The sequence below is a fragment of the Centruroides vittatus genome, unplaced genomic scaffold, assembly GCF_030686945.1.
Source record: "Centruroides vittatus isolate TY-2023 unplaced genomic scaffold, ASM3068694v2 contig_193, whole genome shotgun sequence".
In the NCBI taxonomy this organism is placed as follows: Eukaryota; Metazoa; Arthropoda; class Arachnida; order Scorpiones; family Buthidae; genus Centruroides; species Centruroides vittatus.
This window is the reverse complement of record NW_027121185.1, coordinates 525,944-598,032: the sequence shown is the minus strand read 5'-3', so window position 1 is coordinate 598,032 and position 72,089 is coordinate 525,944. Positions and strand designations below refer to the sequence as shown.

At 33.4% G+C, this 72,089-nt stretch overlaps 2 protein-coding genes across 2 annotated transcripts; one reads left to right on the top strand and one right to left on the bottom strand.

Moving 5' to 3' along the window:
* Positions 1–4,619: 4,619 nt before the first annotated feature.
* On the bottom strand, positions 4,620–11,197 carry LOC136970396 (uncharacterized). Its single transcript, XM_067264836.1, has 9 exons — positions 11,077–11,197; positions 10,915–10,976; positions 10,729–10,830; positions 10,568–10,651; positions 7,700–7,893; positions 5,628–6,896; positions 5,488–5,549; positions 4,673–5,394; positions 4,620–4,631 (listed from the first exon to the last, which is right to left on the bottom strand). Exons 1-9 carry the CDS (start codon positions 11,195–11,197, stop codon positions 4,620–4,622), a joined length of 2,628 nt encoding a protein of 875 aa, XP_067120937.1.
* Positions 11,198–20,206: 9,009 nt separating this feature from the next.
* Tbc1d8-9 (TBC1 domain family member 8/9) lies at positions 20,207–61,029 on the top strand. The gene is made up of 28 exons (XM_067264814.1): positions 20,207–20,423; positions 30,540–30,651; positions 35,973–36,024; positions 38,354–38,431; positions 38,497–38,676; positions 39,056–39,189; positions 39,263–39,328; positions 40,045–40,121; positions 40,205–40,330; positions 41,812–41,944; positions 42,034–42,153; positions 42,230–42,318; positions 42,522–42,592; positions 42,901–43,021; positions 46,538–46,646; positions 46,717–46,906; positions 46,984–47,130; positions 48,491–48,602; positions 48,679–48,739; positions 48,816–49,001; positions 49,074–49,184; positions 49,923–50,033; positions 50,104–50,292; positions 50,383–50,545; positions 58,088–58,285; positions 58,695–58,789; positions 58,862–58,952; positions 59,305–61,029. Exons 1-28 carry the CDS (start codon positions 20,380–20,382, stop codon positions 59,670–59,672), a joined length of 3,534 nt encoding a protein of 1,177 aa, XP_067120915.1. The 5' UTR covers positions 20,207–20,379; the 3' UTR covers positions 59,673–61,029.
* Positions 61,030–72,089: the final 11,060 nt, after the last annotated feature.

Genomic DNA, 72,089 nt, shown 5'->3' with positions numbered 1-72,089 from the left:
TGTTCTTTTGACAGATATATTGTGATGTACGGTGACAGTGTTTATTTTCCTTTGTTTCCCATGTCCCTGTGAATTCTTGCCTTCATGTTAATGACCAGTGGTTGGTGGTCTGTGTGTGGTTCTTTTTAGTGGAGTGAAGACGTATAGAAGTTTAGTCCGTCTCCCCTTTTCATCCTTGCTGGCTCAATTGATCTAACTTCACCAACAGAAATTACTAACATTTAGAAGAGGTTTATTCGTGTTTTATTGCAATGTAAGAGGTTTGAATAACAAATATTTAGAAATACTTAAAACAAAGGAGGAATATGATTGTAATTTTGATGTATCGGCTTTTTGTGAGTCTTGGACAAATGACGAAAATCCTGCACCAAATATAAAAGATTACCGACAAGAAAGAATGGAAGGAAAACTTAATCAACATGGAGGCATATTATTATACATACATAATAATAAAATTTATAAACTTATACCAGATTTAACTTTCACAAAAAACTATATAGATATAGTTACGATAATTGTTGATAAGTTGATGATGGTGATAATCTACCGTTTTCCATATGCAGACTATAAAATCTTCCTTGATGTAATGAATAATATATTATTTTATAAATCAACTAAATATGGAAAATATAAATTACAAATAATCGGGGATTACAACATTGATTTACTTAAAAACAACTCTTCAGACACCTCCGAGTTGATAAACCAATGCTCTGCAGAAAATTTAACAATTTTGGCTGATTTCAATCAACCTACCAGATACGGTAAAAATACTCACCCCTATTGTCTAACAAATAATAGTGAGTGTGAATTCTTAATACACCAAAACTTGATCTCTGACCATCTGCCTATCATCGTCTTTACTCCCGAGAAAGACCTTGATATAGAAGAGTAAAGCAACCTACCGAAAAATCAATAATTCCTCCATTCCGTTTACGAAATGCTCTGTCGTCAGGTTTTTTCTGGAGTTATTTTTATACTCAAAGTTTGACAACTGATCAATTAGCTGACTACTTATATACTATCTTACTCGTTTATATTACTAAGTATCTTCCAAAGAAAGAATATGTAAAAGATAGAACTAGCAGGAAAGTATTCCTAAAGAACTTTATATCTGATCACACGCTGACATTAATAAAGCGGAAGAAAACTTTATTTAAGAAAGTTAAGAACAAAAATTGGATAACTCTTGAAGATCGAAGTAAGTACTTAGAAGATATAAATAGTTTGAATAAATAAATTAGGAAAAATATTCAGAATGAAGAGAAAAACTACTACGTTTTTTTTTTTCTAATGTTAACTAACCTTCCTTTTGTTTTATTTGTTGTTCTTGTTCTAAGATGCTTGAAACAGGCCTACCTGAGCATACTGTCTTTTTAAAGTAAAATAAATAAAAATCATTGTCCCAGTAATTTTCTAATGGTGCTTATATATATATATATATATGTGTGTGTGTATGTGAGTGTGAATGTGAAATCTGGAAGTTAAGAACCTAAATTTCTAAATTATTTCACTCCTGTTATACAACGGCTTAATCAACAAAATTCCGTAACCGAGAAAATGTTGACCCTTGACTGGCAACAATCGTCCTCTAACTGTCAATAAGCCATTGTTCCCTCGCAGCAGGTAGATCAACTTGCACGATAATTTACAGTTAGCGTCTGAATTCGTCGTTTGTTTTGAATCCTGGAACACACTATGGCCCTAATTGTAATCCCACTGTCGATCACGTGACCGATTTTCTCATCAAGAATCTATAAAAGACGCTTCCTTCCCCCTAAGGGCTCTCCGATCGTCTCTCCATTACGAAGTGCACTACGCCGTCGACCGAACCCGAAAGTTTCTAAGTTTTTAGAGTGCCATTGTCCAGTCTACGAGTTTCTAAGGTTCTACGTGCCACCGTCCAATTAACTGACTCTCCGTCATCCCGAAGATTATTATCACTTCTGAGTGAATATTTACCTCCCGGGACATTCATCAGACTCCGTCTATTACGGAATTTATACAGATATGAACGAATATTTGTAAACTCTCTCTCTCCGACCCCCTCTTTTGTATATGAAGGTAGAAGTGTAGTTTTGTTCGTTTCGATTTTAATAAATCTTGTTTTGTTATAAAATGGTGTCTTTCTTGACTGTCGGCTTCGCCTTATCGTCGACCCCATCCTTCCTTCTCCTCCACTCGCGTAACGCGTAACGCGCCGTGAACGTAACAGCCATCCTTGACAAGTGAGTCGCCGGAAAGGGAGGTACGACTCTCTGTTACCTCCCCGGGAATCTCACATGTGTATCCAAAAAACTTTATTAGGCTTATTTCCAAAAAATTTACAGAAAACAATAAAATTTCTGATCGTTTATTTGGAAACACAGACGACCGTTATAACTTGAGAATGTGATTATTGTTTGACATTTATTACACATACAGGGCAAATTTAACAGAAATTTCACAATTAACTGAAGTAGAATTTGAGCCGGAAATGGAAACCGAAACCGAAATTGAGGATGAAATCGAATACGAAGCTTTTACTGAGGAAGAACCAATAGATCAACCGTCTTCACATCCCTATGCCTTAAGAAGTCAAAGCCCAGTGAATATCTCTCCCTCCTCGACAAAGCAGAATCCCAAAGTTTTTCTCCTCTTCAACTAGCTGGCCCTCAAATGAAGTGAAATTGTGAGATTGAATTAAGGGACTTTAAGGTGGGAGAGAAATGGGGGAAAAGAAATAAAATAACTTAGCTGTAAACTGACAATAACCTATAATGATATATAATAAATTTTTCTTTTTCGTGAGTCACCTTATTATCACAATAATCTGTACTAATTATACCTATCACGTTCTGCCTGTAACAAATTTTACTTCCTTTCTTCAACGTACTACGTTTGTCAAGGCTTCGAATGATCATGTACGTACGAATCCTCCTCAGAATTTCTCTTCTCAGTGCAACGATCTACTTTCTTAATATGGAACCAAAGGAAGAAATTCACAATTTACACAAGGGCGTTTTCTTTGTTCATCAAGGAAACTTTCTCATTAGTACACTCTATTGGGTTCTAATCACGGATGTAACTTTTCATCTCTATGATAAACAGTTACACTTTCTAAAGTGGTATATTCAACTTTTGGCCACTTCAGTACAACGATAGGTGCTAAACCATCAACACTGCAGTAAACCTTATTAACCAACGAACTTAATTTTTTCCACCATGAAACAAACAGTGTATTTTAAAGAGGGAGAGAATACTTATCAAAGCTTGTAACATTTTTATTCGCATATATATATACATTCGAATATTTTTGTACGCGATTATAAACGCTATTCTATCAGCCTTAAATTGTTCAAAGTAACTCACTTTTATATAATTTATAAGAAAATTTAATTATTTGTACACAAAATCAGAAAAAAAGAAAAAAAAAAATTGTATTACTGTATTTTACGGACTATAAGACGCACCTGAATTTTGGAGGAAATTTTTCGAAGAAAAAAGTGCGTCTTATAGTCCGTAAAATACGGTAACTACATCTGTATTATTTATTTATTTTATTTAAGCATTCTGGTACAAAGACCCTGATGCGGGGATAGAACAAAACAAAGTATACATAATCTTATAAAATAACAAAACATATTTCACAGATATATTCATCAATTGTAATAACATTAATAATTTAAAATTATAATTGCAAAATTTATAAACTAAATCCAAATCAGAAAATAAAACTTAAAGAACTACTTGGGAGAACTATCCGAAAGAAATTAACAACCAACAGAGCTAAAACTTACCTAGAAAGAAAAAAAAACAGCAATTCAAACCAATTGTTCAAAAGAAAATCGGATAGTCTCCCAAGCAGTCCAAGCAGCCACAGATTAAATAGTAGGCAGACCACGCCCCAAAACGTAATTTACATAAATAAGCACAGCTTTCGCTTTAAGCCTAAAAAAAACAATGAAAAAGAAATCGAAAATCAAATATACAATAAACATTATGAAATAATCAATTTAACCCTCTTTATGAAAATAAATACCTTAAAGAATAAATCAAAATCAGAAATAACTTTTTTAAACTGATTAAATGAAAAATTGGGAACCCCAAAAGTCTCCTCACGTAATTTTGACAAAAGAGAACAAACAGCAATAATATGAAATGCATCCAATGGTAAGTCCGCCACACCACATATGCAAATGTCCCTTCTGTAATTACATAAAAAACTTAATGAATTACATCTTATTTGCATTAATACGGCCATAACATTAGAAGAAAAATTACTATTATAAATAGAACAATCAAAAAAAGGTTTATTCAAACTCTTATACCATTCACAATAAGAACTTAATAATATGCCATGATTCAACTTCAAAATATAATTATCAAAATTATTTAACTTTAGTAAATAAACACTATTAAAATCTTGTAACAGATTATCAAAATCGATTCCGTTCCTTGAACAACTAGCCCACCAATACTTCGACAAAGGCAACTGAACATGTTTCACAACATAACGCAAACAAATCTTACTAAGGCGTTCTTCATTTAAACTCAACGTTCTAAAAATCCAATTAACAGATTTGTTCAGGATCAAACAAGACAAAGGAATCAATGAACATTCCATAGACACTAGATAACTAGGAGTACACCTTGGAAGCCCGTACATTCTCTTAACAAAAGTAGTTAATACCGTATCCAAACTCTCCGCCTGAAACCCCCACACCTCCGAAGCATAAAGGAGAGATGAGCCCACCACGGCATTAAATAACCTTAACCGATCCTTCAAATTACACAACTTAGCAGACTGACACATATGAATAACTTTGTCCATTTTTATCTCAGCATTAACTTGACAAGACCTCACATGAGTATTAAAATAACCATTACTTTTAAAAATTACACCTAAATACTTATATTGAGATACAACCGAAATTGGAACACCTCGAAACCACCATTTGTCAGCCTTAGAAGCCTTACCACCATTTCGAAAGACCACAATTTTTGATTTAGCAAGATTCAATTGTAAACTATTATCGCTTAAATAATTATCCAGAAGGTCAATCGACCTCTGTAATGACCTCGGAGAATCCGCCACAATTACCACATCATCCGCATACGCTAATACTTTAACAGACACACCACCGACAACTATACCATCTCCGCCGGAATCATCAATACAATTTAATAAATCATTTAAAAATAAACTAAAAAGAATAGGGCTTAAGATACAACCCTGTTTAACACCCTTATCAGAAAAGAAAGGCTGAGAACAAAAATTCCTCCATTTAATCCTAACATTCGAACCACTATATAACTCTGCCAATAAAGATACAAACTTAAAGCTTAATCCAAACTTTAATAATTTCCTCCATAATAAATCCCTATCAACAGAATCAAATGCTGATGCTAAATCTATAAAAAAAGCATAAACCTTACGCCGTTTCCTACTTAGTGTCTTAGAGATAACAGTATACAGAATAAAAATATTATCAACAGTAGAGTAACCTGCACGGAAACCAGCCTGACTCTCTGACAGAATATCTCTCAAATTCAACCAACTTATTAACCTGTAATACAAAACTCTACAAAAAATCTTAGAGACGCAGCACAACAACGAAATACCTCTGTAATTAGTAAGCACCGACCTTGAGCCACCCTTAGGCACCGGAACCAATAAAGAACTCTTCCATTCATCTGGAATAACACCAGTTCTCAGAACCTTATTAAAATTATCTAATAAACAGAGAAAAACACTATCAATTTTCCAAAATTCAGTAGGAATACCATCTATTCCCGGAGCACCGCCAACAGTCGACTTACTTAAAACGACTCTAAATTCCTCCTCCGAGATGTAAGAATCCAATATTTCGTTTGACCAAGTCACACAATCATTAAAAACCACTAAATCAACATCATATGGACTTTCAGAGCCATAAAGGGAGAAAAAATAACTGAACCAATCAAATAAACTAATATTAACCTTAGCATAATTTCCCCTTGCTTTACATAAATTCCAAAATAATCTATTATTTTTATAAAAATTTTTAACATTTTGTAACCTTTTACAAAATTCTTTCTTCTTTGCTAAACATAATTTTTTTACCAAACTTCGGTATAACACAAAAACTCTCCTCTGAGCCGGCAAACCATTTTTCTTGAACTCTAACCAAGCTCTATTTCTGGCTCTAACCATTAATCGACAATCCAAGTCAAACCAATCATTAATTCCAACCATAGTCTTTTTCCTTTGAGTCAATCCTTTCACTTTGGCAAAATCCAATATCACCTTACTTAGCTCCAACAAAGATAAATTGGGAGTCTGCTCCAAGCAACGCCACAAATCAGCGGACAACGACTCCAGCTGACCACTGTCCCAGAAAATCCTCTGGTAACAAGTACCAGAACCGCCCAAAGAATCTATGGCACGATCTTCCAAATAAAGTACTATCGGGCAGTGATCGGACCAAAAACAACTCTCTACTCTAAAACATTTAATACAGTTCCACACAGAAGGAGTAACCATTCCCAAATCAATTACTGAGGACCCTCGGTTGGAAACAAAAGTAAACTCTCCCGCTTCATCACCAGAAGCACGACCATTTAAGATTATTAGATCATTATCTGCACAATACTCAAGAACTTTCAGTCCTCTCACATTCATATTTACATCTTTGGAGGCTCTACTTCTCTTATTAACAGCAATACCACTACTATCACATATATTTGTCGAAATCACATTATCGTTCCCAGTCCGTGCATTAAAATCACCCAACCAAATCCAATTCGATTCGTCGACCTCAAACCTGGACAGTACATCAAAAATTTCTTGCCACCTTTGTTCCTGCATATAAACAAAACCAATATTAAACTCTCCTAACGGTAGCAGAATATTAATCAATACAATGTAACTATCCCTATAAATAATATTAAATTTCAAAGATGATTTAATGCAAAGCAACCAACCAGCCATAGGTCTACCCCTACTGTGAGCCCTCAAGAGCAACACCAACAATTACAATGATATTCTCCTTAATTCCTCCCACATAGCATCTGCTCCCACCCTTAATAAACCAAGTTTCCGATAAAAAGACCACATCATACTTCAATAAATAACTCCAAAAAGACCGCGGTTTATTACCAATCCCAGCACAATTCCACGCCATAATAGAAAACACAGAAGACATTACTGGTTGCTATGAGATCGGCACCACCTTAGCTGATACATCTGTATTAACTTTAGCAACTTAAAATCGAGCTTCCTTATTAAGAACAAGCCCGATTTTAGAAAGGCTGGGGTGACGTGAGAAACCGGGCTAAACGAAAATATTTTTTCTTTATTTATTTAAATAAATTTTGCTAAAATTTTAACTTTCAACCGCGATAACAGGAAGTGATTTCATTTTTCCACGGACTTCGCTTCCTTGTCTAGAGATAACAATCTGACTGCATCAAGAACAAATAACACAAAAATCGTTATTGGCCTAACTGGCCAACATTGCCTAAAAAAGGCATTGAAATTAAAGGAATAAACCACAAAATAAAAGAAAAAGAGAACGATGATGACAGTTTGTTCGTCCGTCAATACCGCCTAGGCCAACCTACCGTTTATTAGTCCGTCTACCTACCTGCCATCAGAGGATCTTATACCGAACTATCTAACATCCAGACGAATCTAGAGGCCGTCTACATGTTGCCAGTGAATAAAAATCCTACCTACCGTGTGCATATTGCTACCACCCTATTAAGTGCCTGACCCATTCTTTCTGACGTGCTGTCACAGTCTTTTTCATCCTGAATCCAATCGCCTACGTGCGCTATCGCTCTCGACAAAGCAAAACTTTCTAACTCACATTGAGCAACAACGGTGTCAGGCCTGACTTGGGCATCGCCGACCCTTCGGGCACATTTCACCTTAACTGTTTATTATATAATTGTTAAAAAAATGAAAACAACAGATTTTTGAGTGTTTGCGTTAATTGTAATAATTACAAAAAAGGATGAGTGAAACATGTTCAATTTATTAATTTATCATTACAAATAACAATTCACTAATAAATGCAAATATTATAATAGAAATAAGCAGTGAATCATGTACTGTTAAATAATTTAACACAGCGTTTTAATTAAATAGAATTCAAAATATTTATATTTTTTAATAAGATGAAATTAACAATTACGTATAAATGTTTCTTGTGGGTTCTAAACCCTTTAAATATTAAAGAAATTCACTCTGTTTAAACATTTTACTCCCTCTGGATATATGCATCGCTGAAAAAACAATAATAATAATTAATTATTATGACTTTGTGTCCTCTATAGTAATTTAAAATTTATCTTGTATACTAGTTCTTTTTTATCAATTAGCAGGACTTATTATACTGGAATTATGGGTGCAGATATTTAGAATTAAAGATCAGAAATAATAGTTTTTATTCTCGGAACGAAGTTGACTTTTCGTGCATTCCTTGTCAACACTATAACTCTAGAATAAGTTGTCCGATCTTGATGAAATTTTATAGGACGACTCATCATCACACAAGGATGAAATGATTAAAATTACAACTCTCAAAAATGATCCATTTTGTAGAACTGGAGATAGGGGTCAAAAAGAAGATCGCGTTTTTCTTCGGTATGGGTTTTGAGGATTGAAATTTTAACCTGTTTATCCTTGAGTGATAATAAGTCGTCCTAGAAAATTTCATCAAGATCAGACAACTCATTCTAGAGTTATAATGTTGAAAAGGAATGCATGAAGTCAAGTGTTAGTCGCTTCCTGCACGCACGTGTAAAAGCGTCATCTAGTGTTCGGAAAATATGACAAGCATTAAAACGGTAATTTAGAAAGGTAAATGTTATCGCTAACTAGATACACAAGAATAAATATATAGAATCTTTATAGAATAATAAGTTTTAAAAAGTTTTCTTTTTAAAACGTGGAGCAGCAGCGATCAATTTTGATGGCTTTACGATCCATTCTCTCCTTCGTCTTCCTATCGTTAGTACGAAATTTCGATCTCTAAATGAAGAAGCTGCACAGAGATTCCAGATTGAGATGAAGTCGCTCAAATTCATCATCATCGATCAAATGTCAATGATTGGTGCAAGAATGCTTTACATGATCGAGAGGCATCACTCTTTGAGTATCCTGTATTTACGTGTTTTCTAACCTGTATACTCTATATCAGGGGTCCCCAACCTTTTTGTACCTAAGAGCACATTCTAGAATACCGGCTGGTCGACGGGCACCATTTATTTTTTCAAGGTAAATTTATATTTGGACATAGTTAACAGCGCCGGATTAAGCCTCTAGCGGGCCCTAGACAAAATTTAAATTGGGGCCTCATTTAAATAAGTTGCTTCTAAACAAATCTTATATAATGTGACGTTAGCATGGGTGACACCGGTGCGGATATCGTGGTGTCACCCAGGAATATTTCTAGATGGTGCGAGAGATATCGTGGCGGAGATTACTTCTGACACACGGATCGCTCGCTGTTGACCTTTTTTTTTTTTTTTACTTAACGACTGCTGAAATTTCTAGGTCACTCCAAGTTACGGGCCCTACACGTTTCCCTACTTTGATTTTATGGTATTCAGAACGGACCGATTCACTTCATTTCAGGTATGGGAAATTGAATTGGTGCAGATTTGGCGGAGGGGAAAAAGAGATCGGTCGCATTTCGCTTTGTGCTTTCATCTGTGTTGGACGCCATTTCTACTTTTGAGTGGTTAATCATTCAAAGTGAAAAAACTTTTACATAGCAGTTTATCGAAAACCGAAATATTTTTATTTTTATCGTGGTCGCACAGCGGCGGGCACACGTAAAACGATTGGCGGGCGCCATGGTGCCCGCGGGCATAGGGTTGGGGACCACTGCTCTATATATACATTTTTGGTAAAAGTTTACTTTTAATACATGGCGCATTTCTATTATTATTATTAGTAGTAGTAGTAAAAGTGATCTATTTAAATTTAGAGTAGTAATTATTTTTCAGAGAAGAATTGAACATGAAGTCATTGCGTATGACGTGACGCTTCCAAATTATGGCAGAAAAATAGCTCCACCAAAAATACGTCAGCGATGTCACATGATCTAGTGACGTCAAGCCAGGTCATGTGATACGGTTTGTAAGCGTCCGCCTCGATGTGTTACTCTGCGATATAAACAGGGTTAAGCAATGGAGGCTTCTACCGTGCGTAGTCAGTAAGTAATCCAACCAGTTTTGGTTTATAACTCTTATTAAACGCTTCGTCCCCAAAAATTTCTATCTGTTTAGGACACGTCTACCACGGAGGTCTCTTAAGAAAGCAAAATTAGGAAAAAATGCGCCATGTATTAAAACCGAACATTTACCGAATATTCTAGGAGACTGAATGTTGCCGCCATTTTATACAGTATTATCATATGTTTTCGCCTATAAACAACGTTGCCAATTGTAGTTACTTTAACTCTCGACATGGATTTTTAATGGCTTTTTCCGGTTTTCTACTGAATCTGTCTCGTAATTAAACAGCCTTCAAATCATTTATTTATTATACTAATTAATAATATTATATAAATAAATTTAAACGCACAATGCTTACATCGATAGTCGGATAGAGAGCCGGATTGATTTTACTGTAAGAAAGTTGAAGTGAACTGTGGCAACGGACAAATTCTTTATATTTCTATAAATATAGAAAATGCTATTAATTTATGAAATAAATAATAATTAACACAGTATTTGGAAACACGAATGAATTACTTCTGGATCTTTCTCTAGAATACAGCAAACATAAGCACTTGTCTCGTCCAACGTTTGGCAATATTTCTGCTTTTGAACACAGATTTTAGCGAAATCCAGATCCTAAATATGAAAATAATAAGAAATTATTGTCTGGAAGATTTATATTAAAATTAAACATTTGTAAATATTCAATTAAAAACCTACGATTTTAATATCATTTTCAACAAAGCAATAACGAGCGGCCTTTTGTTTCGTTGTGTCCAATTCTAATTAAAATAAACATTTTTTGTAAAATTCTTCAAAATAAAGATAATTAACGAGTAAAATATGCAATTACTTTAAAAAGTTAATGTTGTTAACACTTACTACAGAAGTTTTTCAGGTATGTGTCAAGTTGTTCATACGCTTCCTCCGGTGTTTGCGGTACAATACAATTGATGGCAGGTAAAGCAGCCATAAATGTGAATAACACCAGCATAAGCTTCATGTTCGTTGATGTTTTCATTTCGTGTATTATGTTTGTATGATGTGACGGGTCAAAATGTTTTCCCCTGAAAAGAGTTAGATTGGATCACCGACAAGAACTTTGTTGCTAACAGTTGCAAGTCACTACTAATTTGAAGTGGAGAGTACAGACCTATATTTTAAATTTAACAAATTAAAAATTTCAGCCCGGGATTGTGACGGTGTCACAATAAATAATTGACGACAGAATATATATTTTCCTCATCCCCATATTAAATGGTCAATAATAATAATAAAACAGAGAAATTACCTTGTTATAGTGTAGTAAAATATACTGGGCTGTATATTTTATAAATTTCTATGCGTTGTTCAAGTTGTTGAAGATATTTTGTGTGTATGCGCGTGCAGGTTCGTTTATATACGCTTCTATTACAAAAATAGCAGCTGCACGTGTTTTCAACATATTTGCCATTTAACGCCAACCTCAATTTGACATTATTTTTAAAAATATAGTTAATAATTTGAATTTATGAATTTTATTTTAAAGTTCAACTTTAAATTGTTTTACAGTTAATTTAATTTACTAAATTAAGTTTAAAACAATATTAAAAATAAATTAAAGGATAATTAAATGTATGGAAAAATAATTTATATTGTAGTATATTATTATTACTTCTCGGTTGTTATTTATAGTCATTTCTTAACCATTTATCTCTACTAGTAAAAGGGCATGACCTCATGACCTTTAACTACCAAAACTTAACAACTTTATTGTCCAAGATGGAAATAATCCGGCCAAATTTCACTTTCGGTCGAAACGTCAGGAAAAAAATAATGGAGAGGGATTCAAACTGTTCAACAAAGTTCAACCTGCGAAGAATTAATTATTATATTGATTACAATTAAATTTCGTTAATTTACTTGTAGTCAGCGTTAGAGACACATAACAGGAGACGTCAGTCTACATTAATTAACACAAAACGAAAACACCTGTTCATAAATACAACAAATAATAGTTTTGGTGCCATTTATTACAATTAAATTCCACTAATATTTTGCCACTCTTTTAGATAGTTTAAAATATTTCTAAAAATAAATTCAATTATCTAAGAGTAGCAAAATATTTTTTGCCTGACGTTTTGATACTCCTGGGCCCGAGAGGGAAGCTCGACAGGATTATTTTTGTTTTCGACATTAAATTATATTTATTTTTTGGTAATTTAAGGTCATGATTCCAATCACCTTTAAACTATTTTACCTTTAGCTTTTACCTTTAACTAACATGAAAATATTTTAAAGAGTTTAATTATGATTAACGGCACCGAAGCATTTAATAACGTGTTCATTTATGTTAATTAATGTAGGCTAACTTTACCTGTTATATAATTCCGTTAAGCGAACTACAAATAAATTAACAAAATTTAATTTATTATATAAGTGTCTACTAAGACATATCGTATTATTAGGACTTATTGTACTGGTGTTCGGGTTATGCAAATTGAGGAAATTTGTTCATAAAAAACAATCTTTGTTGTTTACATGTTTCACAGGTGAACAATAAAGATATTTGCATAACCCGGAAACCATTACAATAAGTCCTAATAATACGATATGTCCTAGAAGACATTTATATAATAAACTGTATAATAAGGACACAATGGCATATGAATTAATAACAAAATTTAACATTATTTAATATAATAACTGATGTTTCGGAGATTTGACTTCGATTTTACATTTCTCGACATTTTGACACTGCAGAGGGTCTAAAATTTTACCTAGATTATTCCCGTTTGGCACATTAATATTGGTAAATTTTGGTTCTTAAATGTCATGGGAATCATGGCCTTTGATTAAGGGGAGAAAGAGGTAGCGTGTCATGTCTCTGGTGAGGGTCAGACTTACTACAAACTTTACTCGTTAGTTGTGTTTACAATTAATTTAAAAATTCATCGCATTCCCAAAAACCTTTCTCTAATAATTAATGATATAAAAATGTTCTTGTTTCAATAAAATCTTATGACAGACAACAACACACATAAGTTTGCTAGGTTTATAAACAAGGATAGCCACCATTGGCCGAATGGATAAAACCATTGAAACTTGGTCGTGGGTTGACGCCTCGTCAAAAAGCCGGCGGCCGGCCACTCAGGTTTCTTCACATTTTTAACGTAAATAGGAGCCAGTTGCTCATAAAAAGGAGGATCCCCCGGCAAAATGCCCACGTGTCGCGTTATCGTAACCCAGGGGTGGCCAACCTTTTTGGGAAGAGTGCCACTATCTGAAAGAAAAAAATTATGCGTCCCACTTCCAACTTTTCCTACATACTAAAAAATATATAAAGGTGAAAAAATATTATGTATAAACTGATTATGGGATTTTTATGCAAATAACGCACGTTTTTTTTTCGTGTAAGTCTGAGTAGTAGAGATTTAAAAAATAATCTAATAAATAAAACAAAAGTACAAACTTAGGTTTTATTGTTAATAAACATTTTTAAAGGTTCAGCCAGTTAGATTATGTTTACAATAAAAATGAATAACTTGAAACATTTAATTCTAAATAATTATTAAACAGTCAGTACTTAATTAATATGGCTTTTGAATTTGTAGTTTTTTTTTTTTACCAAGTCATCTATATTAGGATTAGTTCTTGAAGATGCTAACAAAATTAGGTGTTTTAAGTGCATATCAGTTAATCTTGAACAATATTGACAAGACTATGTCTTGTTTATAAAATCGTACGGCCTTCTGTCTTATCAGCTTAGAAGTATGAAGGAGTACATGTCAGGAGTTGAAATTTCGCACAGAGTATTAGATGCCCAAATCATGCGCGCATAAAAAAACCAGACTCGTAGGTAGTCAGGGAACCGAGAACCGAAACACAATAAAATACAAAATGGCGACACTCTCTACAAACAGGCAGTAGTGGGCGAGATTTGCGCATGCGTTGTTCGTTGGGAAGTTGGAAATCGAATTTTGATAAACGAATCTTTGAAAAAACGCATTTACCTGTCCTGTGTTATTCCCCACATATCTCTGGTGCCACGTGCTGACCTTGACCGATTGACCGGAGATATCTCGTTTCATCATCGGAACTTTTTGAAACTAGATGGCGCGTCGTTATAATTTTATATTAAAACTAACTTCCTAAATAGAATTATTATTTTTTTTTCAATTATTAATATATATATATATATATATATATATATTAATAATTGGCGCCACTGATACGGCACGCACTGATATATATATATATATCAGTGGCGTGCCGTCATTGGAAGCGATGGAAGCGCCGATTCCACCTTCCAATGACCTTCCCTTGTATTTTATAAAATATAAATTTTCATATTTTAACGTACTTTGCATTAATTAAAATTACTATTTTATTATAACTGCATTATGTATCTTTTACAAATTTCTATACTACGTGTGAAAAAAACGATAAGATTGCTATTGTATATTCAAATAATTCGGTGACAGAAGGAGTGTCGTAACCGGGTCAGTTTCCAATCAGCCAGATTATACAGGCATTGATTGGCACATGCGGTTTACAGAGCACCAACGTCACCCGGTTTACCTGGTGAATACTTCACACATAAAGCTTCTAATTTTATATTCCGGATTGGTTGTGGGCTGTTAGCCGCCTGCCTGCTAGATATTCGGCCGCCCTCACCCGATTATCTGAATCACGAGTAGACTAGATCAACGGCGGGCAACCCCCGGCCCGCGGGCCAGCTACGGCTCGCGAAAAGTTTCTATCTGGCCCGCGATATCTTTAATAGATTATTAAATTGGAAAAATCCAAGTCTTTGTAATTTTCGAAAACGATAAGAGAAATAAATGTAGTAATTAACTTTTTATTTAATTTATTGTTCTTAACTTTCTTAAATAAAGTTTTCTTCCGCTTTATTAATGTCAGCGTGTGATCAGATATAAAGTTCTTTAGGAATACTTTCCTGCTAGTTCTATCTTTTACATATTCTTTCTTTGGAAGATACTTAGTAATATAAACGAGTAAGATAGTATATAAGTAGTCAGCTAATTGATCAGTTGTCAAACTTTGAGTATAAAAATAACTCCAGAAAAAACCTGACGACAGAGCATTTCGTAAACGGAATGGAGGAATTATTGATTTTTCGGTAGGTTGCTTTACTCTTCTATATCAAGGTCTTTCTCGGGAGTAAAGACGATGATAGGCAGATGGTCAGAGATCAAGTTTTGGTGTATTAAGAATTCACACTCACTATTATTTGTTAGACAATAGGGGTGAGTATTTTTACCGTATCTGGTAGGTTGATTGAAATCAGCCAAAATTGTTAAATTTTCTGCAGAGCATTGGTTTATCAACTCGGAGGTGTCTGAAGAGTTGTTTTTAAGTAAATCAATGTTGTAATCCCCGATTATTTGTAATTTATATTTTCCATATTTAGTTGATTTATAAAATAATATATTATTCATTACATCAAGGAAGATTTTATAGTCTGCATATGGAAAACGGTAGATTATCACCATCATCAACTTATCAACAATTATCGTAACTATATCTATATAGTTTTTTGTGAAAGTTAAATCTGGTATAAGTTTATAAATTTTATTATTATGTATGTATAATAATATGCCTCCATGTTGATTAAGTTTTCCTTCCATTCTTTCTTGTCGGTAATCTTTTATATTTGGTGCAGGATTTTCGTCATTTGTCCAAGACTCACAAAAAGCCGATACATCAAAATTACAATCATATTCCTCCTTTGTTTTAAGTATTTCTAAATATTTGTTATTCAAACCTCTTACATTGCAATAAAACACGAATAAACCTCTTCTAAATGTTAGTAATTTCTGTTGGTGAAGTTAGATCAATTGAGCCAGCAAGGATGAAAAGGGGAGACGGACTAAACTTCTATACGTCTTCACTCCACTAAAAAGAACCACACACAGACCACCAACCACTGGTCATTAACATGAAGGCAAGAATTCACAGGGACATGGGAAACAAAGGAAAATAAACACTGTCACCGTACATCACAATATATCTGTCAAAAGAACATGTGACAAACTTTAACACATAACAGCCACATGTCTAACAATCCCCCGCTTGGCTGTTGCGTGGCCAAAGGTCATTCAATAACAGTTAACATATTAATTAATTAAATGCTTCGGTGCCGTTAATCATAATTAAACTCTTTAAAATATTTTCATGTTAGTTAAAGGTAAAAGCTAAAGGTAAAATAGTTAAAGGTGATTGGAATCATGACCTTAAATTACCAAAAAATAATATATTTAATGTCGAAAACAAAAATAATCCTGTCGAGCTTCCCTCTCGGGCCCAGGAGTATCAAAACGTCAGGCAAAAAATATTTTGCTACTCTTAGATAATTGAATTTATTTTTAGAAATATTTTAAACTATCTAAAAGAGTGGCAAAATATTAGTGGAATTTAATTGTAATAAATGGCACCAAAACTATTATTTGTTGTATTTATGAACAGGTGTTTTCGTTTTGTGTTAATTAATGTAGACTGACGTCTCCTGTTATGTGTCTCTAACGCTGACTACAAGTAAATTAACGAAATTTAATTGTAATCAATATAATAATTAATTCTTCGCAGGTTGAACTTTGTTGAACAGTTTGAATCCCTCTCCATTATTTTTTTCCTGACGTTTCGACCGAAAGTGAAATTTGGCCGGATTATTTCCATCTTGGACAATAAAGTTGTTAAGTTTTGGTAGTTAAAGGTCATGAGGTCATGCCCTTTTACTAGTAGAGATAAATGGTTAAGAAATGACTATAAATAACAACCGAGAAGTAATAATAATATACTACAATATAAATTATTTTTCCATACATTTAATTATCCTTTAATTTATTTTTAATATTGTTTTAAACTTAATTTAGTAAATTAAATTAACTGTAAAACAATTTAAAGTTGAACTTTAAAATAAAATTCATAAATTCAAATTATTAACTATATTTTTAAAAATAATGTCAAATTGAGGTTGGCGTTAAATGGCAAATATGTTGAAAACACGTGCAGCTGCTATTTTTGTAATAGAAGCGTATATAAACGAACCTGCACGCGCATACACACAAAATATCTTCAACAACTTGAACAACGCATAGAAATTTATAAAATATACAGCCCAGTATATTTTACTACACTATAACAAGGTAATTTCTCTGTTTTATTATTATTATTGACCATTTAATATGGGGATGAGGAAAATATATATTCTGTCGTCAATTATTTATTGTGACACCGTCACAATCCCGGGCTGAAATTTTTAATTTGTTAAATTTAAAATATAGGTCTGTACTCTCCACTTCAAATTAGTAGTGACTTGCAACTGTTAGCAACAAAGTTCTTGTCGGTGATCCATCTAACTCTTTTCAGGGGAAAACATTTTGACCCGTCAAACATACAAACATAATACACGAAATGAAAACATCAACGAACATGAAGCTTATGCTGGTGTTATTCACATTTATGGCTGCTTTACCTGCCATCAATTGTATTGTACCGCAAACACCGGAGGAAGCGTATGAACAACTTGACACATACCTGAAAAACTTCTGTAGTAAGTGTTAACAACATTAACTTTTTAAAGTAATTGCATATTTTACTCGTTAATTATCTTTATTTTGAAGAATTTTACAAAAAATGTTTATTTTAATTAGAATTGGACACAACGAAACAAAAGGCCGCTCGTTATTGCTTTGTTGAAAATGATATTAAAATCGTAGGTTTTTAATTGAATATTTACAAATGTTTAATTTTAATATAAATCTTCCAGACAATAATTTCTTATTATTTTCATATTTAGGATCTGGATTTCGCTAAAATCTGTGTTCAAAAGCAGAAATATTGCCAAACGTTGGACGAGACAAGTGCTTATGTTTGCTGTATTCTAGAGAAAGATCCAGAAGTAATTCATTCGTGTTTCCAAATACTGTGTTAATTATTATTTATTTCATAAATTAATAGCATTTTCTATATTTATAGAAATATAAAGAATTTGTCCGTTGCCACAGTTCACTTCAACTTTCTTACAGTAAAATCAATCCGGCTCTCTATCCGACTATCGATGTAAGCATTGTGCGTTTAAATTTATTTATATAATATTATTAATTAGTATAATAAATAAATGATTTGAAGGCTGTTTAATTACGAGACAGATTCAGTAGAAAACCGGAAAAAGCCATTAAAAATCCATGTCGAGAGTTAAAGTAACTACAATTGGCAACGTTGTTTATAGGCGAAAACATATGATAATACTGTATAAAATGGCGGCAACATTCAGTCTCCTAGAATATTCGGTAAATGTTCGGTTTTAATACATGGCGCATTTTTTCCTAATTTTGCTTTCTTAAGAGACCTCCGTGGTAGACGTGTCCTAAACAGATAGAAATTTTTGGGGACGAAGCGTTTAATAAGAGTTATAAACCAAAACTGGTTGGATTACTTACTGACTACGCACGGTAGAAGCCTCCATTGCTTAACCCTGTTTATATCGCAGAGTAACACATCGAGGCGGACGCTTACAAACCGTATCACATGACCTGGCTTGACGTCACTAGATCATGTGACATCGCTGACGTATTTTTGGTGGAGCTATTTTTCTGCCATAATTTGGAAGCGTCACGTCATACGCAATGACTTCATGTTCAATTCTTCTCTGAAAAATAATTACTACTCTAAATTTAAATAGATCACTTTTACTACTACTACTAATAATAATAATAGAAATGCGCCATGTATTAAAAGTAAACTTTTACCAAAAATGTATATATAGAGCAGTGGTCCCCAACCCTATGCCCGCGGGCACCATGGCGCCCGCCAATCGTTTTACGTGTGCCCGCCGCTGTGCGACCACGATAAAAATAAAAATATTTCGGTTTTCGATAAACTGCTATGTAAAAGTTTTTTCACTTTGAATGATTAACCACTCAAAAGTAGAAATGGCGTCCAACACAGATGAAAGCACAAAGCGAAATGCGACCGATCTCTTTTTCCCCTCCGCCAAATCTGCACCAATTCAATTTCCCATACCTGAAATGAAGTGAATCGGTCCGTTCTGAATACCATAAAATCAAAGTAGGGAAACGTGTAGGGCCCGTAACTTGGAGTGACCTAGAAATTTCAGCAGTCGTTAAGTAAAAAAAAAAAAAAGGTCAACAGCGAGCGATCCGTGTGTCAGAAGTAATCTCCGCCACGATATCTCTCGCACCATCTAGAAATATTCCTGGGTGACACCACGATATCCGCACCGGGTGTCACCCAAAATTTATGACGAATGACGATTCTTTCGTAAAATTGAAGCAATTTGGAAATCAAAGCGGAATAGAATTTAACATTGGTAGACAATATAAAATAAATATTGAAAATTATAACAAGATAATTACGATTAATAGATATATCTAAATTAATAGATGCTTTGAGAAAAAACATATAACAAGTTATATGTTTTTTCTTTTTTATCTGTTTTTCTCATTTTATTGAATCTAATAACAGAGGTAATTATATTGAACTTTCTTATTTATTAAGTACGTCAGATAATATATTAAAAATTCATTTAAAGAAGTATACGGTTTTTACTGGCTTATCGAACAAACGAATACGAACGGGCCCTGACGCGCAATTAACTGGATTGCCCCTGTAAGTCGGCTTCTTACAGAAACACAGCTTCCCTATCATCAAATGTCACGGCACGCCACTGCTTTCAAGTACTGTACCGTACATCAACTCGAAATCGCCATCTGTTTCTCCAATCAATTTCACTCACATACCTGGAAAAACAACTACACGGGGCGAAATAGCTAACTTAGCTGACGCCTAACTTCACCGCCAGAGGGTGGAAAGCAAGCAAGTTAGCGAAAAACAATCTTAAAAAAGAAAATTGAAAACGAAAAAAGGCAAGCCGAAGTAAAAAATGAACATTTAATAAATAAAATAAAGTATTAATAGATTAAAAATATTTATTCATTATCGTATATAATTATTAATAATTTTTTTTTAAGTTAGGAAAACTTTAGTCGATAGAGGTCACTATTAGAGGTGGATGTTTATTATCGGTAAGGTAATGTTTGGTTGGTGAGAAGACGTTATCTTTTAATAAAAAAAATAAAGAAAAACAAATGTCCCGTCACAGTAAATCGAGCTGGAATAATGAACTCTTGATTGGAATGTAATTGACGAAAGAACGTAAATATGTGGGTAAAACCTCAAGAAGTCATTTTAGCCAATGCTCTTTGGTAAGTCTATCAATTGCCTGCCTTTCAATTCATTTATTTTGCTTCATTACACTTAATTTTGCTTCATGCTCATACGTTTAGCCGCGTTACACTAAGCTGGACGTGTTATTTATTGTTTACACACTTTAAATTTATATTTTGAACACTTAAATGACAGAAACTGATCAAAATGTTATCAGTGATGAGATAAACAAAATTTTATTTAGAAAAATCGAGAGAAATTAGGACATCAACACAGTATAAACCATTCCTTCTTCCCTTTTTTTTGTATATGTATTACACAATTTTGACAGCTGCGTAATTCTGTAACTAAGTTCCAGTCGTTTGATCGTTTAAGTTAATGCATGTGACTACTATTAATTATATAAATTCTTGCTTGATTATTCTTGCCTGCAATTGGCGACCGGTGCTGGTTTTGTTATGGTCGAATTCTCGGTTATGATGTAATTTATTAAATATTTCTGTTTGGTTGTGCACCCTGAACTTTTTGCCGTGTAGTATTAGATGCCTGAAAATTAATTGCAGTAACAGAAGTCACTCGATAAGGGTGTTTTTATATTTCTATATCTGTAATTTGTACAGTTCCGAAGCTTATGATGCACTCTAAAGAATGTGAAACTGCTACTTGAAACCAGCATAGCATGGACTAACTAGTTAAATGTGATAATCTTAGTGGAGCATACGGTGTGATGTTTCATTGTGTACAACAAATTTCGGGGACTGTATCTTGCAAAGGATTGCTTTTTTGTTTTTGAGAGTATGGTCTACGGCTCTGGAAGGTACAGTACCTTCTCACCGTCTGGTGGTTTAGCTACTGTGGAACGATTGGAACAAACTGCTCTGGTTGAATGAATCATGAGGGCGCCAAGTTAGAAAGTTTTCAAAACTAAAATTAATTGAAACTTATTTAAGAAGCAGCGTGTTACAACATCGGCTTAGTTCTTTGGCTACCATATCAATTGAAATAGCTTGTCGACTTGATCCGGAGAAAAAGTGATGGACCGATTTGCAAGAAAACAACAATTTTGAAGTTTTTTTTTATGTATTGTTACGTGTTCGTTATGAAACTAAAATTGCATACATTTTGTCAATACAGTTTATGTATGTAGTAAATATTATTAGGTACTGTGTACTTAAAGGATTATAGTTGTATTTATTAAATTGAATATTATCTTGTTGTTGAAATGCCTTGAATCTCAAATAAATTCTTATTAAGTAAGGTTTCAAATTGAAATAATTAGATATATGTTTTTAAACTAAATGTTCAAAACAAATTTTGCCAGACTTCTTCCAAGAAACTAGGGGCACACCAATTCTACTTGCTCCATGGCACTGAACATGTAGCTATGCCACGGTAACTGTCTTTTTCAGATTATAATTGTACCAAAATATATTGTTTGTTAAAGTGATATGTATACTTTATGTGCATAATGTAAGGAACAGGAATAACACCTAATTTATTTTGAAAACATGCTTGATAAAGAAAGCTTATGCAATGATTGCCTGCCACTGACCAAATGGATAAAACCACTGAACATTGGTAGTTGGTCATGAATTCGTGCCTTGCCAATGATCTTGCCATGTTGGTTTTTTTTTTGAGTTTTTTCACATTTGTAACACCTAAACAGAGGTCGTTTTTCTTTAGAAAGTCCTCCGGGGAGGTATTCTCTCTTGGCTGATTGCCCACAAGTCGCATTACCTATACAAACAATATACATTTGCTCTCTAGTAACTATAGTGCTATTTCTATAAAGGATCCTATCTTTATTTATGAAGTTATACAACACACACTAATAATGAGGACAATTGTTTAAAATAATATTGATATTGCATTCCAGTTTTTTATTATATTTTTAACTCATAATTAGTGTTAAAAGTAGAAGCATGCTTAGCATTAGAGCAAGTTTTTTCAAAGATTCTGACTAATATTTTAACTTGAACGTATAATTGATTAGTCATTCACATAGTACTAGTACAGAGTTGTTTTCGCATTAAAAATTTGTAAGAAAATGATGTATAATGTTATTCATTCATACAGAACATCCTAATTGAAGATTTGTTGCAATTTAAAGTGTATAAAATTTAGTAAATCTACAAAACTTAACAATATCGTTGATATAAATTTAGAGTAAATAGATTAGATTAAGCATGTATTTTTGTCTTTGCTACTCATTTAAAATGTCTTCTGCAAAATTGTACTATTAATAAATACCAGAATACACACATGTATCAGTCTTTCATCTTTGATTATAATGTAAGTGTACAAGAATGTGCAAAGCTGTGTGAAAAATTGGTAAGGATAATGATTAAATTCTTCAGAATTTAAGTAAAAATAACTGTGTAATAAGTAAAAAATACAGAAAAGGGATAGATAATTTTCAAGATATACTCTGTTGTAAGTCAATAATGAGAAGTGTCTCATACTCTCATAGTCTTCTACATATCTGATAAACATGAATATTCAGAATTTAAAGTATTTATCTGACAGACTATGAGCAATCTGTATGGTTACTGTCATTAAAATGTGTTGTTTGTTTAAAGATTTGCTTACAAAGAATAAATATATGAAAGACAAAATTCTTCATTTTGTCGTTTAATTAGATATAAACACGAATTTTAGCTTGATTTTAATTGATGAAAATAACTAAAAAGTAGATTGTTTTTGTGCTAGAATTACATAACATGGAAGACAGTTGACATTTTGAATTCTTCTCTTACGAAGTAACCTTAAACTCTAGAAAGCACTCTAATAATTATTGGAAAAAATACAAAGTTTATTAACACTAGCACAAACATACCATGCTATTTGCACAGTCTATTCACTGCAAAGTCAAAACATCTCCAGACATTCACCTAATGAGAGTTAACTTCTCAATGGAAGTTGAGCTTCACAAATTCACATAACAACTATCCAAATTAGCAAAGTCAATAATGCACGTTATATAATAGTTTGATTACAGATACTATCTGTTAGGCTGTTTGATCCCCTTAACAACAAAAGAAAAGGAAGACCTTCATTCTCCTTATTGCCGTCTCAAACAGAACATTCAGTATCTGTAAATCATCCAATAGAGGAATTTCTATTTGATACCCTTGATCCAATATAGGTTTCACTTCAGAAACCTCTAGAGAGTAAAGATTCTGTAGAGCTCTTTTCACCACTCTCTTTTAGGTTTTTACTTTCATTCATCGACCTATCACATCAGCTCTGGGGGGCAATTCCAGCGCTTAGCCACGAGGCCAGATCGATCTCTTCTTATCTTTGCTGCTGACAAGTATGATATCTTCAATTTTAATAGTTTTGTTATTGTTTGTTGATGTCATTGTTGTGTTGTTTAAAGGTCTTAAGGACTCTTAAATATTTGAGGCATAATTGCTTTCTAAAAGCCTCTCTCATATTTTGTGTATGAAGTAGTCTTTGCCTCAACTCAATGACATTTCATTTAATATCAGGAAACAATTCACTCTTGATCTGTTCAAAAATACAGCATGTGTCAAGGTCACAAACCCAGGGTTGGCAGTTATAGTGCTTAAAGATCTGTTGTTCAATATTGCCTCACAATTGTATAAGACTGTACAGTTAGTGTTATTCAAACATGCTCAGACTCGTACTTCCAAAAGTTATGTTGCAAAGAGTCCAGATACATGGGCACGAAAACAGATGTTTTAGTATTGAACAGTTGATGATAAAACATTATTTTTTATGCTGTCTACTCTCAGTACAATAGGCTAATAGGAGGAAGCAATGATCCAATAATGCCAGTCTTACATTTGTGATAAGACGTTCAACTGCAAAGTAGTCTTTGTATCAGAGATGATAACAGACAAATGGTATATATTGTTGTAAACATGAAGAAAACAAACGCTGCACTTCTGATTATGAACGTAGACAATTATTACTGATTTACCGACTAGTGAAATTCTCTATGTTAATGTTGACAATATTTTGCTCTTAAAATCTGTATTCCAGTCCAAAAGACATTATGGAACAAGTGAATTTGACAGTTAGCTGTTAATTTGTGTTTACTTTTGTTTGCAGAAAGCAAGTTCTTTGTCGACGTATAGTTGTTTTTCTTTGTAAATTCGTCGCAAATAATTTATGACGACAAAATTGTCAACAATCTACTATTAGATGTTGAATTTCTTCATTCTCAAAGCGAAATAAGTATAAAATTACAATGTATTGGATTGTATGATAAGTGTGTTGGGATTACAGTAGTTAAGATGCTTTAACTTATGACATTCATAATAACTGATTTGCATAAGTAGGTCGAGTGTTCAAAGTATTATGTTTATACAGAACATGCCAATTTTAAATTGAGAAAAATCACTTTTCATCTGAAATTAACATTTGGAAATCTAAACAAAGTCATTATTATCGTCACGTAATCCAATAGATTTCTTGCACCGGCAATTGGGGTTCAGATAATTGAGTAAATTATAAAAATGATGTAAACTTAAATAGAAGTGTGTAAAATTTAAAAATATCATCACTAATTACAATAAAACATTTTAAAATAATAATTTAATTATCTCAAATTAAGATAAACTGTTTTTTTAAAGCAGACATTTGTACATTTCTACTTTGACCTCAATTAAAATTACCTGTATACTTGTTCAGAATATGTAAATTGAAACAGTGGGATATTTATTGTTGCAGTTTGAATGTAAATAAAGTTCTGAAATTTCGTTATTTGTTTTAATGTATTTATCAGGCTTAAATGCAAATGTACTTGTACAGGTTGCTGTAATGAGAAGTATTTATGAATGCATACAGTATTAAATTACATATTTTTTATTTTTGTAGTAGTTTAAAAGATTATTCTGTTGGCTAACACTCGACACACAGATGCTACATTTGCAATTCCAAATCATTTTTTATCATTGATAGCCTGTGTAATCATCATAAAGACATTAAAAATCATGGAAGTTTACAGCTATAAATGTGTTTAGTCTATTTTTCAGTTAAAAAATAAAGACTTTTCAGATTTAAAATTGCAAATTTTCAGAGCCAAAAGCAAAAAAGTAATAAATTTCATGGTCTGTGTTTTTGTTTCTTTTTGAAATTTGAATGAGTATGCTATTATTTGATGTTGTTGATTTGAATTATCAAGGTTTAAATTAATAAGTCAAATCATAAACATCAAAATATTGTGATTTTATTTCAGCCAGGTTCTGAAATGAGTAATATTTAATAGAAAATCCAGCTTTTCCTGAAGTGAAAATGCATTAATACCTGTATAAAATGAAATCATCCAATAGTGATTTTGTTTTTTAATTTTGGCAAGTTTCCATTTTAAACAGGTTCTAGTATTTGTTTTTTACTCTTTAAATTATACTAGATATATGCCATACAGTTACATTCATTTTCATAGTAGAATTGCTTTATTATGTGTACACGGATTTTATTACTAGGTTTAATTCAAAGTGACTCTGGCTATAGATGGAGTATTCAAGTGCAAGAATTAAAAACTATTTTATTCTAAAGAGTTTTTATTGTTCCCAAGATCTTGAGCTGTGTACGTGAATACTAAGAGTTCTCGGTTACAATCTTCACTATGGCAAAGAAGCCAGTTCAGAATCCTAGAACAAGGCATCGTTTGCTGTAACTGTACTTGAAACGAAGATGTAAATAGGCCACCTCATCACTTTACACTACAAAATGTATCCCTCTGCATTACCCATCTCATAATAGAAGCAATAGTGGTGTCCAAATAAACATGTGAATATCTGCTAATTATTATAAATTTGGTTCCAGAGAAATTTTTCAGAAAAAGTACTGTATGTTGCAGGAATATGTACAAAGTTGTAGTGAATGGATTATAGTAGCTTGCTCTACAATTCTAATGGCTGCCGTTACAGATTATTCTGTGATCTGACTTCTTGGGGATTTTTAATGTCGTAATTAATTGTTAACTTAAATCTCTGTAATGTTAATAAGCTTTTTCTAGGATATTTGGTGGTAGTTAGTTTTTTCTAACTACTCTGTACAAGAGAATGGGGCAACGAGTGCTAACTTGTTCTCATTGTTTCTGGCAAATTAAATTTGTTGCTCATTCTCAAAAATGCTGTTCTTGGAAACTCATTTGATTCTGCGTCTGTTTAATTCTGGCAAAGATCAATATTAAGAAAGAATTTTCAATGTCTGTACGTCTCCTCGTCACTCAACAATTGTTTCTCCAAAAAGGGCTGAAATCATTTGTCTACAAGTGGAATTTTAATTTTTTGCTATTGTTGTTCATACTCGAAAACCTCTTCCATTTTTGCATAGTCGGGTTGGTTACGACACTGGTCTTCAAAGAAGGATGATGCAGTGACAAAAATTGGTGAGATGAGAGCACTAATTTTGGCCAAAAAATGTAATTCTAGATTGCTTTTTCTCTAGCATGACATTCACTAAGCTTTACCTTTTGTTGATACACATCTACAAGCCATTATTCTCTGACAATGTATTTTTTTATGTTGTTACTGTTAGCTAGTAGACAAAAACAGAGAAAGTTGCTAATGCTATTTCATACAGAAACATTTATTCAAATGATAGCGAGTCTTACAATTTCTAATTCCAGGAGATTTTATTCGTATCTGTACAGATTTGATTATTGTGACAGTAAAGATGATGTCATGTCTGTGAAACTAGAGAAGGTTACTTTTTCATTGTATATCTGAATGCCTGATGCTTCAAGGTATAAGATTGGATATTAAAATGTTATTACTGACACAAAGAAAATTCTGGTTAAAAAAACTGGTTGTACATATCTAGTGAGCATTTGAAAATGTTTACAATGCTTTTGTTTCAATAACTTACAAACAGTGAACCAGAGTGTCCAGAATCTACCTAAGGCTGAATTTATGCAGATGTGGAGAGGAAAAAAACAGGGAAAAGAGAACTTTTGGGATCAGAATTCACACTTCTGATACGGTTTATGCAAAAAAGAGAAACAGTTCTTTCATGTTACATGTGAGAAATGCACCGGTTTCCATCCTCGAAAGTTCAGTCTATTGAGTAAGCTACTGAAGAAAAGATGTGCATTTATGCATATTGAAGCTTTATCTTCTCGGCTGCAAGATGAATGGCAATAGATCAGCTTGCCGATAAACTTTTAATCTTTTATTCTTGTACAATGGAACTATAAATATAAAAAATTCTAAGCTATACTTAAGCTAGTTATGTTAATTTAATGAAATTTGACTATCTGCAAAGGCAAAAAAATTTATAGCAAATTACATGGATACTCCTCACTTACTGACCTTCCTGACCTACTCGTTTAATGACTGCTCAGACTTATGATCGTCTCTCCAACATGGCAAATTCCCTTTCTTAATTTTAGTATAGTTCTAATGGTCAGTCGGTTTTCACTAAACAAAGCGTCGCAATCTTCAAGGCTAAATAGTTCATTTATAAACTTGTGCTTTATTGCATGTCTCATTTGAAGGACTCGATGACTAAAACATTAATCTGAATGTCTGTTTTTTATAAATGAACTGGAATTGTTTTGGTACATCTTTTCTTTATGTAGAAGAAATAAAAACAATTAAATCTGTCATTTAACAAACAATTTGCTTAATGACCTAATTATTGGAATGGATCATTAAGTGCGGAGTGTCCGTATTTTGGAATTTTCAGCACTTTTTTAAAGTATGTGGTGTATTTATACATTTCCATTCATTCTATTGACCCATGTATTGTGCATATTATAAAATTGTGACCAGTTAAGTGGGATTTGGCCTTTTCAGAGCATTAGATGCTAAATAACACTACTTGTATGATAAGTAATGGTCAATATTATAATTATGTGTATATAAGTATGTATTGTATTGGTGCAAGTGTTTATATAAACATACCAGCTCTTTTCTCAGGAGTCTAGATTGTGTAATTTTTCATTTTGAAAAAATCATAAACCTATAAATTCCCACTGTTGCCTAATAGTCTGTCTATCTGTCCTTTTTTAATCTCGAGAATGGAGTTAGATAGATGAAAGTTAAGGCTGGATATGGAAAGCTTAGTTAAGTAAAGTCTTTCTTTTTCAAATCCTCTACCCTGTGGACATTCATAGTCATTTTTAGTACTCATCTTGGGTTCCACAATAGGGGGAACCAATGCAAAAGATTGTATCTAGCAAATCCTGGTCAACTCGTCCTTGGATTGGCAGGTCTACACCTCAATTATTTTGACTGTCCAAGTGTAGCATGACTGAAACATGCTTATTGGATGAAAATTAAACCACTCCAGGCAGATGTTTTTATAGATATACATTTTAATTATTATGATTTTACTGTGTAATTGACAGTGATATTCCTGTTTTTAGTATAGGCATGTTGTCATCCAAATTGATGTAGACAAATTATAGACTGGAAATTTTGGAAATTATTCTTGTTTTTAATGCATAAATAGCCATTTATATTAACAAAATATTTGTTATTTTTAGAATTATTTACTTATTCCAAATAGCATTGCTTTTCAAGCTCTATAAGTAGGTAGTTCTCATTAGGTTTACAAGAAGGATGCTATGCTACTAAAGAATTCCTCTGCTTTTTTGAGTGATATTGTGCTGTTTAGGAGAAATCAATCTAAAGTGTGCATAGTAATTATACACCCACATAACTGACAAACAGAGATAGCTACAGTTATGAATGTGACAAATGAAACATAGTAAAGTGACTATGCGCTATAAGACAAGGCCACTCGTGGTAAAATTTGGAAGTTGATTATATCTCAAAGATGACATACAGAACGGAGAAAAGCCAATTACAAAATCTTAGAACACATCCAATTTAGTACGAAAGGACACCCCACATACATGAATGGTGTTGTTAGGAAATGTGAAGTGCTAACATCCATGTCAAGCAAAGATAGTAAAATGTTTATTTCTCATTTATGTCTTTGTGTTGCATTCGTTATTGTGTATTGTATGTTGTGCGTCACTCTCACGTGTTGGCATGTAAGGACTTTACTGTGCACTCCATGTAATTTTCTCTCATATTAAAAACTTGCTTAAAGAATCAAAATGACGTACCGGCAATACTGTTACACATTTATTACACGTGATATCATTTAGACAATGAATGTTTTATTAAGTTTAATCGATTTCATTGTTTTGCCAATGTTTATCTATAGTATTAAAATGATAATTTTAAATATTGAAAACAAATAGAAGAAATTTATCTCTGCTATCTCTGCTTGGTCTCTGCCGTACGAAGGTTACATTTTATTTATAATCTGTCGTAATAGCAGCACATGTTTTATTTTTAGTGTCGGATTATCAGTTAATAAGTCCTGATTTAACTAATAATAATCATATATGTAAGCACTGCACTTTATTAAATATATTCTTAGTTAACTAAACATTCTTAAACATTTTTAGTTATTTTTTTCTCATTTAAAGATTAAAATAATGCCAGATGGAAACATCATTACTTTTTAACACTTCAAAAATTATTACAAAATTATGAATTTCAATAAAAATTGTTGATGCAGGCTGCGTGATCGACGTCGCTCTTTGGCATCAACGTAAATATAAAAACAGCAAAATGTGTATAGACGTCCTTGTAAAATTGCCAATTAATGTTTTAAAAAGTAAGTGTCACCTTTAGATCCAACCATTCAAACGGATCTACCTTGGATTTGAGATATTTAGTGTCTTTTATTGTATCTGTGACAAGCCCGGCGAAACTCTTGCTGGTGCGGCCAAATGATGAGGGATCTGATCAAACACTTCTCGTTCAAATAACTGCTAAAATTTGAGGATTTAATTTGGAGTTTTCGGCATGCAATGTCGACATCATATCATTCAAACAGATTAGTTTTGAATGGATCTGAAGATAAGACTTATTCACAAAAACATTAATAAAGTATTTTACAATGATTTCTATAAATAAGGAGTTTGATTTTACTGTTTATTGTTATTTGCATGCAAAGTATTTTCTAAAAATTACTATTTATACTAAAAATATATATACTCAATACATCAGTAACTGATGTGTGGTTTGTATCGACCAAAAGTCCTTTCAAACTTTGTTAACAGCATGCAAACTGTATTTATTTTTACAAATTACATTTATAATTTATTGTTTATTTAAATATATAAACTATTTGATGAGCAAAGAATCTGTTTACAGGGTTACAGAAAGAGCAAATCCGTTCTTCGTTCTCCAGCGACGTAAAGGACACGGCACGAAAGGGTTGTCCTCCTTATTGGTCGGAACTCTAGATACCGTATTTGATACAAAGGTATGTATAATAAAGTACTTTAGTAGCAAAGCTACGACAATCAGTCGACCGATCACCCATTTTAATCATCGAGGTCGAAAGATGCAAATGGTGGTAGTGGTCATCGACATTTGACATTTAGCGAGCATCTACTTTAATACAATATTAATATGAATTTACCCTAATTCAAATCCATGCCTTTGTTTTACTTATCTATGGGAAACCGTAACATTAATGTGTAATATCCTCTATAATAAACATGACATCGATTATTTCAAGTTACAGAATATAATACATAATTCTAAATACAATGTGACTAATGCAGACGAAGTAATTAGTCAACAGTACTGATTAAAAAGAAACCCAGTGATAAAATAATGAGTTTACTTGTGATAAATGTGTATCCAAACATACGTCGGACTCCAATAGAAAACAATGTAAAACGTTTAGAACCAGAGGACCAGTTTATTGAATTAATAAAATACACACATAACAATACTTATTTTGAATCAAATAATGAACATTACAAGCAGCAGGATGGAATTAGCATGGATCCAAAAAAGGTCTAAAACTTGCAGAAATTATAATGAATGAAATACACATTAAATAAAATAATAATAATGATAATGTATAAATCCTCCATAATGATACGGACATTTATAAAAGAAAGTTTAAGAAACATACTGCAATTAAAAATTTTAATTGCAGTATGTTCCTTATTTTAATTGCAGCATCATAAAATAAAATGTCTTTAATCCATACTAATCCCGCATTGAAATTTTATAATAGTTTGTTACGCATCGTAATTCTGTACGCATCTGTTTTCATTACATTTTTCACCTACAGAGATGTCGTAATGTTTTAATTGTCCTGGATTGCATAATAATAATAATAATTATGTGATTATAGAAGAATTGTTGGAGTTGCACGTTTGATTTTTTACATTTCTTGTAATATTTATGTAATTTTAATTTAATTTAGTTATGAATATTTTTACCTATAGGAGACCTGCAAAATTGTAATGGTTTATTTATAATTTTATTATTCAGTATCGCTTACATTTGTATGATTTTAGAGTGAAAATACACTGTAAGTGTATTTGTAGTGATTGTCCTCTCTAGGTTTTATTTTTTTAATTAAACATTTCTAATAGCTAATGTTATGTTTTAACACTGAAGAAGGATCATTAATCAAACTTTGATCCAAAATACATATGTTGTGTTCTTTTTCTGGAAAGAAAAAATAAAGATATTCTATCAGTTGTAACTGGATTTTTGAATAATCGGAGAAACCTCACAAGCACGTTGAATTTGGTTTATAGAGAATATTACACACTTTGTTTTACTGTTTATTTTTCAAGTTTTGAATCAATGAAAACATTGTGATGTATTTCAAGGTATTTGATGGCACATCAATAAATTGTAGAGCTGGTTTGGAAAGTTTTGTTGCAGATGCCACAGTAATCCTATTTATATTCTTTCATGTACGTTATTCCAACTAATTTGCCAAAAAATAAACAACCTTAGACATAATTCTAACCCGTAAAACTGCCAAATGGAAAGAGAGAATCTATGAAGAAAATTCTGTCATTGTAGAGTTTGTAAAAATATAAATAAATAACCACTCTTTGTCTCTAATAATTCCCAAGTATTACAACCTTTTTTGCTGCTAGAAACATAGATGAAAAAAATGAGTTGTATAACATAAACTTTCTAGAGTTAAAGAGCAAATTACACATTTCTTTCATTCAGAAAAGCAAATTGTTGGTGACCTTTAAAAACTACTATGCCTACTAGATTACAGGCAGTCCTCTACTTACGAACTTTCAAAGTTACAAACAAAGCCGACAGATGGCGGGTTAACATGAGCGTGAGTAGAGTAGTACCTAAATATCAGAGTAGCGACACACGAGTCATTGCCGCCATGTTCTGTCGACTGTCATCCCGTGGTCTATGGGTTTACATTAATAAAGCATTTTATTCATAAAAATGCTTTATTAAACTAAAAAAAATTATCATTTCTTAATGTAAATCCATGGACCACGTGATGACAGTCAACAGAACATGGCAGCAATGACTCATGTGTTGCTACTCTGATATTTAGGTACTGTAAGCGTGAGAGGTAGGTGAGAGGCTCTTAGTTGAGTTTGGACTGTAGTCGTGTGTCAATCGTGTGTGGTGTCATTTGTTTACTATTAAAGTGCAATTGGTTATTTTTTATGTACAGTCAAGTTTATTTTTGAAGTTTTACGTTAAAAACATTTACAGTACATACATATGTACATTTGCAGTTGTTTTAAATGAGTAATTTTAATAAATAATGTACATGTGATTGATTTGAATTTAAACTTTCCTTTAACAATCTTAATTCAACATTATTCAAGTAGCCTAAACATTACATAATTGTCAAAACAACGTTGTATTTAAGTTTTTGCACCAAATATCGTCTTTTTGACTTGCGAACGACCGCTACGAATGGATTAAGTTCGTAAGTAGAGGACTGCTTGTATTTATTCAATATGAATTTATCATACCATTTATTTACAGCCACCCTGGGGGACCCAGGATCAAATCTGGATGGGTTGAAAAATCCCCAGGAATTTTTCAGGGTGTGGTCCATCCCTCGTAACCTGGTCGCCCCATTGTGGGCCTGGCTGAACCCATAATGGTCTTGCTATAAGAGGCCCTCTTAGTGCCCACAGGGTGGAAAGAGTTATGAAAAAAAAAAAAAAAACTTAACAAGGATCTAGTCTGTAGGTTATAAACTAACTGAAACGTGGTTAGTCGTGTTTTGTGCTCTCGTTCTTGTTTGTGTTTTCGTAGAAAATATTTTGTGTGGGTAACAATATTGGGCATCATTGAATTTGTCTCGACGAGAGGAAGGCACCAGTTCCAAAAGTTTGGAGGAAAGATAAAGTTAAGAAAGAAATGAATTATTTCTTAGAGCAAAAAGTACTACAAACATTTAAGAAGGTTTTTAATGCTCTGATGACAGTACATCCAACTAGTGTTGATTCCAAGAGAGCTTTTTCTAATGTAGCTGCCATTGGTACAAAAATTAGATCTAGATTAGATGACGAGAGCCCATTTAATGTTTAAGAGCCTACTTTCAAAATAAAGAAAGACATAATTAATAATCAACATTATTTCAATGTCTGTTATGTCATAATAATTGCTATTACAAGAATGTTGTTTGTCTAAACTGATAGAAAACTTGAAAATAAATAATTGTTCAATAATTGTCAGTAATTCAGTTTCGTTTTAAATCTATTCGATAAGCCTATTCGACGAAGCCTGAAGAAGAGCCCAGGAGGGGCTGTGAAAACGTTTGCAATTCTGAAAATAGAATGACGCGATTCTAAAAATAGAACGACACCGGGTAAAAGGTTAGAAGGGTTATTTTAATTATTTTAATCGTTTTAAATCATTTGTTAATATGAATTTACCAGTAAATTACCGATAAACCAATAATTCTGAATATAGTTAGTGAATTACCAGTAATGTAATACCTGGTAAATTTGCAATCACTACTCTGAACCATTGACAGACAATCATATAGACGTATACACAGCTGGGTCTAAAATCGACAATAATTTTGGTGGAAGTCATGTAATATAACATAAATATATGGAAATTGAGAGTAAACTTCTCAAATTAGATGATACATGCAGTGGAAGACTGTATTGCTAAATACCCACATCATAACATTAACATCTATTCTGACAGCCAAGCAGCTATTTACATAATTCAGAGCAATGATACTCACCCAATTACAAATAATATTAATACTATGCTACAAAATTCAAATGGTGCCTTCTCCCTTAATTGGCTGAGAGGACACCAGGGAAATATTGGCAAGAAAAGAGCTGACGAATTAGCAAAGAAGGCAGCCACCAACCAAGAAAACACCATAATATGCAGCAAATTACTACTTGTGACAGGAATCAATGCTATAAAAAAACTATATTTTAAAAGAATGGCAAATGTTTTGGGACAACTTTTATAATGAAACAACTTATACTTACCAGACATTAAAAGTATCTACAATATGAATTGGCTCGAAATTGATCACAATACAACCCAATTTATAACAAACCGTGGCTGCTTTCAAAGCTACTTACACAGGTTCAAAATTACTGATAGTGATACGTGCTCTATCTGTTCAACTATCGATACGTGCTCGAAGCGACCCCTATCTGTTCAACTGCCCTATAGTTGAAAAAGAAAGGAAGGACTTACAGCAAATTTTAGGCTACAAACATATAGATTGGCCATGTAATAATAAAAGCCTTCTCCTGCAAGATGAAGAAATCTACAGGTCCTTCAAAACTCTTATTGACTTATATTTCAAACGGACTATAGTGCAAAAATTATACTGAACATTGTCAGTTTTCTGGAAAGCTACCCAGCCCTTTATTGTGTTAAGTCCCAGGCGTTGTGAGTAGTGACAGAGTTCACTCTCTCCCATACCATTCATTTACTGTTACACGCATTTAATATCTTTCTTGTACAATGATGACTGTATGTAGTTTGCCACCTAGTTGTGCTAAGCAGTACTGGGTATGTACACTGTACAGTACATATCACTTGTACCTGATTAATAAAAAAAAGTTAACAAGGATCTATATTACAATAATTTTAAGTAAAGTCAAACTGGATTTGGTACTGCTGCGCATCACTATTTATCCTTCAATTTAGTTTTTACTTTCCTATTAACTGACTTTTAGGATAGCCTATATATTTGAGTACCGTATTTTCCGGCGTATAAGATGACCCCCGACTTTTACAGTTAAAATATAAAGTTTGGGATATACTCACCCTATAAGATGACCCCCGACTTTTGAGAAGATTTCCCTGGGTTAAAAAGTCGTCTTATACGCCGGAAAATACGTTATTTTTTTACCTTTTGGCTACTAATTCTAAATTTTAATTTCTTGGTTAGATAAAAGGTAGAAATTGTATTACTTACTGATTGTAATAGCTTAGTAGCATCACGTTTAATTATAAACAATTGGCAAATCTTACTAATTGATTGAATTATCTTATCGCCAAGTAAAATCTAATAGATCCAGAAGTATTTTAACAATCTGTTTGTATTAGCAAGACGTAAATTGTTGTGTATTTTGAATCAGATGAGCTAAGAAAATGATTTGTCGTTATCGGGAACAGTATCTACTTCAAACAGCTCGTGTATATAATAAGACGTCAACAAGTTTGACTTATGATATTTGTTTTTCCAATATTTTAAAATTTAATTATATGAAATTATTGTTAAATATTTTGAAATATGACTTATATAACAAGAATTTCAAATGATTAATTTTTTTACGCATATTATTATAGCCCCCACCGTACAGAATCCTCCATCAGACGATATTATCCGAAGTTAGTTATGGTAAGTTATCGTCGTCAATAATTCGAAATGCTTCCTACATTTTGCAGCTTTAAAATCTTCGTTTAAAATTTTAAAAGTTTTATATTCTTGTTTAATTAATTCTTCAAAATACAGATTATTTATAATAGTAGACTACTATTATTAGCTTCTTAGCGTAAAGTTCCACGATGGCCAAACTTTATTCGAGCCACTTCTAGATCCTATCGTGGCTCCCGTACAGTCTACTTATACAATTTATTTTTATGAAATTAAACATTTTATATAAAACACTGGTCTAATAAAGATTGTGGCTCTCGTATTTCCTATAAGCAACATTGTCCTTTTCCAGTGAATGGAAAGATAACTTACACCATTAATCTTCAACTGCTGATAGTTTATAAAAACTGGAAAGGTCAAAAAGTAGATATGAACTGATTAGCATTAGTGAAGATCTATGGTATAGTGTTTCTAATTTGCCTGACCTTACCAGTAACTTATCAAGGGAGCTGATTTTTTCCTAGATTAGCTACAGGTTAAAGCAAGCTGAGAAGATGCTTAAACCGTAGCTGAGCTGCCGAGTTAAAATGTTAATTTGTTGTAAGCCGAGAAGGTCAAATTGTATTGGGTTGTTCAGAAAGTTTGTAGCGATTTTTAACAGAAATAAAAGAAATTGTTTTAAAATATACTTTTATTCCATTATGTATGCACCATTGTTTTTAATGACGTGTTGCCATCTATGGGGCAGCTTTATGATACCCTCTTCATAGAACTTTCTAGTTTTTCTTGCGAAAAACTGATCCACGTGGTTTTTGCAAGCTTCCAAAGTATCAAAGTTTTTATCATGAAGGGAATTTTGTAGAGAATGGAGCAAATGGTAGTCCAACGGGGCAAGGTCGGGTGAGTAAGGGGGGTGGGGTAAAACATCCCAGCCTAGTTCCAATAATTTTTGCCGTGTTCGTAAAGACATGTGAGGTCTGGCATTATCTTGGTGAAACACAATACGTTTTCTATTGGCCAGTTCCAGGCGTTTTTCTTTAATTACCATGTTCAGCTTATTCAATTGGGAACAATACTTATCAGAATCAATTGTTTGATTCTGTGGAAGCAGCTCATAGTACAGGATTTCTTTCCAATCCCACCAGACAGTGAGCATGACCTTCTTTGGATGAAGACCGGCCTTTGGAGTTTTTAATGGGATTCATTTTTCTTACTCCATGATCATTTTCGGCTGATGTTGTTATAAATGATCCACTTTCCATCACCTGTCACTAAACGCTTCGGAAAAGGGTCATTTTCATTTCATCTTTCAAGAGAATCACAAATGGAGATGTGATCCAGTAAGTTTTTTTCCGTTAAGTCGTGAGGTATCCAAATGTCATAACGATTCACGTATTTGAGCTTCTTTAGATGTTGAAATACAGTACTGTTTGATGACTTCACTATGTCTGCAATCTCTCGAGTTGTGTAATGAGGGTTTTCATTCAATAATGCTTTGATCTGGTCCTCTTCAATAACAGGAGGTCTTCCTGAGCGAGGAGCATCTTCAAGGCTGAAATTACCCGTTTTAAATTTTGCAAACCACTTTCAAACAGTTGATTCTGATACAGCACTCCCACCATAAACATCACATATCTTTTTTGCTGTTTGTACAGCATTTTTGCCTTTACGAAAAAAGAAAAGAAACAAGTGTCGATAATGCACGTTGTTCGCATCCATTTTTTGCAATGAGACAAATTAAATGCTATTTGAATAATCTTAACGGTTTTTTTGTAACGGACGCGTCTCAAGGTCATTTATCGTAATATTCATTGGTTTGTACAATTCTAATCATTTTTGCGTCAATCGGTGTCTCAACTGTCGGCTATCGAAAATCACTACGAACTTTCCAAACAACCCAATAGATACTAAATGAAGAGGATCACTTCTTTTTTCTCTTCATTTGACATTTACATTTTTATTTTCCAAACTTGGGTTGTATCCGGCTCTTTACATCACTTCCGTAGGATATAACTAATACTCTCAACTCTTATGCGATCTTGGGGCAGTTTGGCTTGGCCTATAGCAAAAAATAAAACAGCTATACCATTAGTGAAACTAGTTTATAGCATTAAACTTCATTTAGTAGGGTTGGTTATCAACTTAGCTACTCACAAATTAATGAAATTAGGAAAGAGAAAAGCTAGATACCAGATAAAGATGTGGTCATTTGGCATGTTAATCTCTCTAGTGTGTATACTTTGATCTTTATGAATTGGATCACCTTACTAGTACGTAAGTTAACAATAGTTAAATTAATTTATTGGTTCAAAGATTATCAAATTCATTACAGTGTAAATTTTTAAAATTTCAGTAGTGGCTTGTGCTCTGACCAGAAATGAAATTATGAAAGATTGGTTATGGTTAGAAACTAATCTGCTCGGAACTCTCGGTAAGTTTTGCATACACAGTTAAATTGTCACGGTTTTTGTAAATTGACGTTAAGTACCATTTTAGGAAACTTTGATACGGAAGAGGAGGCCATGGAGTTTGTCAAATGCAAGATAGAGAGTCTGTTGGCACAGACAGGAGTGGACACGACCATGTGCACAGAAGAAGAAAACCTGCAATTCAAAGCTAGCATTTCGAGGTTTTCGAAATTATTTAATATGCCAAAAGAAGAGAAACTTGTAAATTGTAAGGTTAACCAATAGGATTTTAAGGTGGCTCTACACGTTCGATATTTGCTGATTGTCAAATGATTGCCTTTCGCCAAAGTATTTGTGAGTGTGAGTGGTGAGCACACACATACACACACAATTATTTGCAGAGCATTGTTCATTGTGGGAATTACAAATGTTTGTCCAAGATTAGTTTCCTTTGATTTGTCACAATATACCGATAAGGAGGGAAAAATGGCAAATGCCATATATTTGCCAAGCAAAATCATGAGTAAATCATCCCAGCCATTTGGTGTTGGCCAAAAATTTGCTTGGCAGTCAGCAAATACTAAATGTGAATAGTCATCTGTAGGTATGTAGATTATTCTGTTGCTAACTGTCTTCTCGTCTACTAGATTATTCTTGTAGTTACTGGAAAGGCCGGGTGCCTAGACAAGGTTGGATGTATCTGAGTGTCAATCATTTGTCCTTTTATTCGTATTTATTCGGCAAAGAGACGAAACTGGTCATTCGATGGGCAGATATACTGGCAAGTTTTACTAATTTATTTATTTTTGTAAAATGTTGTGCATATTAGGCTCATTAAACAAAATTATTTTCAGCATCTACAAAGAAGTAATTCTGTTCTTTTCCCGGAGAGCATTAGAGTGTCGACTAGAATGAAAGACGTAAGTTTTATTTAATAAAAAAAAAAACTATTGAAGTATTAACGTGTGATACAAAATTCAGGGTGGTTTGAAAATTGGTTAAGAATTATAAAGACTAAATTTCTATTATATTCAAATGCTTAAATTCATATTTTGTATCGTCCTTTCACCAGTTGAGTAGTGTCTAAGCCCTCAGTACTCACTTCAATATTCAGGATAAGACAAGATGGAGGGGCATAAAGTGGATCATGTAATGCAGAGGTGGTTTTTTTCTTTTGGAGAACGAAAATCAGTTTAGTAATGGAAAGACATTCTAAAATCAGTTTATGATTCATATTCACAAGCATACCTATAACACATATTAGCAAGATTGGGGTCGAAGTTTTAAATGCAAAAATGTGTACGTTGGACATTTGGCGCCACTTTCCTGTAAGCCTAGAAGTTTGACAATGGCGTTTAGAAAGTCAGTGGAATCATGCTTGACATTCCAAACGCCATAGTCAAACTTCTAGGCTTACAGGAAAGCAGTGCCGAATGTCCGACTATTTGTGTTTAAAACTTTGGCCTCAACCTCACTATTATATGGTTAGTTGACTTCTGCGCCACCCTTTTGTTGTAAAGTTATTCTTTTTTTTTTCATGTATAAATTAAGGGTAATTTAAACAAAACAAATTATGACAAGAATTTTTAAAATTATTGCTTTATTTTCAATTGTAATAAATTTTCATTCATTTCAGTACTACTTTTCCATGTTTCTTAAAACTAGCGAAACATTTGCTCTGATGGAACAGCTAGCAAACATAGCAATGAAGCAGTAAGTAGACAAGTTTTGTTACATTATTGCATAATTAGATTTTTTTTTTTTTATAAATAACTAAATCCTTTGATTCTCTCAAGGTTGATCTGTGAAGAAATCTTTTCAACGGATACCGAACTTGTACATAAGTTAAGTAAAAACGTGCCAAAGAAACCGTCCTTTTTGAAAAGAGATTTGGATGCCAGAGCACATAGTGAAGCGTACAGGTATGCTTTTATAGAGTATATTATCGGGTCGAGTTTTAATTTGTGTGAGTTGGTTAGTACTTTATAAGTCTATGTCAAAGATATACAATACAATCCTTGATATAAAGCTTTTGGAATATCTCAAATGGTGCCGATCAAATCTGCACCATTCAAGATATCTGTTAGTGTGGAAATACAAGTATTTTTGAGAGTAGTAATGTGTGAAAAGTCCACTGAGTAATGTATTGGCAGTTATTGCTTGTGTCCTTGCTTGGTTGTTTGATTTTTTTAAATCAAGGATATGGAATTAATAGAGTAATGTACAAAACTAATATTAAAATAAGTACATGTTAAACTGCTTGGTACCGAGGAATCTTTTATGACAGTTTAATAAGTCGATAGAGCCAAAAACACTTCTTAGCTGATAAATATTATTTGATTATCAATGCTGTGATGTCCTGCTGCAAAATGAACTCGGAAGAGAGTCAATAGAGACAGAATGTTTTTATTATAAACACAAAATGGCAGAAATTTACAGTAAATCACAGAAAAAATGTATTCCAAGTAAAACAGTTTGCATCTGCAATTCTTCCTCTGACCATCATCCAGATGGTCAGAGGAACAAAATGACTCTCTCTTTCAGTAAAAAATCTCGTACAAATTTTGTTTTAAAATCCGAAACGAGATTCGGAGAAAGGCTTTCCTTATGGAATGAAGCAATTTAGTGTTTTTATTAAAATTAATCTACATATTATATGTAAAATACTTAGCTTAAAATTATCACAACACATTTTACTGTTAAGAAAAATAAAATAGAAATAGAGGCACTCGGAATCAATGAACCTTCACAAAATTTTTATTACACTAGTCTATATTGGGAACAAGCAGACGAAGCTTGTGGGGTGAGTCAGTAAAAGAAGTTGGGCTGGGCCAGGGAATAAAATAGAAATAGTGGCACTAGGAATTGATGAGTTGTCGCAACATTTTTATCAATTGGGCAAAAGCCCACAGGGCAAATGAAAAGTGACTTCATAACCATGGAAGTAAGATGTTTTTCTTTGGGACATTTGAGAAACATGTAACATTTGATTGATTGAAAAAAAAAATGAATGTTTGTATTGTTCTGGAATCTGTAGGTTGTTCTATGTTTTTGATTTTTATGGAGAAAATGTGAAAGGAAAGTTTGTTTTTTTTTTATGTGATTTGAATAAAAATTGTTTTTTTTTCCAATTAATTTGAGTTTGGAGGTGCATTTTAAAATGGACCCAAACATTATGTAATCTTTACTCAAAGTGAGGATTAAATTTTCCTAATGTCTTCACATAAAAATAAAGGAAAGAAATAAAATCATAGTTTGGATGGTGACAACAAGACAAGGACAGTCGACAATTTGACGCTTATATAATTAGCCTAATAAATAAGAAAATCGCCAGTTGTTTCTAAGTATTTGTAATTAATTTAGAAAGTTTATTTATCTTTTAACACATTCATGCAATTATCAGGATGACATTTCGTCTACCGTGCATCGAGAAGCTCGACGGAAGCACTGAATGCACGCTTTGGACACCTTACAATAAGCAGCACGTGTGGGGGAAATTATATATTTCCAGCAATTATATATGCTTCGAGAGTCGGGCAAGTAGATTTGCACATTTTAATTCAATCGTTTATCATTTTTAAGTTTTAAACAATAGTATTTGTCTTGCCGTTCTCTATTTCTTCAGGTGAAAGGTCTAGTCTCTGTAGTCATTCCTCTGCGCGAGTTATGTTTGGTCGAGAAAATGGATAACAGCACTAACAGTCCTGTCGTACAGGATGCAGTGCTGTTGACAACCAGAAGAAAAGTAAAGCTTTTTCAGTGATAATCATAATAATTTTTGTTTGATTTATTTATTAAATTTACTATTCGATAAATTTCAGACGAATTTCTTATTTGCACTGTTGTCGGACAGAGATTTTGTTGTAGAGAAAATATCGGAGTTGTTGGCCAGGATACCCGTGACAAAAGAGTAAGTGTTAATCGATAAATTAAACGTTTCCTTCTCCTCGAACAGTTGCAATTTATTTATCAGATAATTTTAAATTGTTTCATTTCTTTCACTTAAGGATTGTTCTTTTGTAAGTTATTTGTAAATTTTTATTTAGATATGTTTTAATAATTATTTTATTTTTTTAAGTTTTTATATTTTTTTATATTATTGTTTTATTGCAGGAGATTTATAATGACTAATGGAAGTGGAGATAATTTGTCTACGAGTTCTACTGACCAAGAGACGTCGGAAAGTAAGATTTATTTTTTCATAAGTTTGCTCGGATTGGAAAATCTTTTGCTCTAAACGAGTTGTAGAAGTATCGGTGATGAACGAAGCAATTCGAGTCTCGTACGTAGGCAAAAGGTTCTTATTAAGCAGTTATTTATAAAAGTTGCTGACATAGGCTCTATTTGAGTACTGTTTAACTGAATACACAAGATAAGAATAAATAACTGAGTATATAAGATAATATATATATGCTAATAAAATGAACATTATAAGTTTTAAGGAAACTTAATGGCAAATGTTGCAACTATGTTTAGATTTTCATTTTATTAGGTAATTGGAAACTTCAACCAGCTTTGCTGACTTATTTTTATAAAGACGATGCGTCCGAAATAAACGCCAAAGAAGCTGTTAAACAACATCTCTGGAATATTCATTTTGCCGAATATGGAAGGTTTGTATTGTTTCAATATATACTTACCAACAAGATTGGTCAAAAAATATTCATTATCTTTATACTGTTTATTTAAAATTAACATGTTGTTGCATAGGAATTTTCTATTATGCTTTATAACTTTCCATTTATTTCCATTGTTATGCTTACTGTTAGATTACATATAGTGTAACTAAATTCATAAATAATCTGTACATCTACTACTCATAGTAATTATAAACATAGTAAGTCTATTTATTTAGTTTAAATATATAAATAAGCATTTCAACAGTCAAATTAAGTTGCTTGCTTAAAGCCAGTAGGGACACAATTTTAATTTATTGTAAAAAATGTATCTAAGAAGCTTGAAATTAAAGACACGAATAATATAGAAGATGCTTTGTAAATTTGTCTGATTCAATATAGTGGAAATCCATAGAAAGACTGAAAGAGGAACTACATTAGAGACTTAGATGTTTACTTTTGTGGTTAGAATTGCTAAAGATTTATGAAGCATGATGAAGAATCAGATAAAGAAGGCCAAGAATATTGCAAGTTGGGAGGATTGTTATTTTCATTGTAGAAAGACATTGCTGGAAATTTACAGGCAGACAATTTTTACTTTCCACTTATTAGATATAATAGGGAGTAAGTATGGCAATCGGTCAAAAAATGACCCCCCGAGAGTTTTACATTTTTGGACTTAGGACACCTTGAAACTTCAAGAAATGCAAAAAAATTTGGGGGTTTTTTCTGTATGTATGGAGTTTAGTCTGTGTGTGGGGGGTAAGAGTTTGTTTACCCTTTTTGAAGCTTAATAACTCCTGTACTTTTTGTTGAAAATTTCTCAACTTTTTCAAGAAGGTTTGTTTATTAGGGGGATTAATGCTATTAAATTTTGATGGTTAAACATTGAGAGGTGGAGTAAAGGGAGTCGTGTCATATCTCAAGTAGGATTGTCCTTATTGATGATTTTTACTTGTTATTATATTTACACTTTTTTACAAAACCCATTCCTTCCCTCAAAATTAATCTGTTTGCCTGTTTATAATAATTAAAAATAGAAAAAGTGTTTTTAAGAAAATAACAGATGGCACCAACAGGAAAATTAAGCAACTTGTTGTGGATTTTTTTCTGTAACTCTTCGGTTACTGGGACATCTATTTCAAATCAAATTGTTTATCAGAGAGTTAAGTTAATGAGAGTGATCCTCATACCAATATTTTTTCTTGTACCTTTTCTCAGAAATTAATGCACATACCACTTACAGGCGCTCAGACAAGTGGATTGTAATCATTCAGCAGTTCTTTTGTAAATAAATCAAGATTCATTATACAGATTGAATTTTGATGCATTTCATCTAGACTGAACAAAGAATCTTTCCATTACCAAAGAATGAGACCTTTTGATAAACTTTGTTCTGGTTACAGGTGGAATAATGTAGAATGATAGTTGTGTACTATTAAATATGTTTAAAAGAAGAATTTTGATTGATAAACATTCTTACGTAAGGCTTTCCCTGGTACTGTTTAGCTTTAATTAATTTTTTTTTATTTAATAATAACTCATGATGCGGAGTTTAGTCCGTTACAGAGTGAGGATGTTGGAATATGGATTGTTTAAATATTTTTCTGGATTTAAATGTAATGAAGCTATACCAGATTGTTTTAGGAAAATGAATTGCCACTTGTCCGACTTCATCCCAGAACACACCATTAGTAGTTTTCCCCTTGTTCGAGGTGTAATTTGTTGTCTGCAAAGCTGAAAAATAATTTTTTAATCAGTGTGACTTGTTGTAAGAATTGTTTTGCTGTGAGGTAAATATATGCTCACTTAGCATTGATGGCACCTGATATTTTAGAATGCAGTCCAATGCTTTTTATAATCACGAGTTAGTCAAAAGGAGGACTGATCATTCTGTTAATTGTAATGTTTTTAGTCTTATAACGACTGCGTACATCACATTTCATTTATTTTTTAGTCTGGTGTAGTGACTATACAGAAATGACTAAATTAATTTTATTCAATTTTTGATATGTTTGTTTCGTTACAAACTGTAAAATCGGATGCCACTCTTAACGCCATTGAAGAAGTGATTACGAGTCTTGTTCGTCAATCGACGTTCATATATTATGTAAAGCTGTATATAGATAATCAACTGATCTTTGGATTTTTAGCCATTTTCGAGTCATAATCAGGTTAAGACTTTCTGGTCTTACCCATTAGGTGTCATGATTCTGTGGACTAACCTTTTTTTGACCTTTATTAAAATCTTCATTTGAAAGCATATAACTTTATGGTTGTTACATCTAGTTTATATTAAAGATTGTTTTTTTTTTCCATTTAATTTGACATAAAATATGTAACTATTTGTTGAAACTATTTAATGTGCAATAATTTGATGTTTGTACTTATTTGCATATTTGTATTTACATTTTAAAAGAACAAAACATTAAATTATTTAATAATAATAGTAAAACTTCAAAGAAAAAAATGGCAGGAAAACCTTTTGTTCTGAAAAAATTTGATAAAAGTTGCAAAATAGTAATATCAATTTCAAATTCCAATCTAAAAATTTTTGTCAGTAGATAGAGCTAGAAGAAAACTACTTACAAAAGGATGATTGCCATAGGAGATGCAAGCAGGCACGTTTAGAGTAAGGATTACAAAATTACTGGTACATTCCCATATTTTAACCAGAAAGTGTTAAATAGTTTAAAAAGGAAAACAAAATAGAATGTATATTTCAAAAAATGAAGAACCGTGCATGTGAGCAGTCACTTGCTGTGCACAAGGAGGTGGCCGCTTGTATGGTAAGAACACATTAAATAAACTCTAAGAATGAAACTTAATAAAATACATTACGTGTTGGATTCTCTCGAAGAGTTTTCAAATAGTGATTTCCATGCCAAAGAGATGGCATAAGTATCCTTGTAGCGTATGGCAGTGGTATTTATTTACTCCTTAAGCGTTTCTTGTTGGATTTTTCGTGTTTTGCTATAGATTCAATAAATATCCAGTTTTTTGTGTGCTATTTAATACAACATTGAAGTTTCTATTGTTGCAAATCTATCAGCCAGAAAGCAATCTTTGTCTTTGAAGTCAATTTTCCACTCATCAAACCAGTGTGCCAAATGATATTTATGCCACAGATATGTGACTCAGACTTGTTTCTCAACTGTGCATCACTCTAAATAACACTCATCTGGAAATGCAAAGTGTAAACCATTATAACTAATTAAATTAAATTTAGTTTTAAGTAAAAGGTAATATCCTGTCTCCTTCCTTTAATGGCCGTGCACTTCCCACAAAAATAGATAAACATTCCACTTATTTGGATTGAGTTTGTTAATTCTCAATAAGGTTAGGTGTCATCCTGATGTATCAAATTGGTTATCTTGATTTGATATAGGAACCTCACAAATTACTAATATTGATAGGATTGTAATGAGGCTTTAATAGAAAATGACTGCATAAACTTGATACTATTTAGGGAACTTCTAAGTTCTGGTAATGAAATGACTTTTTTATCTTTAGAGGAATTTGTACATACAGAACGAGTAAGACGAGAGAATTGGTATTGAAAGGAATTCCGGACAAACTGAGAGGCGAAATATGGCTGCAGTACAGCGGTGCTGTTAACGAAGTACGAGTCGGAAACAGAGTTTTTAATATTATTACTTGTCGCATAATTAATGGAATGGATATTTCTGTAGATGGAAACAAATCCGGGGTATTACAGGTGGCTAGTGGATCAGTCGTTGGGAAAATCGACACTGGCCGCCGAAGAGATCGAAAGGGATGTTCATCGATCTCTTCCCGAGCATCCGGCCTTCCAGTCTTCGGTCGGAATTGATGCCCTGAGGCGCGTTCTGACTGCATATGCCTGGAGAAATCCTAACATCGGTTAGATATATATTTTGTACATTAAAAATTTTATGCCATTTATACAAAATGAATTAAATAAATGACTTAATATACAGGTTACTGTCAAGCGATGAATATAGTTACGTCCGTTTTATTGCTTTACGCGTCTGAAGAGGAATCGTTTTGGTTATTAGTTGCTCTCTGTGAAAGACTGTTACCCGATTACTACAACACAAAAGTTGTCGGTGCACTTATCGATCAAGGTATGTTAGTTATATTTTACATTATACTTATGTTCAAACTCCATTTGCATGTATTACTTTTTTGCAGTATTAGGGAACTGAGAAAAATGTACAAGAGAAGCCACTAATTAATTGATTTCAGAATTAATGTTGCACAGATTTACATTCTGTATGTTCATCAAACACCATATTGGCAAACTGATTACAATATATTAAAATATGTTCTGATGTTGACTGATGAGTTTGTTAGGTCACTGACCGATGCTTACTACACCCATTGTCATGGATACGGTAAAGAAATTGACAAAGCAATACTGCCATCTTTACGGTTATAACATTATTTTTATTACTCATCCAAATTAATGTAAAGTTATTTTGACAAAATAGGTCTGCAAATTCCAATATAGAACCATTCACTTCCACTGTCTTGTTAGGTTGCCTGATGTTTTAGTAAAAGCTTATTAAATCTTTTGCCAGTGCATCAGTGGTGGCTAAGTCTGATGTACTGTACACTGGAATGTACCCACTGTATGTTTGAATAATCCTCTACAAAGATTTCAATTTACTAGACATGTAATACATTTGAACAGCATACAAAAGGAAAAGTAAAACAGTGTGAAATCAAGTCATATATGGTACATTTAAAAAATTTGCTCAAATGTTCGACTTGTCAGACTGGTGGAGTAATTTGCTAATGGGATTCTCAACTGTATTTATTAATGTTAATTTAATACTTTCTTTGTTTATTTTTATGCACATTATTATGTAATGATAAAAAAAAATTTGGTCATTACATGCAATCGACTCGTTATAAATGAACAACTTTTTGCGCAAAGATGTAGTTTTCAGGTTATTAGTTTTTTCGTTCTGTTCCACTTTTGCTTTTATCCATTTCTTCAATATGTGGCAATGTTTCTTTCTTTCGGTGCCCAAATTTTTATATTTTGAGCAGACAAAATATCGTAATTTACAGTTTTCAATGTCGACTTGCTGGTATTACATTTTGAAGGCGGATGTTTGTTTCTTGTTCCGGCAGTCGGGAAATTGATTTACACATTCAGTGCATCACTATGCATAATACCTTCTCTAACTGCAGTATTAGCATTGCAGTTGATTTTAATTATTTTTACTTTTCTAAAGTTAATAAATTTGACTTTCTTTTCATGTCTGATGGATATAAATGACATGAATTTATCGATGTTCTCTGTTGTATCTCAACACCATGTATGAGAGCCAATTCATATAACTGAAGTGTTTGATAATGGAGAAAGTACAATGCAGAAAACATTTAACATATAATTAAGAAAATCTACAATCAAGAAATGTATAAATGGGTTTTGACTGCATTTTAATGTTCTCATATTGTTATCTTTTTATTAAGGTGTTCTTGAAGACCTAACAAAAGATCATTTACCAGAATTATACACCAAATTAGAACCTCTTGGCGTTTTATCTATGATATCCCTGTCTTGGCTGCTGACTATATTTTTAAGGTAGATGAATTATAATAGTCATAATAATTTTCAATATAGTCAGTGACCTGAAAGCATGTTTGTCATTTGTATTTAGTGTTATTCCATTCGATGCGGCAGTGAATATTGTCGATTGTTTTTTCTACGATGGAGCAAAAGTGAGATTACTTTGATTGATTTATCTTTATATAGTTCATAATAATATATTTATAAGTTCAGAAACGCTTTTTATAGGTAGTCTTTCAAGTCTCGCTCTCCGTTCTCGAAGCGAATCAAGAAGCATTAATGAATTGTAAAGACGACGGAGAAGCAATGACCGCTCTTTGCCAATATTTAGGAAACATTACGAATGCCAATGCTACACTTCCTCATATGGTGCACAGGAATACTTACTTACCTGCTAATATAAAGAGTTCAGTTGTAAGTTTAAATTCTATTTAGTATTCTGCCTAAAAAAACAGTAATATTAAAACTAATACATTTTTAAATCAGAAAAAGGTCGATATTTCCGAACTTATATACGAATCGTATGCCAAGTATGGGTTCATATCATCAGGAATGATTGAACGTCTTAGATTGAAGCACAGATTAAGAGTTGTACAGGTAGTTCTTTGCTTTACATTTATATATAATGGGCAATAAAATGAAGTTTACTTGCGAGGAGTAGACTTAGCATTGCTAAGAACCTGTCACATTTGTTATTACCTTGCTACAAATACAGGGTCTCTGAAAAGTTACTGTTGTACTTGCATAACGTTTTGATAAAAGTGGAGTTTTACATATAAACAACAATGCCACAAACTCAATTTTCGATTAAAGTCACCTGTAGACAAATTACTTATTACCTTAGCCATATTATATAGCCTGGTAATTTGGCAGATCATCTGACTTGAATTTTTAAATATGATATTGCAGTTTCTCTTACGGCAAATGACAGAAATGTTCCCCAAAATTTGGGGAGAAATGTCCAGACACCTAGCAGATAAGATTCTATGAAAGAGTTTGCAATTGGCAAAGAAGTCTTCCAAAAACTGGAACATGTGAGTTAGCAATAACGTTATCTATTGCAGAGTGGAGACATGGGACCTGTGAGTTAGGTCTCTTATACAATGCCACACGTATAAGTTTAATGCCATTACAAATTTCATGCTGCACGGTGCTTTTCAGACACCTTGTAACAAGAAGCACTTAAATGTTGAATATTTATTCGATATGGAATTTGGGGACAAAATTTGAAATTCTTCACTGCTGTTACCAAAGTCTACTCCTGGTAAAAACTGTTTGATTACTCTACATTTTCTGTATTATATTATTTTTTCAAATATATTTATTATTAATTAGAATTTGGAAGAAACTGCAATGAAGAGTACAGTGCGAAGCGTTTTGTCTGATAATTTCATTAGTAATTCATTCACTCCTGCAGAATTACAGGAACTATTTACAGTAATGAAGGTATGATAGAAATATTCATAACTTAAATTTTGAATTGTTGACTAAGAAAGGAATTGATTTTTATTTTTAGGAAGAACAACTGAGTCAACAGTATTGGGGTAGAGGCTCGATCGTCACATGCCAAGAAAAATACGATCCAACCCTGCCATTTTATGAAATGTATCGCTTAGATTTCGAACAGTTCAAGCGCTTTTTCACGCTCCTTTCACCCTGGGGACATGGTCAAAAATACGAATATTTAGCTCTGAGAATATACAAGGTTCAAAAGTTTATCTTTCTGCAAATTGCATGCAAATTGTGGATTTTCAAGGTAGTTTCCATAATTTTGTTTTATCGATGCACATTTTAGGTAATGGATGAGAATCAAGACAACCTGATTAATTTTCGTGAATTGGTTCAAGCATTTGCACTGATGTGTCGAGCCGATCTGAACGAACGCGTGAAATTGATATACGTGGCTCATTTAGTACCCGGGATTCAAGATTTCGACATCGTCTCTCCCGGCGGTTCAGGTAGGTATATCAAGATGGCTTTAGAATTTTGTTATAATTTTCATTAGAAGAATTATAAACTTACTTTAAATCGAGGTGATCACATCCACTCTGCTTCCTTTCTGTTAAATAACCTTTCTTAGGCACTTAAAATTTATGCAGTTGTCTCTTCTGTAGTTGCAAATCCTTCTAGCTCTTCCCAATCTTTTTTTCTTTAAATTTTGTTAAATTCCCTATTATTAAATTTTTCTTTCAAGAAAGACTAATTTACTAGTTTAATTTTTAACTTTTTATCTTCCTTTCTGAGCAATAAATTTAATTCCATGTTTTTAATTATATTTGGTTTTGTAATCTAACTCTAACCTGCTAAATTATCTATTTAACAGATTAATAAAATCATAAAATTTCTCATTCTAATATGAAGAACTTTCTCTGTTGCTTTGATTAACAATGAATCAGAGTATAACCAAAATACTAATCGCCGTCAGTGGATAAATTATTCTCGTATTAATATAATGAAAAATCTTTGCGGACTGTTTTGCAAGAGCATATTTTTATTTGTTCTTACCGAACTTTATCAGATTATTCTAAATTAGTTTCTAAAACGCAGTTATATTGGTTGCATGGTCATACAGCAATATGCAGTATCCTCCGTTATCTACGGTTTTGGTTACTTGTGATTAATCACAGGCTAATTGGTTACCTGCAATTCATTGCTAGTTAATTGGCTACCGGCAGAAAATATTAAAAGTATAATTTCGGAAGTAAATAAGTGTGCGCCGTTTCAAGTAGCATGACAAAATCTTGGGTCATTCTGCTCTGAATGTAAACTGTCCCTTTGTCTGAATTATCCATATCATTTGTGCTACCCACCTATTAATCACTTAGTGGCCATTTCAGTTATCAGATTGACCATTGTGATAGTGCAGCACTCGTGTTTGAGTAACCTTTACTTAATTATGGTCCCAAAGCACAAGAATGGCGATGATGGCAATTTAGATTTGCCAAGAAGCCATAAACTGCTTTTGTTAAGTGAAAAGGGGGAAGTTCTCGAGTTAATAAGAAAAGAAAACAGCAAATTTAGGGTTTGGTACTATCTGCAATTTCAAGCATCCACTGCATATCTTGTTTGCAGATAAGAGGAGGATACTGCATTAGCCTAGCAATGGCTAGTTTTGCCGACCTTTATTAAAATTTAACACAACTTAAACTATTCTAATGGTTGAAAGTGTTTCACAAAACTTTGTCAGTTCTAATGAAGTCTTAAACTTTTCATTGTTTTAAAGATCTGATCTTGAAGCATTAAAGTTTCTAATGGCTCATTAAGTTAAAATTCAGACGATTTCAAATCATTGACTGATCTTAATGAGGGTGGATGCATGGGTGTAATGGGGCACAATTGCAGTCGAGTGTCTCACCTACAATATGTCAGTGCCTCGTGGTACATAAAAACGTACATAAAAATTTCTTAGCCTCATGGTAATCAATGAAATTCAAATCTTTCCTTGTCCTTGTTAGCACTTCCGTCCTCATGATCCCACCCATTGTGGTTATGATTGAGACTAGTAACACAATATTAATAGCCTTTAGTGAGCTGTTTCATCAAGTTAACTAATCATTGAATCAATTATATCTGTCACTAGAAACTTCATATTTTTACAAAGTTGAAATGTTTCTTTTATTCTTTTCTGGTTTCTTTATTTATTCGTGTAAAATAATAATTTACAATAAATAAATATATCCAGAAAGTGATTACAGGATAAATAAAATAAAAATATGCTGTGATAATTCAGTTCGTAGAGGCCGATCCTATATTTTGGTTGTACATTTTGAATTATTTCATGTACACGCATCTAATTTTGCTAAATTTTCTCAAATGCTATTTGTTGTTGTTTTCTGGGATATTTAAAAAATATATTAAGATGTTTGAATTGCATCGCAGTGTACTATAACTCATAAGCATCACTCATCACTTCTACTAAATATTAAGATTTAACAAAGCAATCAAGTGACGATTACGGTACAAAATTAAAATGTAAATCTGCAGATGGGTTGTATCCAGGCAATTATAACAGCCAAATATTTAAAAATTTATCATCTTTCTAGCAATTGAGTGCATTTTTAAACTCAACACATTGCTTAGAATTAGCATTAAATAGAAGTAAACTTTCTTACTACAATTTATGGTAGGAATGCTTGGTAGATTCCATTGATAGATGGCACTTAAATGAATTGAAATAAACTTACATTCAATAGATTAAATTTTCTCAATGTTTAATATTGAAAAAGATAATTACGGAGCTGTGATAATGAGTCATCGATGCTAAACTTGCCATGCGAAGTGCTGATTGTCTGGGGAAAAACCAATTTAAAATGTGTTATTCACAATAACAGAGTATCTAATGAAAATCGTTAGGAATATCATCACTGAAATAACTTAAAAAAGGAAGACATACAAGATCTGTCTGGAAAGTTTTATTGCAACAGAACTATGCCAACAGTGAATCTATTTATTTGATTAGATTAGACCTCTGTAGTTTGTTCAGAAACTCTAAAGTTTCAAAGTTCCTTCCTTGTAACTGCATTCTATTATGTATTGGAATTTCTACTTTTTAAGGCAAACTTCACTTTGTGGAAGACAAAGTAATCAAAGTTAATAAGGTCTGGAGAGTGGGGAGGGCAAAGTATCACAGTAACACATTTTTTTCCCCAAAAATGTTTTAGTCAAATATTGTAGGATAATCTTGGTTAGAATGCACAAACTCATCACTCATGAAACAAATTGGAACTGTGAAGCTGTGTAACAAATATTGCCATAATTTGGTCTTGGACTAGGCGTGTGTTACTGTCGGCATGCGGATCTCCTTTTGATTCTGATCAATTACTTAGTTTAGTATATCACTCTTTGTGGCTGGCTGATCTGGAGATATTTTGCGATCTTTGGCAAATCATCTCTCTTATCAAAATTTCTCTAGCAAAACTTAAAAAAAACCCCTATGTGGTCAAGCAAAACCTTTTTATCTTCTTGCAGGAGCTTCTAATGGATTTTTAAACTTAACAAGTGGAAAATAATATTTCTCGGAATTTACTGCATCGTAAATAGGACTCAAGCTTAGACCAATGTAAGGAATTTGATATCTGTAGAAGAAGAAACTTTTTTGTTGATTTTTCAATTCCATTATGCATTTGGTGATTAGAAAATTATAAAAATAACATGACAATAGATGTTCTCTATTAGAAGTTAAAGAATCTACATGCTTTTTATTTATTAATTAGATACTTTGATTTTGATAAAAATAGAGTAGCTAGACTGTTTCACAATTCATGTAATTATTGTTACTTTTGAATGAAAGTTCTTGTTCTCTTTGAAGGTATCTTGTAATTTTTCTTGATGTGTGAACATTCGTAGACTATGGACATTTGAAGTGTGTAGTATAACTAAAAAAACGGTACTTTGAACAAATAGTAGTTGAGAAAATGTAGTTTAATTGATTCATTTGCACCTGTCACTACTTTGATTGCAATTAGTCAGAAAAATGTTTCATTTTACCCTTAGCATACCAATTTTTGATATATACTGTTTTTATCAGACATAATTAAATATGTAATGTCATTTTTCTCCGTATCACGAATGCTAACAGTTGCTATATCCAATATTACAATACAGTTAATATTACAGTCTTATAAAAGATAGCAAATGTATAAAGGTTGTACACTATGTACGCTGAGTTGAAACTCTTCTTACTACATGAAGACAAAAGCACTCTTCGACACTTTGTCCTTTACATTCTTGGTATACATAAACACTACACGTGGGTTTTGTTCCTTGGGGGATGAACTTCTGGACACACTTGGGTTAACTTTAGTGACCAATCTACCTATGCTATGGATTTAAATGTTGACTTTGATATAATTTACTTGGTGAGAAATTCTGTAACAAGTCTAATTCATTTCCAGTTCTAACATCTATTTACAGAGTGACCATAATTAAAGTTTCCTGTTTGGAGCACTCTGTAGCTGTAACCAGTAAGCAGATTGACACCAAAATCTGTAAACAGACTATGCAAGGGATACCGAGAAGGATTTTGCAAATAAAATTTAGTTTAAAAACCTCCACTAGAGACACTTTATAGGAAAATACACAAAACAAAAATACATTTATTCATTCTGCAAGGGGCATGTCTTCTGCAGAAGCTGTTTACTGACATCAGGAATGTTGCTCAATGCGCATTCCCCATTGTTTGAGTCTCAAATTTTAAGACAAGACAAGGAGTACGTTTTACAGTGGACCACGACTGCTCTTCGGTGATGCTTTACATGTGCAGTGTAATACAATCATTTAAATCTGCCAAAGTTGCAACATTTCCATGATAAACCATATTCCAAACCATATATGGCAAATAGCCCCTAGCAGAAGTTTTTGAACTAAATTTTTTTGAAAAATCCTTTCCCACATCCTTTGAATAGTCTGTATACAAATTTTGCCGTCAGTTTGCTTATTGGTCACAGCTGTAAAGTGTGCTCTGAACTTTGTGAAACATTTAATATTTCTTAAATTTCATGCCATAGTTAACTTGAATAGCTCCAAGATTGCATCAAAAACTCAAATGACAGGCCGCACCCGACTTTTGGACTTAATACATTCCTCAAAATGCATGCAAAAGAGAAGCGGTAGAGTTGCGTTTTATAAAGGGAGATTTGTTCCCGTAAAACTGAAAAGATAAATTATAAGATTTCTTTAAGGTTGGACAGTTGTATTTTATTACAGTGAATATGTTGCAATGCATAAAACACTACTTAAAACCATAGATTAAACAGAAAACAATCAATAAGAGTTTATTTCTATATATGACATTGATGTTATCAAACCAAAATCGGCAGAAAGTGCCACTTCCCAATGGCTCAAAATTTTTGTTTTGATTGAAAGTCCAAATTTGGCACGTGGCATGTGTTGTATTCAAAAATGACTGTCAATCCCAAATATCTGCATTGGACACCAAGTAATTCACTGCTTTCCATTATGGTGAATGACTTTGCTGTTCATAGCCTTTCAAAGACAGCCATGTTTTTGGATGGAACTTTAATGCAATGAATCTGTTAGAGACTGATGGATGATAGATGTTTTCAGTGTTGTTCTAAGGCAGTGGATTTCTGTAGAATAGTAACATAATGAAATCTGATTAATATGAATTGAAATGTATTATAAAGCACCGGAAATGTATTTTAAAAAAACAAAGTAGCATTTGTGACTATTTTTAAATAGTCACAAATGCTACTTTGTTGTTGTTTTTTTTTTTTTTTTGAATGTACAATGTGTCTTTCACATTGACCACAAAGTAATGTTAATGACTCTACAGGACTTTATGCCTGTTAAACCTGTAAAGTTACATGAACATAAGTACATGAAATGTACATTTTGGTCATGTAAAATTAGTCTAGTATGGTTGTTCGGGTATTATTCTGTCACAGAAGTAACACTTTGTGATTGAATTTCATATCTGATTGAGGAGGTTAGATAAATTTGTTTCTGGTATAATTCTGTCAAAAAAAAGTGTTGTAACAGTAAATTAGTGTTGGATAATGCATAAAATTAATGTTTTTAGTAAGTGTTTATTACAAAATTTCCAGTTTAGTTTGAATGCTTAAGAGTTTCTCATGTAATAAGTTAGATTATTGGTGTTTATAATGGAATGAATTCTTTTTAACTCTGCCTTGTAGACACTAACCCCTGTATTCATGAACACAAGTTAGAGTTAAAAGTTAACCAATGAGCATTCACGTACTAAAAGTAAAACAAACAGTGATTGGTTAACTCGAGATTTAACTCTAACTCGTGTTGGTGAATATGAGGGTAAGAGGGAATCTTTATCGAGCCTATTATAGATTAAATCAGGCCACAAAGTGGTGAGGGATGGGGCCTAACATATTCAGATGGACCAGCTCCCAGATAATTCCTGTTTATTTTATTTATTTATTTATTTTTTTAATTATCCAATCTCAGGTCTCCAGAGCTTACCACACTAGGGACCTGAGATCAGATATTCTGTTACAATTTGAAAATATGAATATTTCTTATATTTGTTTTATATTACTTTTTGTAACCAACACATTGAAGAAAATTAACAAATCTACTTTCCAACATTGATTTTGTTCATTGCTCAAACAAACGTAAAAAAAATTAATAAAACAATTTATTACTATACAATAAAGAGTCTTTCTTTCTTTGTCCTTTCTCACACCTCAAGAAAAATAACAGTCTTACTGCAGAACAGTCTTAATTTTACAATTATTGTCCTGGCAACTTTATTAAGTTATTAAATAAAGAAAATTATCTAACACTTTTCTCGAGATTAAGAAAAGAGATGGACGACAGTGGGAATTTATAGCTCTACAATTTTTTTCAAATTGCAGCCCAATTACTGTTAAAATTCGAATCATAAATAGTAAAACACTTTAATCATTACATATGTTTGGCCACTTTCAGTAACAAGGTTTGTCTAAACTGTGGTAAGCCCATTCTCATATACAGCTAATCTGAGCCAGTAGTTGACCATTATTAATTATTAACAATAATGGCATACATCAATGATTAACGTGAATTCCGAGCTGTTTTTTTGGCTTTAGACACAAGAAAACTGACATAAATTTGTTGAAATAATTCTTATATTCTTCACGAGTACTTTGATAACATTCAAACAGTGATATTTAACTTGCTTTAAAAATCAATTCTTTAAATATTTTTTCAAAAAAATTTATGAGACTTCATAGGTTAAATCTGAAGAAGTTAACCGATGTATTTTTTGTCTGGACCGCACTTCATCAGAGACAAAAACTTCTGAGTGTTATCTTCATTATTCTTTATTCACTATGCATTTCGGGTGCAAGATTTTTTGTGTAACTTGCACCTCTCATCAGGTGTTACATTTCTGTTTTATGTTTACACATACAGCTATGCAGTGTTGATGTTGTATCCCCTAAGGCATTTCTCTAAACATAAAACAGAAATGTAACACCTGATGAGGGGTGCAAGTTACACAAAAAAAATCTTGCACCCGAAATGCATAGTGAATAAAGAATAACAAAGATAACACTCAGAAGTTTTTGTCTCTGATGAAATGCGGTCCAGACAAAAAAACACCGGTTAACTTCTTTCGGATTTAACCTATGAAGTCTCATCAAGTTTTTTGAAGAAATATTTAAAGAATTGATTTTTAAAGCAATATGAAGAGAACCGCACCATTGATATAATACATATTTATTCTTATAGTAGATATTTATCTTGTATTTGGAAGCTCGTAATGTCAGAAAACAGTTGTAAAATATGCATTAATCACACCGGAAACTGCGGCTAGAACTAGATCTTGTTTCTGAAATGTGCTAATTATCAAGGAAACAAAATTGGTTTTGCTAAGGGTCGAAATGCAAATCAGTATTTTCAATTTGATAATTCATATCTGCCAGCATATTTGCATTATCCAGGTATAAATTGTCAAATAAATAATTATATTAAAAAGATGATTATCTTGAAACCTATCAGAAATATATCTTTTTGGTTTAAAAAAGATGACACAGAAGTAGCAACTGAAGCCGAAGAATACTTCAGTTCTTTGGATCAATCATGGAGCCCTTCTTCTGGAGATTCTTTATTTTCAAACATATCGGCTGGTCATAGTTTAAGTAATAAAACAAATAATAGCGACATCGGTTCGAAACATGTGGATTACAACATATCCAGTGGCTCCGTCGATTGTTCTATATCAGGTAAAAATACTGAATTTATTTATTTTCTTTAGAAGCTAAGGATAATTTAATTGTTATTCTATATAAATAGACTTGACAAGGGGAAAAATTTGTAATTATTATTATACGATTGCTAAGTTTTTGCTTCGAAAAGTCTAGTCAGGAATGAAGCAGTGGAAGTGTCATCTTGTTTCCTGAAAGTGAAACAAGTTTAGCTATAAAATTTTTACATTTTCTTCCTTTTTTTTCTCTCTATCTTGTATTAAAGTTTTGTCTTTTAGATAACAGATATTTTGGTAAGTTTCAGTATGTTTTTTACTCCTCACAATTACTTTCTAAGAGACTAGAGAAGTGTTTTAGTTTGCACATAATTCTTATAGAAATGAGACATCCACAGCTTGATAAATTCATTTAAAAATTCATTTAACAGATTCAGGAGCAACCTCTACCACATACAAAAATATTTATAATTATTCTATGATCAAAAACAACGGAGACAACAAGAGCATTCCACACATGAGCCAGGTAAGTGTTTTTTTTATATGAAAGAGGAGCAAAATATATGAATTGACTTAATGCAAAATTTATTTTATGCAGGATCAATTCATTCAATTATTGAAGACACTGTATGATATGTTTGAAGGTCATGCCAATGAACAAGCTCTGTATCATTCAATTGCTGTAACAGGTAAGTTCAAAATATGCTTTTGCACTCAGATACACACATTCAAGAGATGCTTTTGAACTCAGTTACATGCATTAAGGAGACAGCTTTGTATTCAGGGGACATGCTTTTGCACTCAGATAAGTGCATGCTTTTGCACTCGGATAAATGTATTTGGGGGAGACACATTCCAGAGATATACTTTTGCATTCAGTTACACACATTCAAGAGATACATTTGAGCTCGGGTGGCTAACATTCCAGAGACATAGGCATTCAAGAGACATGCTGTTCTGTGTCTTTTGAATAATTACAATATGAAATAATAGTAAAATCGATATAGTAAAATGATTGAAATATTTTCACCATTTTCCAAGGCACCATGCTTTTGGAGATCGGAGAACTCGGTAAGAGCATGATGGAAAAGAGCGACATATCTTCGGACAGTCTCTTCACGGAGAGCAGACAAGCCACAGCCGTCAACACTCCCACTAGTCCCGAAGAGATTCCGAACGAAGAGACATCAGAGAGGCAGAGCATTTCCAGCACGGAGAGTGCCACTGCAAGATGTGACAATATGTGGTCCATCAGTCTAGAACAACTTCTGGCGACCGTTCACATGGAGCAACCCCTTATCGATTTCTTTAGTGAAAAAATAGATTTTATGCCACAGATAGAAAAATATCGTCACCGCCGGCTAGAAAGGACGACCAGTCTGTCCTCGACATCTTCGTCTCCACCGTAAAGCTTCACGCGTGCCATTCTCGTCGGCGGTCTTCTCATTTATTTTCGTTTTGGCCTGAGCGCCGTACCCGCGCCTGGATAAGATTTCTTGTCGTGTAGTAATTTTAGCATTCTAACATATTAGTATCTAATCGGTGCATTTTAGAAAAAATTTACAAAATTAATCTGATTTTTAAAGAAATTTTTAAAAAATCCTGTTTAAGTCTCGTTGGATTTAAATTTGGCTTAAGTGAAATCGGAGTCCAAACTTCATTTATTTAACGGGTTCAAATGTGGCATTACTCGACACAGAAACAATTATGTACACAATTCCTGAAGGAAAGGGAAGAAGGAAATGAAAGTGAAATTATTCAGTTTATAAATAACAAAAGTGACATTTATAAACAAAATTTTGTAAATAAATGTGTGTAATTATTAATTTGTATCATTCCACAAAATTTTCATTTAAAGGACAAATGACTTTTCATTTATATTTCTTGCCAAGGAGTATTCCTGGATGTGGATACTTCAATTTTTTCTAATCCGTATCAGTCTGAATGGGATTCTTTTCGAGCCGCTAACCAGGCAAACATAAAATCTCGAAGATGTTAAAGCTCATTCCTATATCCACGATTGTACAAATACGAAAAACATCAGTCATTACAAAATCCATCGACGTAGATCTTCTCTATTCGAAGCAGAAATTACTATTTTTCTCACAAGTAATGGTAGCTCCAGTGTAATTTACCGTTACGTTGAAATGTATGCATTATCCAACTAAAGTATTTGTAAAATTCCTCGAAATGAATTTCAGAAAAATGGTTCACGAATAGGAAATCAGTTTTTACTATTTCGAGTCACATTTTCGAGTTTTGGAAGATTGTAGATGCCCGAGGACACTTATTCTTCTCCAAATCTAGAAGAATTTGTAGGATTCTTTTCTGACATCCGTTCTGAATTGTTTCGAAATTAAAATTTGGCATAAAATAAAGGTTCTTAGCCATTTTCCGCACCGAATCTCCTACTCCCAAACTCATTTCGCCCCTCACTTCAGTACTTAACAGGGCAGATCTGCTTCTATATGTATAAAAAAGTTTTGTTGTGATATTCAGATATTGCATACCCCATACAATAAGAGCAGTTAATTTTGATATTTTTCATAATTTTATGTGATGTTTATACATAAAATATGTATTGTTTTGTATTATAATTGATGTTAAGAATATGTTAACAAATTGTGTAATATATCAATTTTTTTTGTATGCACTTATAATGTTTATTATATGCAATAATATAAAAATCGTTTCTAGCCAAATTTCCCGTTGTGTTAATGATTAAAAAAAGAAGTAAATTTTATGAAATAAATTGAGAATAATCTAGTTGTTGGTCATTATTGAGAGATGGTAAACTTCGGTTGGGGCAAGTGAAACAGACAGAGGTCAGGGCGTTCGCTTTGCGGAAATTGAATCGTCACAGGGAGGATGGGAATTGAATTGAGGGATGTGGGTTGCGACCCTCCTCCTTCACCTATCCAGTTATCCTATTTAGATCTGCACTCTCGATGGGCTTAATTGGCCTCTTACAGCCAATTGCAGAGACAGTGTTTACATTAAACATTTAACAGCAGAACAACTGATAGACGTTGGCTGGCTGAACTGCAATTAAAATGCATTGGGGGCGTCCATAAATTATTTAAAGGCGATTTCCGCCATTCTAGACCTCCACCCACCCGTGTAAGAACCATAATATTTTCTTTGATTCCCCCTCCCCTATCTTACATAATATTTAGGCATGATTTTATAGAAAGATTTTAACAAAAATAAAATTTTTTAATGAAACCCTAGAAACCTTAGGTCCAAAATATATAATTATTAATTAGTTAATTAATATATACTATTATTTATAAAAGACTTTGTGAACAAATTTAAAAATTTAATGAATTTGAATGAACAATTTAAAAAATAAAGTTCTTAAAATAATTATTAACAATCTTTTTATTATTATTATCATTAATCAACATCATAATATTCATTTACATATAAATTTTAATTTTCACAAAAAGGACGCAAAAAACTTTGACAGATCGACTAGCTAGTGCACGTGTAAACAGAAACTTCATACAACATAAAAGAAGAGAGAATAGAGAGAAACCGCATTCCGTTGTCATATTGATTACATCTTGGCTAAGGCCAAGAAAATAAACTACATGCTGATAAAATGTGCTAGGTGCACCTGGGGACTAAATCATAAAGCTTGTAAAACTCTATATAATGGGGCAATACAACCAATGCTACTTTACGCAGCCTCTAGCTGGGGTCATGTAACTAGTAAAAATTCAGTAATAAGTAAATTACTCTCTTCAAAGACAGTTTGCCATCAGGATTTTGAAGTGCTGCAGAACTGTTTCTACTAACGCCTCTCTGATACTAGCAGAGCTCCTTCTTTTGCCACTATGTATTGTAGAAAAGGTTCTAAACTACTACATCAGAATTACGAACATCAAGGCTCAACAACAGTCTACTTCTATCTACGGCTGTTCATATGCTACCACATTACAATTACCCTATCTCTCATCACCCTGTAAACAAGGTTATCCCCAGGGTACATTTGGTGTCATCTGTTTCCTCCATGGATAACCATGCAGACATTAATATCTACACAGATGGGTCCAAAAGCCCCCTTCGTGTCAGCTCAAGTATCTGTATCTTCCTCCAAACTGGAGGTATGTGGCAGGTATCTGTACCTCCCACATACCTCCATCTATCAAGTTGAAGAAGATGCTGTCTACCAATCTATTCAGTGGCACTTCACTACCAAACAAATCTCTCTCTATCAACATTTACAGTGATTCTCAGTCTGCCCTAAAAGTTCTATTAAATCCCAATTGCAATAGCAATAAAATCACATATATCCAGCACATATTAAAAATCATGTAAATAAGGTAACTTTTATATTTGTTCCTGGCCATACTGACATACTAGGAAATGAAAAAGCCGACTTTGAGGCTGTCAGCTGCAAAGGACACCGACTTGGACTACACTCACATCCCTCTCTCTCGTAGCAGGCTTAAAAATTATATTCATGACAACGCTATGCAAAAGTGGAATCAACAATGGTTGAGCAGTAAAACTGGTAGAATAACAAGACTTTATTTTCCTAGTGTTGAATGCAAGTTCTCATCGCCACTTAGACATTTAACGTTTGCTTACTGCTCAACTACTTACTGAGCATGGTAATTTTAGAAGCTACCAGGCGATGTATAACCGGGCAGAAACTGCCTGTTGCTTTTGCTCTACAAAAAACCTAGACATTACGTAAAACGAGATCTATTACTCCCCTACTCCCGAGTAAGAAATCCTTGACCCCCACCAACCCCAAAATACCTTGCGTAATTTATGGAAGGCCACTTCTGAACGCCCTCTAAAAGTACTTCGGCAAAACATTGGCTCTTACTTTCTTCGCTATTATTCTCTGTTTTAGAAGTCGTAACAGGGCAATAAAAGTAAATAAACATCCGAGGAGGCAGGTCAGGTTTCCTGTTGCTTTATCATTGGCCGCGTTTCTTTGTGTAGCGAAAATGACGTCACGAACAGCTATGGCTACGTGCGACTTCATTATAGTTTAGAAACGGTTTGCTACATTATAACGCTTCGTTTAGAAACGCTTTGCTGTGTAGCGCTGCATAAAGAAACGCGACTATACTTTAAGTGGCCTCCAGTAGCCTAATGGTTATATAAAACGACCGAACGCCGAACACGTGGGTTTGGGCATGGCCACGTGCAGTTTTTCGGGTTTTTTTCACGTTAGTAACACACAAATAGCGATCAGCTTTACATAAAAGTCTTGCCCGGATGCATTACCTTCGGCAGATCGTTCGCGTGTCGAATTGCCGTAACCAAATAAACCAAACTAATTCTGACGAGCAATTATTTATTGACATCGTTATAATGCCGGGCTGCAACTTTTCATCACGATATTTTCAATTCTTAGTGGTGTTTTGCCCCTGCACATCATACTTTTCCTGGTAGCGATAGTCCTGTCGGTTATCCATCTAACTCCGTGGAAACAAAAAGTTCGTATACAGTTAATCCGGGCTACCTGCTCTTAAGTTTTCCACATCTGGTTTCGCCTTTTATCTATCTAACTTCGTTCTCCAGATTAAACAAGGACACAGACGGACAGAAGACAGTTGGAATTTATACGTCTATATTCTTTTTCAAATCTAATAGGAAAATTACGTAATACGAGGTTACTGGCGAGCAGATTAAAGAATTTTTGAAATGTGTTAGATTGGTCACCCTGACGTAAGACATCCTTTCTAGTTATATAAATCAAATACTACAATATGATATAATAGAAGGGTTAGAAGTACAGAATAATGTAATAATCTCGATGTTTGTTATTTTTCGCCCTAGCAACGCCGGTCTCACCTGCTAGTTATATAATATAATAAATTAATAAAATAATTATAAATAATCTCTCAAATATATAAATTATATATCAAAGTTTAATTGCTTCATTGTGCAGTTATAATTTATTTATATTTAGCATCGATAAAAGATAAAATCTTTTTAGAAAATTTTAGCATTTTGTAAATATCCATACATCTGTGTTGACAAAGTTTAATAGAGAAGAGTAATTAAGACAACTGTAGTGTGTTTATATTTAGTGTACCAGAGCCCCTTTAGCCGCCACTCGAAAACATCGAGTGACGTTTCCACTTCCCAGGACGAGGACCTAGGGGTTGGATTTCGGGAAGCGGTGTTGGTGTTATGTGACGGTGTCGTTTACTGTAACGAAGCGTGATATGTAAATGATTGGATGCGACGAACAAACTAGATAATGGTTCATTGTGAATGTTACGGCGAGGAGTGTTTGTAAGGATGTGTTGTAGTGAAACCGGCGGAATCGTCCAAATAACGATCTTCGTGCTTCTTCGTCATCAATACAGTGCAGTCGTGGACCGAAGACCTCGATGTCTTTCTATCTTTTCGCCACTCCTCTCTGCAAACACCAGCGTTACGTCGTCGTCTATCTTTTCCATCCATATTTGTTTTCGTGTCTAAAACTCGTTCCGATTGATATACTAATACCTACCTGGAGCCGAGGAGAGCTTATTGCACTCCAAACTGGATCAGACGGAGCGTGTAATTTTTGGTATACCTGGCGCTAACTATCTAGCAATCCTGTAATAAAAAATTCATACGAAACGAAATTATTCGACTCGAAATCTAACGGCCTTACGATAACTTAAACAATAATTTCCGAAATAAATGATCTTACAATGCACTAGTTGTCTTTATTGTTTCTGTAATAATAGCATCGAAACAATTATTCAATTTTCAAGTCAACTGTATAAATTATTAATTTTGTTTTCCATTTCAAAATTACTGTGTCTGTATATAGTATTTGAATATCAATTTGTCTTCATGCAGTTTGTTATATAAGCTGCCGACAGGTATTTTAATGTTTGGTGTGGTAAGCCAGATGAAAGGTGAAACGACAAAAAGAAACACCGCCGATACAGTTGAGTCTAAGGCCGCGACTCCACTAGCCGTAAAAGGGCCGTAAAACCCCTCACCGTAAAAGTTTTTACGCCCGAGCAGGTCGTAAAACCAACGTAAAAGCGAGTTGAGCAGTGTTCAACTCGCTTTTACGTTGGTTTTACGACCTGCTCAGGCGTAAAATATCATGATCACGTGATTAAAAGCTTTTACGGTGAGGGGTTTTACGGCCCTTTTACGGCTAGTGGAGTCGCGGCCTAACAGTGGCGTGCCGTGACATTTGATGACAGGGAAGCTGTGTTTCTGTAAGAAGCCGACTTCCAGGGGCAATCAGTTAATTGCGCGTCAGTGATGGTCTAGGGCAGTGGTTCTTAACCTTTTTATACTCGTCGCCCACCAAATATAATTTTTTTGACCCCCATTTTTTAATAATAATTTATATTTGATAATTTATCTATAATAAATTGATTTTTTTATTATTGCTTTATTTTTTATATAATAAATGTAAATCATAACTTTATTATTTCATTATCTATTTAAATAACATTCAAACTTCACAATTAAACATGAAAACTCATTAATTTTTAACAGAAAATAAAATAAGAAACATGTCGATAAATCGATCCAATGTCGATGCTAAAACTAAACTAAAACTAAAACGCCCACTTGCCGTAAGGATTTTGCATATCTTTTGCAAAAATATTTAAATTTTCAAAGCCTACTATTTTTCCTAATTATTTTTAAAATTCCAAGCATTAATAGTTTCTTAAAATTGCTTTGGAATAAAAGAAGTAAATACTGCGGTGTAAGTAGCATATTTACATTTATTTCTTCTGTACTAACAAAGTTGTATGTAGGAAGAAATACAAAATAAATAAATAAAAACTAAATAGGAAAACTTTATCTTTCTTATTTCACTTTTCAATACGATATTCGGATTATACATCAATTTTCTTTTTATTATATTCTGAAGGAAATTTTGCATAATTTGGCGGCCCCCGGCAAACTTCTTATGGACCCCCAGGGGCCGCGGCCCCCTGTTAAGAATCACTGGTCTAGGGTCCATTCGTATTCATTTGTTCGATAAACCAGTAAAAACTGTAGACTTCTCTAAATGTATTTTTAATATCACAATTACATTCTGAATCGCTAGCCACGATATAAGGGCTAAAATTAAAAATAAATTATAAAACTTACTCGGTGAAATAAAATGTGCGATGGATATACATACCTGGTACAATGTATTGTTCGATTGTATTAATATACTTTTAAAGAAAATTATAATTAAAATATAGCTTTGTAAAGAAACGTACATAAAAATAACATAAAATAGTCTTTACTTTTTAAATCTTAAAACAATCCACTTAGTCAAATATCTTGATACGAGTAGCTAATGGATGGAACTAGTGCCGGTCCAGGTAGGTGTGTAGTGAGTGTGTGCGTGCCAAATCCCGAGGGTGCCGATACCGGTCAATGTCAAATGCCTCTTTTGTCGCATCACTAGTATATCTCAAAGGACGCCACAGGGCTGTTGTAAATTTTAAACGTTTCTCACCGTAGCTGTAAATATCTATGTTAAACTTAATAGTCATTCGTTTTCTAACTAATTCGTTTTAATACCAGGTGTACACGGAAATCAGTTTCCCACTGTACTGAGCGAGTGATTGGTTCTGTTAAGCTTTTGTTGAAGTAAAATTCTGGCTCTTTCAACAGGGTTTTATTTATGTTCCCATTCCCTAATCTCTTAATTATTTAGTCACTTCTTAAGTAGAAATAAGTCGAAACCAGTTACTTTGTACCTGAATATCTGTAGTCTTGGGAAAACAGTGGAAAGACAAATTTTTATGACAACGGATATATAAATCGTAAATTTAAGGAAAATAAATTCTAGAGCTTTTTTTTTGTACCATTGTATGTACTGTACGTCTCATTCGTTAAATTTGGTTGTAAATGATGCTGCCAAAGTAACAGTTAATTTTTAACATTGTACTAGAATTGTACACGTTTTTTCTGCATCCCCTTACAGATGGGACATACTAAATCGTAATATCACCGTTTTAACATCGAAATCCGTAAGTAATATAAGATGGGAGAGCGGAATAAACGCAGAATAAATATATCAAATATTTTAATGAAGTTTTTTTAAACTTCTGTCAACTATACACAACTATCATAAAAACGTGCCAGTAAACTCCTATCGGTTGGGTTGTTATAAATCTAGTCTAGAGTGGGCAACCCTTTTTATAACGTGGGCCAGAATAAATTTTACGTTTTTTTCCGCGCCGTAGTCGTTAATTGACGCCTTCTTGTGACTCGTAATTTTTTTAGTCTGCAAATATGAAATAAAAAGTTAATTACTACATTTATTTCTCTTATCGTTTTCGAAAATTACAAAGAATTGGAAAAATAACTATTAATTAGTTGTTTTTCCAATTTAATAATCTATTAAAGATCTCGCGGGCCGGATAGAAACTTTTCGCCAGCCGTAGCTGGCCCGCGGGTTGCCCGCCGTTGATCTAGTCTGCTCGTGATTCACATAATCGGGCGAGGGTGGCCGAATATCTAGCAGGCGGCTAACAGCCCACAACCGCTCCGGGATATAAAGCTGTACTCTTTACGCGTGTGTCGCTTCTACCAGCTTTTTTTTTTTTTTTCTTCTTTTTTTTTAACTCTTTCCGCCCAGTGGGCACTAAGAGGGCCTCTTTTAGTAGGCCCATTATGGGTGCGGCCAGGCCCACAATGGGGCGACCGGGTGGTGAGGGACGGGGCCCGACATATCCGAACGGACCATCCCCCGAAAAATTCCTGGGGATTATTCGACCCGTTCGGATTCGATCCCGGGTCCCCCAGAGCGGTAGGCTGCCGCCTTTACCGCTCGGCCATCCGGCCGTCCGCTTCTACCAGCTAAACCGGGTGAGGTTGGTGCACTGTAAACCGCATGCGCTAATGCCTATATAATCTGACTGATTGGAGACTGACCCGGTTTCGACATTCCTTCCGCCACCGAATTATTCGAATATACAATAGCAATCTTATCGTTTTTTTCACATGTAGTATAGAAATTTGTAAAAGATACATAATGCAGTTATAATAAAATATTAATTTTAATTAATTCAAACTACGTTAAAATATGAAAATTTATATTTTATAAAATTCAAGGGAAGGTCATTGGAAGGTGGAATCGGCGCTTCCATCGCTTCCAATGACGGCACGCCACTGGAGTCTAAGAAGGGTATTAATAATAGAAATGGGTAAATAAAGCAAAGGTGTGCTTAAAAGCGCACTTACATTATTTCAAATTTCAGAAATAAATTTTTTACCACATTTACGTGATAATGCTATTTTTATTGTATCTGATCTTTTTCATTTATACGTATTATGTTATCATAATTTGTCTGTGAAATAAAGCAAGAAATTTGAATCTATTCTATTCAAATTATTCCTATATTTCTGTATAGCGAGTGTGTAGCTATATTTCACGCTATATAGAAATTTTGCTCTTAAGAGTTTAACATGACTTAAACAATGAAATTGTTATTCGAGCGATAATTTCTGAAGGTACAAAAATATATCTTTACTTGGAGGTAAGCCCGGGCAAAAGATAAGTACAAACATTCAGATTATTAGATTATTTCGTACTTCTAACTTTTCTATTATATTAAATTATAGGACTTGATTTATATAACTACGTTAGGGATTTTACGTGAAGGATTATCACCGATCTAACACATTCAAACAGTTTTTTAAATTGTCTACAGTAGAGGAAGGTGTAAAATTATGTTAACAGTCCTTTAGAGATTCTCAATTTTATAAAAATTAACGACCTATATACAATTATGCCAAATTTGTGGACAACTTTAAGGATATTGCTAACAATTCCTGCAGCTTGCGAACGTAGTTTCAGTAAATTGAAACTTATTAAAACGTATTTAAGATCAACGATGACAAATGAAAGATTAAATACCTTGGCAATTTTGTCAATAGAAATGAAGTTGCAAAAAATATATATATGACCGAAAACATACAAAAGTTTGCAGATTTAAAAGCTAGAAAAAAATATTTTTAAATTATTTTTATGAAACATATTTACTTTATTTGTCATACATTTCATTTCTTTTTTAAGATTATAATCATTGTTTTTGTACTGCTTTGTATATAATGGTGCTATAGCATTACAGTAGAGCGTCGTTAATCGGAACGTCGGTAATCGAAATGGCCGGAAATCGGAACGATTTTCAGTCGGACTGTGTCGTGCTGAATCGAACGTTTTTGATACTAGATTTACTTCTAAAGTATAATTTTCATGTTTTTTATATTCTTCGATATATTTATTTTGTTTGTACAAAATGCAGAAATAATTTTTAACGATACGATAGCCTCGATTATTATTATAAAAAGTTTCGTTAGGCTTAAAATCGACGAAAATTCAACACGAAGCGACACGCAACGGAGAAAAATTTGAACATCGGACAGGTTAATATATTTTTTCGTACAAAGTCGGAAATCGGAACAAATGACTAATTGGAACAACCCCAGTCCCCAATTGACTCCAATTTTCGACGCTCTACTGTATTATATTTTAATAATATCTAATATAATAGCAAAATAGATGTGGGTAAGTTTTATGCATTTTTTTATAGTTTCAAATAATGCAATATTTTAAATAATAACAATTCCAAAACGCATTTCGCATTACGCATTTAGCATTTACCTGTATTCTAATATTGTAGAATATGTCGTAATAATTATTGTTAATATAACAAAATTATTACGATATTTAGTAAAGTTTATTTTATTGTGGATGTTGTTTCGATTCGTGGCGTATCCAATTGTACCAACTTAATTAGTATGATAAAATTTCCCTAGTGTGATTTTCAAAAAAATTAATTTAATTAACTATGTTATTGAATTTTTGACAAATAGCATTACAAAAACTCTTGTATGTCACACGTATGCAACAGGAATAGCATAACTTACTTTTCAAAGTTCTCGCTCCTTCGTCGCTCGAACTTCAAATGCGCTCGTTATGCTATTCCATATGTTGCATCACTTGTAAGTAAATAACTACTGTATTATTTTTTAAATAAATAAATTTTTTACACAGTTCTTTATTGTGTAATTTTGATTTTTTGCCTTTTTTTACTATGTTTTTTTTGTAATTTGCAGTAAATTTGTATATTCTTGTATGAAAGGGCGCCAAATTTTGTTTTGCCCAGGGCGCTCAAAACCCTAGAAGCGGCCCTGGCTGGTGGCCCGCTCGCCATTTGCCCCTGGTCCTAAGCTCATAGGCATCGAATCTCAAGAGACCCTGATATACGTTACACGGGCCACCCTTTTTCTTGTTAACGTCTATTCCCATATGGCGTCCAGCCGGCTGTACCGTTGGACTCTCTCTTGCGGGATGACCACTACTCTCTCATTGTGTGTGGGGATTGGAACGCTCATCATCCCTATTGGGATAACGAGTGCAACCGCCCAAACGGCGCTGGCCGCACCCTTTTTTTTTTTTTTTTTTTTTTGTAACTTTCCGCCCAGTGGACACTAAGAGGGCCTCTTATAGCAAGCCCATTATGGGTTCGGCCAGGCCCACAATGGGGCGGCAGAGTGGTGAGGGACGGGGACCGACATATCCGAACGGACCACCCCCGAAAAATTCCTGGGGATTTTTCGACTCGTCCGGATTCGATTCCGGGTCCCCCAGGGGGGTAGGCTGCTAACCTTGACCGCTCGGCCATCCGGCTATTTATCGATGTTTATGCACCAAACGGTCACTGTGCCGGCACGTCACTGTTGTGTGTAAATCGACCCTTATGCTGTTGGAATTCGGGGGAGCCGACCTACTTCCACCCAAATGGCTTGTCGGCCATAGACCTGACCTTCAGCTCCCCGGACTTATTGGGTTCCGCCTCGTGGCGCCCTTGCGCGGACACATTAACTAGTGACCATGCACCGATCTCTATCACTCTACCCCTCCCGAGTACCCCTAGCCCGACGACTGCCCCACGTCTACATCGTACCACAAATTGGGGTCGGTACTTCAATAATCTTGATCAGCTTTGGACCTCCGGAGATTCACACCACACCTCTTACAACTTCTTCGTCGACAATATCCGTGAAACAGTTACCGCTAACACGACAATTTGCTCTATTCCTTCCTCGGGTAAACCGCCGTGGTGGACCCCCGACTGCGGCCGCATTAGAGCGCAAAAAGGTCGTGCGTTCCGTCTAGCCTGTAGGTGGGCGTCTTACTCCTGGTGGAGATATGTTGGATGTGGATGGGGATGGTGTTACGTTAATGTCGCATGCTAGGATATCTATGTTCTCAATTAATCTAATCGTTTAACAACATAACAACTTTATTGTCAACTATAAAGGTTTCACCAGCTCTACATGAAAGGTAACAAGCACACCTCGTGGGTCAAAGGTACAAAAGCGCCCTCTCAGCGCAGAGATGTGCCCGCCGCCCTCCTATAGCCAAATTATAGCCACGACAGATTCCCTGCCTAATTTGGCCATGGATTGGGTGCGGCGTTCACATATACAAAAAGTTGTCTTTGACGAACAGATTTAACTTCGGTCGGCTTAACGGTTTTGTGAAGGCGTCGGCTACGTTTTCTTCAGTCTTTATATGTTTAAGTTGAAATGTTCCTCCTTCTATCTGTTGACTTAGATATGATGCCAGTCTAATTAAATGGTTTGAGTTGTTACTCGTGTAGCCTGACTTTGCTATGGAGATCGCAGATTGGTTGTCACATAGCAATTGGATTATTCCCAATTTCCCAAACAGTTCTTCCAGAAAGAATTTAATCCAAATCCCTTTTTTGGCGCAGCTTCCTAAAGCGTATAGTTCGGCGTCGCAAGTCGAAAGAGGGGTAACGGGTTGCTGCTTCGAAGTCCAACTTAATATGTTCTTTCCTATCGAGTATACGTATCCC

Coding starts and splice junctions, on each gene's coding strand:
- LOC136970396 (XM_067264836.1), bottom strand. CDS start 11,197: ATGAAGCTTATGCTGGTGTTATTCACATTTATGGCTGCTTTACCTGCC. Junction 6,897..7,699: donor GTGGTAGCAATATGCACACG/GTAGGTAGGATT, acceptor TATTATTTATAG/GGATAGTTACATTGTATTGA. Junction 5,550..5,627: donor GTGCCTAAGGGTGGCTCAAG/GTCGGTGCTTAC, acceptor TTTGTATTACAG/GTTAATAAGTTGGTTGAATT.
- Tbc1d8-9 (XM_067264814.1), top strand. CDS start 20,380: ATGTGGGTAAAACCTCAAGAAGTCATTTTAGCCAATGCTCTTTG. Junction 46,647..46,716: donor ACAGCGGTGCTGTTAACGAA/GTACGAGTCGGA, acceptor ATATTTCTGTAG/ATGGAAACAAATCCGGGGTA. Junction 50,546..58,087: donor CGTCTCTCCCGGCGGTTCAG/GTAGGTATATCA, acceptor GGTTTAAAAAAG/ATGACACAGAAGTAGCAACT.